The following is a 72,089-nucleotide window of genomic DNA, read 5'->3' on the forward strand; positions in this document are numbered from 1 at the left end:
TCATCGTACCCGCATTGCTCCTCTACTTGTATGCGTGAAAAAAATTAGAAAAATTCACTGATATCTTAAATTTTGACGAAATCGGTGGAGAACGTGGATTTTGTAGATGCATCTCTGTCTATGTTCTTTGTAAAAAACATTAAGGGTGTCTTGCTCCCTCACGAAATTTGCACTATTCTCTTCAGAATTTTATTGACTTTTAATCTGTGTGCGTGAAAAAAATTATAAAAATTCACTGATATGGTAAAATTTGAAGAGATCGTTGAAAAACGTAGTTTGGCTGATGCATTTCCCGTCATTTTGTTTATAAAAATCATTAAGGGGGTCTTGTTCCCCCATTAAAATATCATTATTTTCTTTAGAATTTTATGGGCTACAATGCTGTGTTGTTAAGACAAATTATAAAAATTCACTGATATGTGAAAATTGCTTTATAAGAGTACTTATTTAATTATCTCGTTTAAGCAATTTTCAGTTAACTTTTTCTTTTGTTTTGTCAAACAAACGTTAAGTATAATAACTTTAGTAGTTTGCATTATATATAATGGTCAGAACATTCATTTCAGTCAATTTACTTGGATTCTGATTTTTGCCAAACTTGTGGTTGCAAAGTTGTGGCTAACTTCAGTGTCATTTATTATTATACTCGAGAAGTTTAATACAACACTCATTTATCCGTTGACAGTCTAAGCGATGTTGTGTTAGTTTTTTATCCGTGTTGAAGTAATGCAAGCAACAGTTGCAAAAGAATTTTCTATGTTCTTTCTTACTGCTGTTCATTAAGTATTCGATTCTTGATAGTATAGGTTCCGGTTTTATGATCTAAGGAAACTTTGGGATATTTAAAGTATTCAGGTTAAGTCAATCTATTCGTTACGTTATAAGTAAATTTTTTATTGTGTACCAACCTTCCTTGTGTTGAGGGAGAAAAACCCACGAACGTGGTGGGAAACCTTTTTTTATTACCTTCCACTCTATGCGGGGAAACCACTAACTAGGTTGTACACCCTTACAAATCACTTAAACTAATATTAATATATATAGTTTATCTCGCACGATTCGATATAAGACAAAAATAGTCATCCGTCCCTTTTGACTGTTTGCACCGAACTTCTCTTGCGCTCGTTTTTCCTCTCCCTTCCCTTTCGTCCGGGCAGATCCGAGACCAATCAGCGCATTCGGGTCACGAGAGACACGAAAACTTCCGATATTAGTCGAAGAGAAGCATGGTCCCATCGCCATCGCTCTATGTACTATCGCGCCATATTCCATGCAATGAACAACTACACTGTTCTGATACTAGGCGAGATAAGTTCTTAATCCAGCAATAGTGTTGATTACCATCCTTTGATATATACAACAAATTTAAGTGCTTCGGTCACTCAAAGCGAGTAAGATGGGTTGAAAATACTTCCTCTTTTTCCAATACAAAAACGTTAACAGATATACCATTCTTTTTCTCAAAATTTGGAATATCTTTAATAGCTATCGGAAATTATAAACCTTCAAAATTTATATAGTGTCGGTAATGTGGATACGAACACATACTATACGAATGTTCATCTGTAGGGATTAAACCAGACATTATCGCCCATGCGAAGCAATCGTTTCCCATGTTGATAACATTGATTACCGCTCGTTTCAATTTGATTTGACGTGGTAGCTCTATATAAGAAGATGCAATAACTGGTTTGTATTTAATCACTTGTAAAACTAAGTTTAGGATTTTTGTTAGTGCCCAACCAGAGTCACGTTCTTGAAATTCTTCCAACTGAGCTAAAATATTTTTTTTAACATTAAACTCATACCACTCTTCAAGATTTGCTGTCTCACACATAGCTTTGTACTTTGTGTTGAAGTATTTCACCTCTTCCGTGTCCTTTATTGCAAATTCACCACTAAATATTGTCGTCACTTTAATAAACCTATGAGTAGCAATACTGCTCTTTATGAATTCGACGATGCTATCTTTTGCTTCTTCCAAGAATGGCAGCGGCTCAATATGACTAACATTGACTACCATCCCTGTCTGTAGGCGGTTCTTAAAACAAGAATTTAGACTTTGCCAAAATAATTGTTGTTCAATAGCACCTCCAACCGATATACTTCTCTTGCGCTGCATTCTTCTTTTCATGATCCTCTTCAAGCGGATGATTCTATTCAGTTTGGCTTTCGCGCTAATCTTTCTCCCCATGAGAATATTCATATCCATGTAGGATTGAATATTTATCATCGCTTTTCGACATTTGGCGAGAAATCCTCGATATATTTGTAATGCACTTTCAGTCATAAGCGTAAGATATTCTTCACCCATCTCTCTTTCAAATAAAGCTAGGGTCTTTAAGCAATCTACCATCTTTCTTTCTGAGACACTCTTCTTATTAAAAATGAAACCCAAATCAAATGTTACAGCTGAATTTTGCTTTTATACTAAGCTAAACTTTAATAGTGGGGGTTAAAATTACTAACACTACATATGAAGACATAGGTGATAGACAACAAAACTGTATTAAAGGAATAAAGAAGTATGAATAAATAACTATTATATAAGTTATATAATTTTCTTAGTATAATATTTTATTATTCAAGTACATCATTAGAATCCCATAAAAAACAAGCTTCGCCTGTAAAAAAAGGACGGCAAGTACATAAGCCGTATCTAGCATGATTAATATATAGTAATATAAAATATTTTAATTAAAAAAAAAATTGAAATCCAAATGTTGGGCAAGTATAAATTTTTACCATGGCGAAAATTGAAATTTGAAAAAAAGTAAATAGTAATACAAAAATTACTTGCCGAGCCCGCCGCGTGGTATGCAATCGTATTAAATAGCCACATTTTTAACTTATGAGAAACAAAGCTTATATTGCAAAATAGCGACTTACAAATGAATATTACGGGCCCGGCAAGTAATTTTTGTATTACTATTTACTTTTTTTCAAATTTCAATTTTCGCCATGGAAAAAATTTATACTTGCCAAACATTTGGATTTCACTATTTTTTTTAATTAATATATTTTATATTAATATATACAGAGTCTTTTCCTAACAGCGGAGCATAGGAGATTCGTGTTAGTTGACTATAGCACTCTGAATGATCGAATCTGAGAGCGCTGATTGGTCAATATTACGTAGTACCAACAGATAATAAGCCGTTACCAGTAGTTGGATACAAAAAATGAGATTCATCCGCCATATTGGTGTGGAGAAATGTTTACATGCTAATCCTAGCAGAAAGAGGTGTAAAATGGAGAAATGTCAAATGGTAAGGTTACTAAACTAAAAATTGAAAATAATGAATGGAAAGTACGAATATTCTTCATTTTCATTCAAAGTATTCAATTTTTACTTTAGTAACGACAACATTTGACATTTTTCCATTTTACACCTCTTTCTGCTACGATCAGCATGTATACATTTCTCCACACCAAAATGGCGGATGAATCTCATTTTTCGTATCCAACTATTGGTAACGGCCTATTATATGTTGGTACTACGCAATATTGACCAATCAGCGCTCTCAGATTCGATCATTTCGAGTGCTATAGTCAACTAACACGAATCTCCTATGCTCCGCTGTTAGGAAAAGACCCTGTATTAATCATGTTAGATACGACTTATGTACTTGCCGTCCTTTTTTAACAGGCGAAGCTTGTTTTTTGTGGGATCTTATAACGTTTTGTAACAATATAGGAATTAAAACTAAAAAATTGTTTTAACTAATTCAATCTAACAAAACATTTTCCAATGTTCTCATCGTTCCATAATGTAAAGCTTCAATTCGAGATATTAATTTATTAATTTATTAAATAAAATACACAAAATATTACAATGATGAGTTCTTATCATAATAATACTTTTAGAGGCATTTAACATAGGATACAATGACTGTTTAAATTATATTTTCAATATCTTATACCCAAAATAACCTTAAAGCCTTTCGCTTTCAAAAATTTGTTTCTAAATTTACCTTTAAATCCACCTTTTTCTTAGTTATTACTCTCACTATCACCTTTCATTTTGGCTGTTTCTCTGATAAACGAATGACATTTATATATTCTTTTCATTAATATGAAGTGTAAAAAATATACCAGTTAATGCAATGGAAGCCTATATTATTTAGGTATACTGCTTTCAGTTTCCTGCAGTTACACATCTTATGCTCTATTATATATGAAATATTGAAATCATGAATTCCTTTCACATTTAAACATCTACATGATTTTATTATAATTTTTATCAACTATGTGATTTCTAATTCCAAAGTTGTATGCCCAAAATCACCTGCAAGTACTTCACTCTCAAGGATTTTCTTATAAATTAACTCATATTTATGCATCATTTTCTTACCTGTTACCCTCAACATCAACTTTGAATTATGGCACTTTCTCCAGCACACTATAGTGCCATTTATATTTTCCTTTTATTAATAAAAATTAGGAAATACACTAATTCATACAATGGAACCCTCTTTTTATTAAATATACAGCTTTCAGTTTCCTAAATGTATTCAGTGTATGCCCCATCACATGTAAATGATTGAAATCATGAATTATTATTATCTTTACACATCTATATGATTTTATTATAATATTCATTAACTATTTGATTTATATTTCTAAAATTATATGACTGAAATCACCTACAAACCCTTCACTTTCCAGAATTTGCTTAGAAATTGATTATTTTTTTTAACTTTTTCTTAACTGTTACTCCCAATAACAACCATGAATCAGGGTTCTTTTTCAAGTAACTATATAGTGCCATTTGTATTTTCTTTTCATTAATATAAACGAGAAAATACACAAATTAATGCAATGGAAGCCTCTCTTTTGTGGATATATTGCTTTCAGTTTCGCAAAATTATTCAGTGCGTATTCTATTGCTTGGAAAATATTAAAATGATGACTTCTTTTCATGGTTTCATTTCTATATATATATATATATATAAATGATGTTATCATTATAATTATTATTTAATTGACTTATATATTTCAAAGAGTTTATGCCCAAAAATACCAGCAAGCTTTTCACTATTAATAATTAGCTTCCAAATTTTTTAATTTCTCCACCTTTTGCTTAGGTTTAACACACTCAACATTAACTTTCCATTATGGCTCTTTCTGTGGTAAACTGGTATCATTTCTGACTTCTTCTATTAAATATTACAGCTCAAGCCTGCACAATAACACAATAATCACGTTATTGTAATTCAATCTGAAATAAAATCTCTTTAAGTACTAAAATATATATTACATATTATATTATAAAATTCAATGTTATTCTTATAAAAAATTAAATTTGAATAATTTTTTTGGAGATAATAATAATTTTTTTGTATTCTGAATAGGGAAGCGTAGATAAATATTTGGTTGTAATACTTTTTTATATTATAATTAAATATTACATAACGATTACAAAATATTCATCTACTTTTCTTTAATCGTAGTAATAAGAAAGTTTTATTGTCTCCTGAAAAATTGTTTGTATATATAATAAACAGAAACTGTTATTGTCTCATGTAAAACTATTCTTATATATGATATAACCTAACGGACAGTTGAAATCCATATGAGTTTAAAGAAAAGAAACAGTTAAACATGAATTTTGTTAATGATTTCCATAACTGGATGTTTAGCATATGTTTATCAAATATCTTAAAAATTTCATTTAATTAATATGCTCCCGGTAATCACCGATACATATAAATATTGAAAGCATACTTCTCCTTGGCGCAGTGTTGAAAATATGTAAATATTAATCTTATTTCATCCAGTTAGCTCTACGATCCTCAGCAATGAAAATAGAAATGTTCTATCTCAATTTATCTGAAAAAGAAATTTCACAAAGTACCACAAAGTATATTAACATCCAGTATTGTAATATATAATATTATACTTATCTAATAATTGTCGACACCTTATGTCATTATTATTCGAATTCATTTATCATTTTGAAAACTTAACACATTCACTAACATAGCAATAATTAACCTCTCTGTATTAAATATAAATAACCTCACATTACAATCGACAGTTAACAGTAGTCGCCGGATTAATTATATCGATTACATCGATTTTATTTGATAGTTCGCAACACTGATATTGTCATTGAGTATAACCTGTTGGCAACACCGAGAAAGAATGACGTCATTTTCTTTAGCGGTTAACTTCAGCCCGAGACATACATTCTGGCTGGAGAAGAAGAAGATGACGGAAAGGAATTAAATTTTTCGTTATATATATAGCTAACAGATTATGAGATTTCTGGATTGCGTGAACCAATTTTGATGTTTATGGTCTTAAATAAAAGCTTGCTCAAAACCAGTTTAGGAAAAGCTTTAGTTAAATCATGACAATGGATCATTCACGGAAATAAATCGGTTTGAAAATTGGGACGGCCAAACTTGCTGTATAAGTTACACGGTAGCGTCGGCGGTACTTTGATATGTACTTGCCTTCGAGACACTACCGTGTCTCTTGATAGTCATAACAATCATAGTTTTATTTCATTAAAATATTATTCTTGATTCCAATCATTCATCTTCTTCCTCTTCTACTTCTTGATCACCTTCCTTCTGTAAAAAAACAAATTTTCTTTTTTGATATTTTAAAAATTTTGTTAAAAAATATAAATTCAGGTAAAAATATTTACCTTTTAACAATCTTTTTTTTCACTGGTTCTGACTTTTTTTTGCTGTTAGTAGTCATCGACACAGCTTCCTTGTGTTCATTCTCAATTATCTCAAAGTTAAATTTCCCCAATTCAATCACTCGAATGTATAAATTAGACAGTTTTGATTGCTCCTCCCAATAATTGTATCTTTCCGGATGGTTGATTATTTTTGCTGATTTTCGTTCACTCAGGAACAAATTGTTTTTATTGTCTAAATCCATCACTATTTTTAATCCATAAACTGTATTAGATTTTCTTAATTGTGACACTTGTATAACGTGGATTTTTGAGATCCCCATTATAATAGAGGTTTTTTTAGGTTATCTACCCCTGTAGGAAAAGTAAAGGCTGTGCTTCTCCTCCCTACTCATGTCCTCCACCCGCTCAGGAGCGTACTCTTGAGCTATTTTGTATCATATCGACCTATTGTATTAGTCCTTGTTTTCAATTTGTATCGAGTCAGCACGTATGTGCCAGAATACTTGTTGTTTAGGTTTAAGTTCTATGGAATGGATGAATGCGAGAGTATCCCGAGAGGAGGGGAGGAGGGAGTTGAGATGTAGGAGAAAAATTGGAGCGAGTCGTCCCTGGAGCGGCCCGCTATGGACTTTGGAGGTGGGAAGAGACGGAGAGAAGAAGTCAGAAGAAAGAAGGAGATGTCCTTCTACCAGTATCCTCCCTCTCAGCCAAGGCCCTCCCAGTATCGCTAAATAGAAACCCACGCATAAATACCCGTAAGTACTACGCGAAATGGGACTATTTACTGGGGAGTAGAGGCGACCAGATGCGTAGCACAATCGCTCACGCGGCCTGATTTCGGCCAATCAAGCGACCTGGTTCTGAGAAAAGAGTGCGAGGAGATGAGTTGGAGAGGAGAGGAACTGGGGAAGAGGTGAAGAAAGTTTGACTGAAAAAGAGTCGTATGAAGAACTTCGACGAGGGAGGAGTAAGATTCGAGGTGCGACCGAATAGAGGATAGGAAAAAGAAGTCGGTCGCCCCGGACCAGGGAATCAGGGACTGAAAAGCGTGGAAATTGGAAGACGAAGGAAAAACGTTCCGAAAGAAGAAGGAGCGCACTACTAGACCGAGTGACGGACTGGGCCTGTGAAGGGGGCGACTCGCCACTGAAGTAGAATCTCCAGTAACAGGTTAGATTTTCTTCCATGGTCTTTCCCGTGTGGTAGTTAGTGGGTGTGACTGGCCCGGGAGGGGGGAGGGGTCCTGTGGGAGGACTTCGGGGACGCTGTCTCTTTCACCAGGGATGAAATTCGCAGAGGGAGTAGCTTTCCCCTCTCACCAGGACCCTGAACCTCCTGTAGGACGCTTCTCCCCAGGCATCTCCCCACTGGAAGGCAAAGTTTTAGGGTGTATTCTCCGGCTCGCAATGACCATTTCCCCTCCTAACAATCTAATTGCTCAGGGAATTATTGTAGTAAAGAAAAAGAGGGCCGTCGGTTGGCATATTAGAGTGATCTACAAGGCTGAGGCGCCGACTCCTGTAAGAGCGTAGAGATGTCTCGTTAAACATCCCGCTCACGTGTGCGAGGGGTATCCGATCGGTCGTAGGACGGGACTCGAGCTTGCGCGGTCATAGTGTGATTCGTGAGGTTTCGGGTGTCCCTTGAATGGGCCTTGACCGAGTACCTATCCGCGGGGCTCCTTCGGAGGGCGCAGTCGGAGGATGTGTGCCCATGGCGTGCCTCCCCTATGAGTCGAGGTCTCAAGCCTTGGATGGAACCTCCTTCGGGACGTGGTTAACTAATGGGGAATGGTCATTTATCCCCGTCATCGGGCCGATTCTACCACAAGGGAAACACCTACCTGGTACGATCCACCAGGAGATCCCTCTTCCCCGCTCCTCGGGTGGTGATAGTATGAGTGGGAGAGAGTAAATGCGTCTGTGTGGAATGGTATGAGTGTGTGCGCGGGATTTTGTTTATAGAGAACCCTTAGTAAAGGGGATTATGTGGGGCTATATCGAACGAAATGTAAAACTAAACGAACGAATAAAAGCCTCAGTAAGTTACCCCTAAACGGAGTATGTGTGGTTAATTTGTGAGAAATTTAGTAATGAGAAGCCGTCCTGACCTCGTCCTGCACCCGTCCTAATCCTGCCCCTCTCCTACCTTCGGGGACTGACTAGCCGCAGTGAGGATGAACCTGGGAGAAGATTATGAGAACCTGGGCTCTAACATCGAGCCTGGCGCCCAACAAAGTCGACATAGTGTGTTTTCCTGACCCGGGATCTTTTCCGGTTTGATTAGGAAGCTCGCAGATTATATGTGATAGTGTCCTGCATGCCGTAAGGTGGCAGAACATTGTACATTATACTTGATACAATCGATTCGGAGTTAATTTAATTAACGATATAGGGTTTAAATATTTTACAACTTGCTCCAAGTCTTCATTGATTTCAGTTAAAAGATTCATATTGGTCGAGGATTCTTTATTCACAGACTGATGATCACGTGCTAATAAAAAAAGTTATAATAAACTCTGATAAAACCAATCCTCTTTTTATATGATTCTCCCCACTACTATCCTATAGTCATTTTCTAGACAAGTTGAAACTTGAGTTGATATGCGTCACGCTAAGACGCTGCAGAAGTTGGTGAATTTCTGGAAATGTTCGCTGGGTAGGAATTGAATTGTGGTGGGGTGGTTAAGTTGATACAGTTCAAAGTTGAAATCTTCGTCAATTTTTAGAATCATTACTAAGTTCGCAGAAAATAGCAAACTGTGATGAACTGAATTTATCACTACTAGTGAGCATACACTTAAGGCTTCAGCGAGTTTCTTGAGCAGTGACGCTGAGTTAGCAAAAACCACCAAAATGCGTAAGACTAAACTCAACGCTTCTGGCAAGCTAGTTGATCTATGCCAGTGAGTTGAGTTCTCCTGAGAGCAACCGGATAGAAACGCTTACTAATCTAAAAAAATAAGCAGCTAACTGAAGTTAAGATTCACTATGTTCGAAACAGAAACGACAGTTTACAAGAAACAGTGAAGAAGTGAAGTGAATATCTGTAAAAAGTTATTAAAGCTTGTGATGGCGCAAAAAGAACTGTTACCTCCATCGTTAAACTCATCTGATAGTGACCCTGTATGTTTACATTATTTTGTGTATATGTAGAAATAAATTTTATTATTTAAATTTATACATTTCTTCCATCGATTTTCAGCGAGAAACTGAGGCTATTCCTACCAACATCACTATTTCAGAATTGAGACCCCGAAGTAGAGATGTTTGCGGACCTTACTATGCGGAATTTGAGCGACTCATACTTCCAGCATAACATTAATACTGTTACTAACATGTAAGATTGAATACTTTCAAACCATGGATACAGATGAAAGAAAGACTAGCTGAAGCTGGATTTTATTATACCGGAAAGGATGATGAAACAGTATGCTTTGTAACGAAGTTTCCCGTTACGTATACGAGATACCGAATAAAAAGTATAAAAGCTACCGAACAGTGGATATTATTAATTCCTACGTTACCGACTCGTGAGATAGGCTCACGAGTGGATTGTAGCTAACGTCAAGGATAGACCCCGTTGACAGGCAGAGGCCCGGATGAAAGGCCGGCGCTCCAGTAAACGATGTCCAGGCTGCCATGAGAAGTAAGACAGGGCAATGCCAAACAACCCAGGCAACCTGAGATAAGGAGAAGCGGCCTCGGGGAGTCCTAAAAAGAAGAACCGCGTCTATAATTCTCCACGAAAAGGGGAGATAGAACGTCGAGTCTGGCTTGAACGCTGGCTACGCACTTCAAGCAGGCTGCGCGAAAGTCATGCGCAGACTGCCATAGCAGGCAGTCGGAACGCGACCATGGGACTGGGCTGATGTGTCCGTGCGTGCTGGTGAGCGCGTGACGCGGCACTCAACAGCCATGGGTCCGTTCGCGTACGTGAGGCGTGTGCTATAGGTCAGCCTGCACGTACGTCACGACTAGATACCGGCCAATGCATAGTGGGTTGTGCAGGGGCGTAGTTAGCCCGTTGGAATGTGTCCCGGTGCCCTCCGTAATCCCATAGGCTTGCGGTATGGCTGGACGGGCCGTGAACATTGCCTCCGTGGTGGTCCGCTCCTGACAAATTCTATGTTTTGCAATGATACCGCATGTTGCCGCACTCCTCACCACCACCTGTGTGTGGGTGGTGAAGGATAGATATATGCCATTCAGCAGATAGGTCTGCGAGGCTCGGACTTCCGTAAGGAACCCTCCCCTCTCTCCCCGACCTAGCATACTGAGCGACCCTGGCTACCGCTACCGTCCAAATGCATGGCCGCAGGGCTGTATAAGATGCATAGAGAATGGGGTGGAAAGACTCCAATGATAACGTAGGGTTGTTGGCCACCCAACTGACCAACTGGCGCTATGATACCGATAAATAAGGACGGGCGAATGTAATGAGAAAACCCGTAGTGTGAGTGGCCCCTCACACTGATGGGAATAACGTTACAGCTTCCACTATAATGGCGGTTTGAAAGATTGGAAACCAGACAACGATTCATGGGAAGAGCATGCAACATAGTTTCCTAAATGTGCGTATGTTTTCATGGTAAAGGGACAGGTATTTGTAAACAAAATTACTCAACGAAATTATACTGTATATTGTTAAACAAGTTTTAAATATACGACAGTTTTATTAATAGTAAATGTGTTCTCTCTCTCTTGCGTTATAGCTGGGACGCCTGAGCGAGGGAACTCAGTCAGCGCTCTCTGTTGACTCCTTTCCCCCGCTTTGACACGTCGTCGAAAACGGTGCTCCGTCAGACGGGGACGAGCACCCGTGCCAAGGTGAAAGGGGCACAGCGAGCGTTCAGCCGATTGCTTCTCTCTCTCTCTTACCGTGGTAAGCGCGATCCAAGACGGACGGACTAGCGGTGTGATGTGCCCCTCTTAGACGTGGGCGAGCGAGTGGGATAAAACGCCACGCGCTACCTCCGTCTATGACGCGTTCGTCTGTCGTCGACGAGACGCCCACCCCCCCCCCCACCCCCGCCGAGTCCGTCCCTGAACACGCTATTGGGTCTGGAGAAGGGGAGAAACCACACCCACATGGTAAAAACGCATACCCTATAGGTAGGAGCGCATGCTCCGTAGGTAAAAATAGCATGTCCGGTCGGTAAAGAAGAACACGACCGGAAGGAGGGGGCCCCGCCCATTCCCCCACCATTTTCCCCTACCCACCCCCCTCTCCCCTCACCCCTCCCCCACAACCCCTCGCCAACAATTGGCCTAGAACCGGCCTAGAACCACTACTTCTGCGCATCTGGAATTTGGTCCATACCTCTACAGCATGATTGTATCAGTGCTGGTAACTCGTGGGAAATCCCTCTCCCCACCACGTCGACCAAGTGGCACGCACACATGCATCCGTCATCCGTGAGAGATCTTTGCACCCCTAGCGGAGAAAACTGAACTATTAGATGCTCACTTGCACTCCTAGCGGAGAAAAGCGAACTACTAGCTACCCACACTGCCATTTGGCATATCTGCGATTCGGCTACATTCGCTGGACGCCGATTCACTTCGGGTGCAAGCGAGAGCGGTATAGTTTCATCGGTCCTCTCTTTCTAATTCTTATTTCATACTTCTCGGCTACTCGGATTCTCTATGCTCTTTCGACTGACCGTAAGGCTATCAGCTTCTTTCAACAAGTTTCGGTAGGATTCGGGAGCGAAAAGGAGCGCGACGTTGATTCTCGGACCTCTCAGTCTATATAAAATGCTGCGTTTACCCAACAATTCGAAGCAAATGGAAATCCTTTTCCTAAATAACTTCTTAATTGTTATAAAATGTTTATATGTAGCCATTAAATTATTAGATTTGGTAATAAATACAAAAATGCGTTCTTATAATAACAAATAATGAGTTGAGGTAAAATAAACTCAATGTTATTGTATTAATCTGGTAACAAATGCATTTTTATATTTATTATTGAGTCTAATAAGTTAATGGTTATTAAAAAAAAATTCGTTGTAAAGAAAAAAAAATGAAAAAATATTAACCTCTGCCAAGCAGTGATGGGAACTTGTGGGAATTCGGTATCCCCACCACGCCGCCACTAGCTAGCACGCACACAGTGCCAGCGGTACATCGGTGAGCCAACCCCACTACTGTCGCCGCTCGCTGGTCACGCACACAGCTACATCGTTACGTGCGGTCTCGGCTTTCGCCGTTGAAGTTCGGTTAGCTCCGTTGAGGTATGAGTACGAGAGGGATGAATATAATTTTTTCTCGGACCTCTCTTTCGCTCTCTATTTCTCCCAAGTTTAGCCAACGAGCCGCGCCAAACTCCTTTTCCACAGTATCGGCCGGTTCGATGCAATGGGAAAATAAATTTACTTTTTGACAATTATAATTCATGAAAATTTTTAAATGTTATTACAATTTGATAAATATTTTGAAAATGGTAAAAAATTATTGTGGAAAAAAAAATAAAAGTAACAAATAAATAATATTGTCCGTGACAGTAATTGAAAGAAAAAATCCTTGTTATATTGCACAAAATTATCACTGAAGTGTGACATTTAAAATTCATTAAACAAACAAAAATTATACGAAAATACATTAAAGATTGATTAGTATGAAAAAATGGTTAAAAATTAGGTAAAAACTCGTACATTCTCTTGCAATATCACTGCATCGATAGCAATTCGGATTTGTAAATATGACCAAATTCATTAATATATACTATGAAATGCAAAAATCTGACCTAATTTCTATGATGAGAGCCTAATAACAGAAAATGTGAGGCTGCTCGGAAATTTCTTCGGTTATTTTCCAATATGGAACACCTAAGCGAACTGAAATATCCTAAACTATATGCAAAAATAATAATAGGAAATAAAATTAGGACTTAATATATCAAAATGTGAAATAATGTCAAGACATAGCACAAACCCACTATTTTCAAATTTTTTTTATGCAAAATTTGAGTCTAGAAGGTACTTCTGCCTTGAAACTTTTGCAAATTCATATAATATTGTTAATAACTAAATAATTATTGCTCCAGAATTTACTTAAAATAAAAGTTTATTGAAATTGAGTTTTACGCTATGATATTGATAAATCTGACTTTATCTCTGCATTGAGAGGCAAATAACTCAATTTCTTATGCTTCTCGGATGTTTCTTCGGCTATAATCTGGTATAATATGTCCGAATGAACACAAATAGATGCTATTAATTATCAACAAATTATGTGGGAATCAAAATTGGGGATTCTAAGCTATGCTACAAAATAATGACCAGAAATGGCTAAAATTGTCCAATTTCAAATTGATTTTCTACAAAATTGGAGTATCGTAGGCGCTTTCGGTTTGAATTTTTTGCAATTTCAGTTATGTCCGAAGAATCATCCGAGAAATACGAGAAATTTAATTATTTGCATCTGAATATTTGCATAAAGCCAGATTTTTCAATATCATAGGGCAAAACTCAATTTCAATAAACTCACCATTTTAGAGCTTTCAGAATGTCGGGCAACATCAGCTTTAGAAGAAGAGCGACTACCGCTAACCAACACACTTTTATATGTCATCCGTGTAAAGTGATGTAGCGTTTACCCAAAAACTCTAAGCAAATCAAAATCTTTTTCCTCATTTAGATTTTAATTTTTACAAAATGCTAGTATATAGCCATTAATTAATTACATTTGGTAATAAATACATATAAAATGCATTCTTATTATATCAAATAATAAGTTGAGGTACAATAAACTCACTGTTTTTATATTATTCTGCTAACAAATACATTTTTTGTGTTTATTATAGAGTCCAATAAGTTAATGGTTATTAAAAAAAAAATCCTTGTAATGAAAAAAAATGAAAAAATTTTAAGCTTCGTCAAGACTCGAACCCGAACCTGCCGCGTGACAAATGGCTGCCTTACCATCTGCGCTACAGTGCTTACTTGGTGTACCAAAAGCAAAAGAGCCTTTTAAAGACTGGCTACAATTCTTTCATTAACTTGTCATAAACGATTAAGAAATAGCTGCAATAATAAATACACTTATTTACACAGCATTATTACACTAAATTTATTATGTTTTTAATTTGAAGCATACATTTTGCATGAAGATATGATAGTTTAACGGTAACCATGCAGTACACTAAATACAAAGCTATTCATATGCTACATTGTCGTAAATTAATTAAGTAATATTACAATATATGTTACGTGTACTCGAAAAATTTACGACAATGTAGCATATGAATAACTTTGTATTTAATGTACTGCATGGTTACCGTTAAACTATCATATCTTCATGCAAAATGTATGCTTCAAATTAAAAACATAATAAATTTAGTGTAATAATGCTGTGTAAATAAGTGTATTTATTATTGCAGCTATTTCTTAATCGTTTATGACAAGTTAATGAAAGAATTGTAGCCAGTCTTTAAAAGGCTCTTTTGCTTTTGGTACACCAAGTGAGCACTGCAGCGCAGATGGTAAGGCAGCCGTTTGTCACGCGGAAGGCTCGGGTTCGAGTCTTGACGAAGCTTAAAATTTTTTCATTTTTTTTCATTACAAGGATTTTTTTTTAATAACCATTAACTTATTGGACTCTATAATAAACACAAAAAATGTATTTGTTAGCAGATTAATATAAAAACATTGAGTTTATAGTACTTCAACTTATTATTTGATATAATAAGAATGCATTTTATATGTATTTATTACCAAATGTAATTAATTAATGGCTATATACAAGCATTTTGTAAAAATTAAAATCTAAATGAGGAAAAAGATTTTGATTTGCTTAGAGTTTTTGGGTAAACGCTACATCACTTTACACGAATGACATATAAAAGTGTGTTGGTTAGCGGTAGTCGCTCTTCTTCTAAAGCTGATGTTGCCCGAAATTCTGAAAGCTCTAAAATGGTGAGTTTATTGAAATTGAGTTTTGCCCTATGATATTGAAAAATCTGGCTTTATGCAAATATTCAGATGCAAATAATTAAATTTCTCGTATTTCTCGGATGATTTTTCGGACATAACTGAAATTGCAAAAAATTCAAACCGAAAGCGCCTACGATACTCCAATTTTGTAGAAAATCAATTTGAAATTGGACAATTTTAGCCATTTCTGGTCATTATTTTGTAGCATAGCTTAGAATCCCCAATTTTGATTCCCACATAATTTGTTGATAATTAATAGCATCTATTTGTGTTCATTCGGACATATTATACCAGATTATAGCCGAAGAAACATCCGAGAAGCATAAGAAATTGAGTTATTTGCCTCTCAATGCAGAGATAAAGTCAGATTTATCAATATCATAGCGTAAAACTCAATTGCAATAAACTTTTATTTTAAGTAAATTCTGGAGCAATAATTATTTAGTTATTAACAATTATATATGAATTTGCAAAAGTTTTAAGGCAGAAGTACCTTCTAGACTCAAATTTTGCATAAAAAAAATTTGAAAATAGTGGGTTTGAGCTATTTCTTGACATTATTTCACATTTTGATATATTAAGTCCTAATTTTATTTCCTATTATTATTTTTTGCATATAGTTTAGGATATTTCAGTTCGCTTAGGTGTTCCATATTGGAAAATAACCGAAGAAATTTCCGAGCAGCCTCACATTTTCTGTTATTAGGCTCTCATCATAGAAATTAGGTCAGATTTTTGCATTTCATAGTATATATTAATGAATTTGGTCATATTTACAAATCCGAATTGCTATCGATGCAGTGATATTGCAAGAGAATGTACGAGTTTTTACCTAATTTTTAACCATTTTTTCATACTAATCAATCTTTAATGTATTTTCGTATAATTTTTGTTTGTTTAATGAATTTTAAATGTCACACTTCAGTGATAATTTTGTGCAATATAACAAGGATTTTTTCTTTCAATTACTGTCACGGACAATATTATTTATTTGTTACTTTTATTTTTTTTTCCACAATAATTTTTTACCATTTTCAAAATATTTATCAAATTGTAATAACATTTAAAAATTTTCATGAATTATAATTGTCAAAAAGTAAATTTATTTTCCCATTGCATCGAACCGGCCGATACTGTGGAAAAGGAGTTTGGCGCGGCCCGTTGGCTAAACTTGGGAGAAATAGAGAGCGAAAGAGAGGTCCGAGAAAAAATTATATTCATCCCTCTCGTACTCATACCTCAACGGAGCTAACCGAACTTCAACGGCGAAAGCCGAGACACGCACGTAACGATGTAGCTGTGTGCGTGACCAGCGAGCGGCGACAGTAGTGGGGTTGTCTCACCGATGTACCGCTGGCACTGTGTGCGTGCTAGCTAGTGGCGGCGTGGTGGGGATACCGAATTCCCACAAGTTCCCATCACTGCTGCCAAGAATCGAACCCGAGTCCGCCGCGTGACAAACGGCAACCTTACCGCCTGCGCTACTGCGCTCACTTGATGTACCAAGAGCAAAACAGCCTTTTAAAGACTGACCACAATTCTTTCACTAACTCGTCATGAACGATCAAGAGTTAGCTGCAATAATAAATACATTTATCTCTACAGCATTATTGCACTAAATTTATTATGTTTTTAATTTGAAGCATACATTTTACATGAAGATACGATACTTTAAGGGTGTTCATGCAATACTCTAAATACAAAACTATTCATATGCTCGTTTATCATAGTTATTCGACTACATATAACAAATATTATAATATTACTTAATTAATTTATGATAGTTGAGCATATGAATAGTTTTGTATATAGAGTACTGATTGGTTACCCTTAAATTATCATATCTTTATGCAAAATGTATGCTTCAAATTAAAAACCATAAATTTAGTACAATAATGCTATGTAGATAAATGTATTTATTATTACAGCTAATTCTTGATCATTTATGACGAATTAATAAAAGAATTGTAGTCAGTCTTTAAAAAGGCTGTTTTGCTCTTGGTAAATCATGTGAGCCCTGTAGCGCAGGCGGTAAGGTTGCCGTTTGTCATGCGGTGTGCTCGGGTTAGAGTCTTGGTGAAGTTTAAAATTTTTTCATTTTTTTTGTCATTACAAAGAATTTTTTTTTTTAATAACCATTAACTTATTGGACTCAATATAATAAATAAAAAAATGAATTTGTTAACAGATTAAAATAAAAACATTGAGTTTATTTTACCTCAACTCATTTGTTATAATAAAACGCATTTGTTGTATTTATTACCAAATCTAATTAATTAATGGCTACATTTGACCATTTTATCAAAATTAAAAATCAATTTAGGAAAAGCATTTTTATTTTATTTATTCACTTATACCATAAGTACATCAGCTGTCAGATAGATCAAAGCTGTCACTACTCATTATTTCTTTATTACACTTTATTTTTCCCTATACTAACATTTGTGTTCCTTCACGACGTTCACGGTGACAGGCTGTGAATATAATATATATAATTTTTGATGTATTAAGTTCTGCATTTAAGATGGCTACTGACGTATTTCCGCTGGCAGTATACTTTGTGCAGTCTGCATTCCTTGTATCAAAATTCACTTACTATAGAGCGTAGTACTATTCAAGATGGCGGACTTGGCAACCTTGGCTAGGAGTGCAAGTGGGCACCTAATAGTTCAGTTTTCTCTGCTAGGGGTGCAAAGATCTCTCACAGATGACGGATGCATGTGTGCGTGCCAGCTTGGTCGACGTGGTGGGGAGAGGGATTTCCCAGGAGTTACCAGCACTCGTTTGTATGCTTCTTTGCTGATATCGCTGTCGGTCAGTCTGTTGCGAAACGACTGGCGCGGTGGTAAAGCAGTCTCTTCCAATCGACCCGAACTATTTATATAGTCGTAAGGAAAAATACCTTTCCTCGTAAGCAACTTAAACTGCTCGACGTTCAAGTCGGAAAATTGTAACCTCAAATTTGTCAGCTGAGATTCCGCCAAGTACGAGCTCAATTTGTCCAAACTGGAGGCCATAAATTTGAACGAATCGATAAATCTCAGCCGTATATTATAATTTCGCAAATATTTGGTAAATGAAATGTATTTTTCTTTATTTACAGGCTGCAGATATACCGATCCCTCATACAAATTAACAAGCGTCTCGAAAATAAAATGCGAATCATAGCCGGATAAATTGTGGAAAATCACTGGAATTACATGCGAATCTTTAAAATTTAAATTACAATTATTGTGAGCCGGTCCTCTGTATCTGCCGGTTAGATGATCGTGATCGTGAATTCGAAGTTGATTTGGAAGAAACGGCTTTTTGCATATATGACAATTGGTCTCATTAAGTGACACGATTGTTCGGTAAGACTAAGATTATGGATGGGCACGATAGCCCCCAGTTTCACGCTCGCGATACGCGTAATGACCTCGAGCTCACGTACGAAATATTCGATGCAGTCAGCACTCCGATGAGCATCGTATCTCGAGAGTGACGCATCGCGAGCAATTTTTAAATAATAGCCTACACTAATAAGTTCATGTTTCTGATCAAGAGACACGGTAGTGTCTCGACGGCAAGTACATAAAAGTAGGTATAAACGTGTCTATACCGCCGTCGAGGCACTACTGTATCTTATACAGCAAGTTTGGCCGTCTCAATTTTTATGTCGATTTTTCTCTTTAAATGATACACTGTCATAATTTCAGTAAAGCTTTTCTTGAAATGGTTTGGAACAAGCTTTTATTTGAGCCCATGAACATCAAAATTGGTTCACGCAATCCAGAGATCTCATACCCTGTTATCTATATATATATATATATATATATACAAATGGGGGAAAAGAAGAGTTAGTTAACGGAGTTGAGAGATGAACTAAATTTATTAGAACAATGTATGAAGTTAAGAAGAAAGATTGTCAAATAGGACAAAGAAGAGGAGAAACAAGATACCGAAGGGTCTAGTATTTCGGTGGGGTTTTTTCAAGATTCGCAAGAGGAAGATGGCGACCATCCATTTTTAGAGGGTGATGACAGTCAGAATGAGGAGGACTCAATACCAATAAGGTTCTACCCTTTTTCCTCTTTATGGATAGAGCTGTAATGAGTGTGCTGTCGATTCCTTTTTACTTTTGGGATAGTGCTAAGACGAGTGCTTAGTCAGTCCTAGAGTTCCCTTTTTTGATTTTCTTGTCTTTTACGACAGGTTTAATGGATAACAAGGAAAATGAACATCCTTTAAATCTGATTCTGTCGCCGATGGAGGAATTCGATATCTTGGATAAAGATATCTTAAGATTTTAGGGGAAGATCCTACATATTTTAAGGCTCAAAAAGTGAACCTGCATCCTTCAATTGAGAAGCTTTGGAAATACTTTTTACAGAATGGGATTCCTATAGAAGAAAAAAAGGATTTATTTGAAAAGTATGAGAGGATGATTGGTTTTGAAGCGCCCAAACTCAATATTGAGATTAAATCTGCTTTAGATGAATTTGCCGTTAAAAAAGATAATTATTACTGTAATCAACAGAATTCTGTGGGGTCGGCCTTGGCTGCTCTAGGTTCAGCCTTTTCTATGCTTCTTGACATAGATGAAAAAGACATTAATCGTGTAAGTCTATTGGAAAGGCTAGGGCACACGGGTAAACTATTAACCAACCTTCATTTTGAATTGGGAAAAGCGAGAAAAGCTTATATTTTACCTGGCCTTGATAAGAGGATGAGATCTGTCTTGAACGAAGGCTCTCCTGATGAGTGGCTTTTTGGCAAGAATCTATCCGACCGAATGAAGGATATTAAGTCCGCAAGAAAATTAAGTGAGGAGATCAAGTCTAGTCAGAAGAAACACTCTTCATTGGCAGGAGGACCTTCTTTAAACTCAAAGCACCAGCCTGCGAGGAAATACTCCCACTCATAAGAAGGATGGAAAGGGGGTTCATCGACAAGATATGAATCAACCAACAAGAAGAGACAGAACAGTTACCAAAAATCGCAGAAAAAGAAAGCCAAGGATCATTAGTCGTAAGTCATAGGGCTGGTAGACTAAGATTTTTTCATAAAAAATGGGTTGAAAACTCTGCAGATAGTTTTGTTCTCAAGACCATTATGGGTTATAAAATCATTCTTGATAGGAAGTTAGATTTTCATCATTCAGGTTCATATTTAACAGGTTCTAGTATCATGGACAGTGATATTAAGAAAGCAATAGGGAGTTTGTTGTGTGGAGGTGTTATTAAAGAATGCCTTACAGTAGAGGGCCAATTTTTATTCTCTTATTTCACGATTCCAAAGTAAAAGTGCAAACCAAGATTTATCGTTAATTTAAAGAGATTGAACAATTATACAGAACCTGATCATTTCAAGATGGAAGACATCAGAACTGCTCAGAAATTATTGAGGAAAGGTTATTATATGGCTTCTTTAGACTTTGAAGAAGCGTATTTTGCTATACCAATTCATAAGGAGTCTAGAAAGGTGTTAAGATTCTATTTTGATCAGAAGATTTACGAATTCACGTGTCTGCTTTTTGGACTCTATTCCAGTCCTTTTGTATTCACGAAGGTTATGAAACCGATAATGTCTCATTTAAGATCTTTGGGTTTCATGTTGGTGATTTATCTAGATGATATTCTTCTTTTGGGTAAAGATTTTAGTGATTGTCAGAAAAACGTGAAAGCGACTATAGAATTAGTAACCGGGTTGGTGTTCTTAATTAATTTTAATAAGAGCGTTTTAATACAAGCAAAAAGATGTAGATTTTTAGGTTATATTCTAGATTCGAATGAGTTAGAGATATCATTACTAACAGAAAAATGCTCGTACATAAAAGAGATGGTAGAGAGTTTTCTGAATAAAGACAGAGTCTTCATAAGAGAGTTTGCGAAACTAAAAAGTATTTGGTGGCGGCAAGCCTAGCTTTGAAATATGCATGGCTGCATATAAAACCTTTGCAAAGACATAAATACTTATTTCTTGGAAAATGCATGTGATTATGACCAGAGTTTGTTAATGACAGTTAAAATAAAGGATCATCTTTCTTGGTGGAGTACTAACATTTTGTGGGCCACTTGCCCTATCAGAACTGATTCTTTTAACTGTGTAGTATTTACTGACGCTTTAAGAAAAGGATAGGGAGCTGTCATGGATAATAAATATATACAAGGATTGTGGTCTGAAGAAGAATTAAAATTTCACATAAATTATTTGGAACTATCGATAGTTTATTATGTTTTGTTAGACCTTACTCCTATTCTGAAAAATAAAAATGTTCTCCTTAGAGTGGATAATATAACAGCAGTGAGTTATATAAAAAAAATGAGAGGAGTAAAATACAAGAATCTTGTAACAGGGATTTTTCAAGGATCCCCAGTTACAAGTGGGTGAGTCTCTAGTCTACACGGCCATTTACCAGACCTAGGCGTCCCCTTCCACACCCAACAACTTAACCGATTTTAGACTATGTTATGTCCTACCATTAAGGTTTAATATTGTATAGAGTCAGCACCTTTGTGCCATAATAAGTTGTCAATTAGGATAGTCGAATGTATGAAGTATGAATGATAGAGATCTGAGGAGTGGGGAAAGCGGAGAAATGGTTAGGAGAAGGGAATACCGACGGAGCAGTCATCCGATTAGTCCGAGAGAGAGAAATGTCGAAGTTGAGAGGAGAGAAAGCGAGAAAGATCCGATGTCTCAACCGTTCTCACGATTCAACGCAAAAATCCCTAGCATAAAGGTTAAGCTCATGCCCAACAACTCTTGCAAGAAAAATTATGCTCAAGTTTTACCCATTGCGGTAAACCTAAGGTCGGCGTTTGGACAATAAGTCAAGCGATCACCAAACGGCCAATAGGGCCTAATTATTGGTTAAGAGCGTGGAAAGGGAGTGGGAAAAAAGGAGAAGAGTGAGGCAGATCGAAAAGTAGAAAAGAAGAGAGACTCTTGTACGAACCTCCGGATGAGATGGATCTGAGACAGCTCGAGAGAACGGGAAGGCCGAGGATAGGAGCCAGAACTCTAGTTCGATAGAGAAGGAAGAACGAGACCGACACAGAGTAGGGGATGGACTTCAAGGAGACTGCTCCAAACGTCGGATGAGATAATTCGTGATCGGCAGGTTAGAGTCCTTTCAAACTTCCTCTTCGGGGCTAATTAGTGGGTGTGATCGGCCTAGGAGGGGGAAGTCATTGTGGAGATCTCTATAGTGATTCTCCCCAGGCATCTCCCCACTGAATTGCATTTTTGGAGTTTAAGGGTGAATCTTATGGGCCCGGGTGGTCTGATCCCACTACGTCGAGAGTTTACTAAACGAACCGTCTGTTGGTTATGTAGAATGTTTCGCGGGCCCAAAATGCCGCTTCCTGTAAGAGCGAAGAGATATTTCGTTAAATATCCCGCTTACGTGTCGGGGCCAGATATCCGATCGGCAGGGAGCATGGGATGAGCGTTTGCGCGGCCGACCTATCGGTTCGTGGGATGCCAAGTGTTCTAGACGAGGCTCCAGCTGAGTATCTTTCCCCGCAGGGGCGTCTCTGGTGTGCGCAACTGGTAGACGTGTGTCCATGGCGTACCTCCCCATTGAAGCGAGATTTTGAGTCCCGTTGATTTACCTTCCTAGGGACTTGGTTGTAATTATGGATCAGTTATCATTCCCCGTTATCGGGCCGCGTTGGCCTGGAAGAGGAAAGAAGGAAGAAGTCGGGTGCCAACTCCCCGAAACTCCAAGATTCCCCACTCCTCGGGTAGCTCAGTATGCTTGTGTTAAAAAGAATGCTATATGTGTGAGTCAAATGTAGTGTGAATGTGCGCGTTACCCGGTTCAATTGTGTGATAAAGGCCCGAGGGGAATAAGCACAAACTGCTCAGATTGAATAAAGCCCCGGTGCGTGTAATTTTATGAAAGTCGAACCTCTTTATATTAGTCATACATTAATGACCCATCCAACCTTTCCAGGACTTATCCCAACCTTGCCCCTCTCCCTTGCTTTCGGGGCTGACTAGCCGATCGTGTTTACGCGTGTATTCGAATTCCGCTAGACTACGGTTTCCAGAACAAATCTGGCGCCCAACCATACTTTGGTATGTCACAGAGCAAACTCCCCTTATTGTAGGGGAGAAATGGCACAAAAATATAGCACTTTTTCCACTTCGTGCCATAGAGAATTTTAATTTTTTTATATATAGTTTAGAACGTCCTTAAGGATGTTCTACCCCAAAATGATTTTCATAAGATTGTTTAAATTTTAATTGAAATGGGTTAAATATAACAATATTGACACGATAGTCAAATCTGAGTTTGATGACATGTTTCTAGCTAGAGAATTTCAATATCAATGTTATCACTTTGCTATGGAACATATAGGAGATTCTGCTAAAAAGACAACATTTTTACTAATATTAGATAAACGGTTCTTTAGATTTTGTTAAAAAATATATGCTTTACGGATTATACTTGTTAACAGCACATAAAAAAAAAAATGAAAAATATGACACGTACCGTTGCCAAGAAAATGTAATTCAAAGTTTTATTGTAACACGATAAACGTGAAAGACAATAAATAAGGCAGCGTCGCATATGCGCGCGCAACTGCGGCGCATATATTTACTAGTAATGAGGGAAAATATATATTTTCAAATTATTATTGTACTTAAATTAGTATATCTACATTTTAAATTATATGTTTTAGTTATGGATGAAATAAATAATAGGATTAGTAGTATAACATAAAGAATAACATGTGTAAAGTTGAATATTTTATTCATGCCGTAACAAATGTAAAATGTATACATTTTAGAATTTTTATATTAATTAAATAACGTTGAATCTTAAATTATCAATAATTTTTTTTATAGCGTTTTTATCTTTGGTCACCCGAGGTTTATTATTATCTAAATTTTCTGTTAAAAGAGTTGAAAAACCTGCTTCTCCACGACATTTAAAAATTTCTTTTAGAAAATCGTATGTTATATCTTGCCTAGCAATTTTTTGTAGTAAGTGCCTTGAAACACTGTTCCTAAGAGGATTTAAATTTTTCAGTTGTTCTTTTAATTTCTCAGACTCTTTAAACTTTAACAAGTAATGCTCATAAGCTTTACTTAGGTTTACAATTTCATTTTCTTTTTTTACGAATGTGACTAGATTTTGTAAAATTTTAACATCGAACAACGCTTCATGCATCATTTTTGGTTCACTTACTTCTATAATATCATGAGCTAATCTAGATAATGTAAACACTCCATCTCCTTTTCAATCAGGAAACATTTTCCTAAACATGCTTAGTGTATCCGTAAATCCATTAGTTACATCAGAAAATTCTAAGTTACAATTAATAATTGCTTGAAGTAACCTTGGAATATCGAACGATGCATTATGTGATACTAATATGTTTGGTTTCTCTGACAATTTTAAAAATGCATGCAGTTCAATTAATGCATTTGTTAATTTTACAGTTTCAATTCGCTTATCAATAAAATATATTTCGCCCGCATTTATATTAAGTCCTGTTACTTTCGTAGATTCTGAAGATATTACACATATCGGTTAAATATAAATAGAAAACTCCCGATCTTCACATTTGACTGCAATTTGCAGTATATCACTCGCTAAATGTAGACCAGAGGTCTTTAAACCAAAATACATCAAGTTAAACATATAATTACAATTATTTAGTGATTTTCCTTCTAATACATATTTATCTATTCCAAGATTTGATTGGTAGCTAATTCCCTCATCTTTTTCATTCCTTTTTCTCAATTTTTCCCTTTTTTGTGATAGCTCTATTCTACGCAATTTATACGCTCTTGAGTTTATTTTTTCTGCTCTTTGATATCTAATTTTATCATATTTAGCAGTATAAGAAGCTGTATATTTTCTAGGAGATAGACATATTTTATGTTTAATTTTTAATATGCTACTCTCGCCATCATTTTTGGTGCATACTGCGCTTGCTACACGAAAATCACAAGAAGCACTCCTACTCAAGCAAATGTTTTTAGTTGCTTTGTGAGCAATTATATTATTGACACTCTCGTTCGATTGGCTCGAAGCACCCGTAGAAAATTTACTCGCATTTTTAGCATACTTTATACATATCTCTTTTAATTTATTATAAAGATTAACATCGCTAAATTTTATAGTATGTATATTTGTATTATCGCGTTTACACCATGTTCCGCAATTTTCGTGCTGATTAAAGAAATGATCAGGGATGGTACAAATCGCATTAGCTAGTTGGGATATTTTATTTTTGTTTTGTGAAATAGCGTAAGCAAAGCATTTTTTAAAGTGTAAAATAGCACCCTTTTTATTTAATTCCTTGAACGCTTTTGCAATATCATAAAGCTCTTTCGCAAAGTTTTTAACTTAAGTGGTTATGATCAGCTAATTTATATATTACATCTGTACGATTTTTCCGAACAGCAGCAGCAGTACTACTGTCTTCGTCACCGATAAAAACTCTTACTTTTAAACCCGCATTTTTCAAAATATCACTATTATTTATTAAATTCGCTCCAACATGCGCTTCCATAGATTTCGCGCTACCTTCAAAATTTTGTCTACAATCGTGGTCTTCTTTACAGTGTCCTAAGTCGCATAGAAGACATTTACGATTTTTAGTACGATAATCCAGTATTTTACCGGATAAAAAGCCGATAATTGTTCCGTATCCGTTGAGGCTATCGTAAGTTCTGACGTTTCCTCTTCTACTCCATCCCATGTCGTAGGAAACTATAATATTGATGATGTTACCTATGGCTGTATTAAATGGCTCGGAGATTTCGTTCATATGAGGTGATACAGGTAATTCATTTATAGTTGATCGAAGGCAACCTAAGTTAGGGTATAATTCTGAAATTATGGATTCTGGTCTGAAAATAAATAGTAAAAATAACCAAAGTTAAGTCGGATTAACATTTACATGTAAAATATATATTTTCCTAAACACAATTGTAAATAATGTATACATTTGTCATTTTATCGTATATTAATTGATTACCTTCTTAATTAATTAACAAAAAATTAAACAATTATTAACCCTTTTGGTTAAAATTTGTTCTACCATTTAGTTCATTATTTAGATATTAACTTAATAATTCTTACAACAAATTGTTTATGGTCTCTATTTTCTCTATTACTAATTTTCTTTCTTCGAGGGCAGCTCGTTTGCAACTTTCACGAGCAGTTTCTTCAATGGATAATCCAATTTCTCTTTCGTACCTCTTATATACTTTTGCACTGATGTTGAGGATGTCTACGCAGGCCAGTATTTTCTGTAATGCAGTACATCCTATTCCAGAGTGAACCGCACCTAAAATCATTAATTCAGTTTTAAATATAACTATATATTTTAATATATATTTTAATACCAATAACTTTAAATTACCAGTCATTATATAAAACTCACCTAGGACAATTGCTGAATTGGAGTCTATATATTTGAGGTTATCCTTTGTGTGCTCAGCGCTGGTTTTTTAACTCTGTTTATTTTATTACATTTATCACATGGCACAATAAATAAACTCATGAGACCTTCGAGTATTTCCTGTGTTGCTTTTTCTAAATCTAAAATTTCTTTACATTCTTACATTTTAAATTTCTTGCTAGCACTTTTATGTCAACAATTCTACGTCCATAGAAAATAGGAGAATTAGAAGAAATATTTTGATTGTTTTTTCGGTTTTTAGCTTCTGAAATTGCTAGCACAGCTTTCCTTTTTCGTTCGACACATTTTTGCTTTGCAAAACGGCCAAATGAATTTCTAAATTGTTCAGACATTTTTACAAAAATTTCTTAAGACTATTACGTTGTGTACTATTCTTTTGCAATTATTATATGGTTAGTTTCAATAAGATTTGTATTCTTACAAACTGTGAGGTTAAGCACGGCTTTTAACACTATAATATAACACCATTTTCCCATGTGGCCATGTCGCTTAAAGTTTATGTAGCATCCACAACTTCAACATAGGCGTCAATCCATTCACCGGTGTGAATAGTACCTTTAGGGTAGAACATCCTTAAAGAGCTCCGAAAGTCTCGAACACGAAGGAGATCTGGATGGTTATTATTATTTCAAAAAAATGTTGAAAAATGCGTTTCTTTTGGTTTAACTTAAATAACTCGCTTATTATTAATCGTATCAAAAAATGTGTCAAATAAAACTTGTTCGTAATTATATTTTCAATAAGATAGGCGGGGTTTAAAAAATCAATTTGTTTTGTTTATTTGTAAAATCATTAATGAACTACAGGAAGTGGAGAAAAGTTTAAGTAGCGAAAAATCATATAGCAAATGCTTGATTGCTACTGAAAGTTCACTAGAAGGTGTCTTTTAGTTAGTAGAATTTGCTATAAAAACCATTTTTCGATATCTAAAAATGGTGGCCTATTGCAAAATTATTTATGTCCAAATTTTAAGTAGCTGCCAATTTTTTCCTGGCGGTCATAAATTAATGAAACCAATTGCTAAAATTTGGTATTAACATTATTAACAAATGGTGTAAAGAGCATATTTTTCAATAATAAACAAAGCATTTTTTAATTGAAAGAACCCGTTGCTATCGTCCGTATTTTAATCCCTTCTCTTCAAATTTTCTGTACTGCTGCTGGCTAGCGGCTAACTTCATTTTCGTTGTTAAAAGCTTGATTCTGGCATCACTGTCATCACTGTACAACGTAGTATAATCAAAATGGCGGAGTTGGCAACGCTGGCTAGTACGGGTAGGCCACTTGGTAGGGGGAGGCCTTCTCCGTTTGAGAAGTAAGGTCTTTTCAAACCTTTGTTGACATGTTGGACAGAATATATTTCCCGGAGTGTACAAACTAATTCCAGACAATTATAATTTAAAATATCCTTTTCCTTTTTTCTGTGAGTCTTCGTCGAGTTAACATATTCTCGGAAAGTGTTTATTCCTACCACACGTCTGGGAACTATTACGTTGTTATCGCTGACATTAATCTGTATCATAATGTACATTACAAAATACTGAAATATACGGACTACGAAAGGAAAATAATATCCTAGTATTGAATATAGTCAGTTCAGCTAAACGTTTGCGATCATGAGCACCGCCTACGGGCAAGGATTATTTTAGGACCCCACCATGAGCAATCTCCCGTTTCATCTTTGGTTATTTCAGCAATGCACTGGTTATTTGAATTGTTGATCTTTTAAGTTTGACAGCTAACACATTTGATACATTTATCCAGAGACTTATCAACTGACTGTAATTTAAATTTGAAATATATTATATTATTTGTAATTTACCTTAATTATTATTAATATCTCAAAAGACCAAGCTAAACAAATATACCCGATGGTATTATTGAATTTACAAAGTAATGTACGTTATCATATGGTAAAGTATGTATAACTCATTAAACTGCTTAAAATGCATATAGATAAAAATTAATAATTTATTTAGTTATTTTTATTTCAGTTTAAGCTTATATTCGAACACAACAAGAACTTTGTTGAGACTCTCAATCCAGATGTACTTTTAAGGTTATTGAAAAACCCTATTCCTCAAGAATGCAGATTAAGAAAGATTGTAGATGAAGCAGAGAAGGGGGGATGATGTTATATCCACTCATTATAAACATAAACATTTTCAAGTAAGTACATTGTAAATAAACTTTGTTTAATTAAAACAGAGCTACGTATGAGGCATTATTTCATGGTTTACAGTTTGGTGCCATATGCTCTAACCGTTCCTGGAAAAATGCAAGCACCAGAAGGTACTACTGAAGTTACAGAGGAATTAGTTACAGTTCCAGAAGATATTAGTACTTTTTATAACAAAATAGATTGAGAAGCTGAGGACAAAGAAGGAGATGCGTAAATCATGACTGCTAGTTTTGAAATAAATCAAGAGAAAATTAATGTAATCGAAAAGAGAGATGTATAGAATTTGAGCATCCTATACTGGCAGAGCATGATTTTCGAAATGATACTGTTAATCCTGACATTAATATTGATTTAAAACCATCAACAGTTTTAAGACCTTATCAGGAGTAAAGTTTAAGAAAGATGTTTCACAGTTGTCTAGTAAAATCTGGTGTAATAGTGTTACTATGTGGTGATGGAAAAAGTTCAGTAGGGGTCTTAGCTTGTTGTACAGTATGAAAAAAAAGCTTCCGTTTTATATAACTCTGGAGTATTGGTTGAGCAGTGGAAACAGCAATTTTAAATATGGTCAACTGCTGATGACTCAATGAAATGTTGGTTTACTAGCGAAGCAAAATATAAGTGAATGGGCTGTAGTATTTTAGTTACAACATATTCCATGCTCACACATACACAAAAATGTTTTTGGGAAGCTGAACAAACAATGAAATGGTTGCAGGAACAACAATGGGGTGTTATGGTCTTGGATGAAGTGCATACAATTCCTGTAAAAGTATTTCATTGAGTACTAAAAATTGTCCAATCCCATTCTTAATTAGATTTAATGACTAATTTATTATGAGAAGGTAATAAAAATGTAGATCTTAACTTTCTAATCAGTCCTAAGCTTTATGCAGCCAATTGGTTGGAATTACAAAAAAGAGGTTCTATTGGAAGGGCACAGAGTGCAGAAGTTTGGTTCCCTATAACACTCGAATTTTATAGTGAGTATCTGAATAAAAGAAAGATGAGCAAAAAGCTATTGCATTATGCATAGAATCCAAATAAATTTCGTTGCTTACAAATTTGATACGATATCATGAAAGAAGGAGAGATAAATCGATTGTTTTTTCTGAGAATGTCTTTGCCTTAAAGCATTATGCAATAAGACTAAATAAACCTTATATTTATGATCCTACTAGTCAAAGTGAAAGAATACAAATTTTACAGAATTATAAATTTAATACTGAAGTTAATAGTATATTTTTAAGTAAAGTAGTAGATACCAGTGAAGCCAGATCGTGGACAGAATATTCTCCCCACCATGCCGTCCTCTGCGCACGCAGCTCTAACACATAGAAAGCTGCTGCTATGTCTGTGAGATACTTCACCAATCGTAGCACGCACACTCTTACTCCGGTACATACGTGTATCGGTCTTCTTCGACAAGAGCTTCGGTAGATCTCGGGAGTGAGAAGAAACGCTGTCGATTCTCGGACCTCTCTCTTACTCTATAATACGATTACCAAACGCGACTCACAAAGCAAAACAAAATCCTTTTCCTAATCCTTCGGTAGAAGTTAAATTACCGAAGGTCCCAACCCGAAATTAAAACTTTACCAAAATAGTTTTCAATTATTATAAAATGCTTATATGTAGCCATTAGCTTATTAGATTTCATAATAAATACAAAAAATGCGTTCTTATAATTTCAAATGAGTTGAGGTATAATAAATTCAATGTTTATGTATTAATCTGATAACAAATGCATTTTTATATTTATTATTGACTTCAATAAGTTAATGATTATTAAAAAAAAAATCCTTGTAATAAAAAAAAATGAAAAAATTTTAAACTTCGCCAAGACTCGAACCCGAACTCGCCGCGTGAGAAACGGAAACCTTACCGTCTGCGCTACAGCGCTCATTTGGTGGACCAATGGCAAATCGGCCTTTTAAAGACTGACTACAATTCTTTCGTTAACTAGTCATAAACGATCAAGAATTAGCTGTAATAATAAATACATTTATCTACGCAGAATTATTGCACTAAATTTATTATGTTTTCAATTTAAAGCATACATTTTGCATGAAGATATGATAGTTTAACGGAAACCATGCAGTACACTAAATACAAAGCTATTCATTTGCTACATTGTCGTAAATTATTCGACTACACGTAACATATATTGTAATATTACTTAATTAATTGACGACAATGTAGCATATGAATAGCTTTGTATTTAGTGTACTGCATGGTTACCGTTAAACTATCATATCTTCATGCAAAATGTATGCTTCAAATTAAAAACATAATCAATTTAGTGTAATAATGCTGTGTAAATAAGTGTATTTATTATTGCAGCTATTTCTTAATCGTTTATGACGAGTTAATGAAAGAATTGTAGCCAGTCTTTAAAAGGCTGTTTTGCTTTTGGTACACCAAGTTAGCACTGTAGCGCAGATGGTAAGGCAGCCGATTGTCACGCGGCAGGCTTGGGTTCGAGTCTTGGCGAACCTTAAAATTTTTTCATTTTTTTTCATTACAAGCAATTTTTTTTTTAATAACCATCAACTTATTGGACTCAAAAATAAATACAAAAAATGTATTTGTTAGCAGACTAATATAAAAACATTGAATTTATTGTACCTCAACTTATTATTTGATATAATAAGAACGCATTTTATGTATTTATTACTAAATCTTATTAATTAATGGCTACAAATAAGCATTTTATAAAAATTAAAAACTAAATGAGGAAAAGGATTTTGATTTGCTTAGAGTTTTTGGTAAACGCTACATCACTTTACACGGATGACATATAAAAATGTGTTGGTTGGTTAGCGGTAGTCGCTCTTCTTCTAAAGCTGAAGTTGCCCGAAATTCTGAAAGCTCTAAAATGGTGAGTTTATTGAAATTGAGTTTTACCCTATGATATTGAAAAATCTGACTTTATGCAAATATTCAGAGTCAAATAACTGAATTTCTCGTATTTCTCGGATGATTCTTCGGACATAACTGAAATTGCAAAAAATTCAAACCGAAAGCGCCTACGATACTCCAATTTTGTAGAAAATCAATTTGAAATTGGACAATTTTAGCCATTTCTGGTCATTATTTTGTAGCATAGCTTAGAATCCCCAATTTTGATTCCCACATAAGTTATTGATAATTAATAGCATCTATTTGTGTTCATTCGGACATATTATACCAGATTATAGCCGAAGAAACATCCGAGAAGCATGAGAAATTGAGTTATTTGCTTCTCAATGCAGAGATAAAGTCAGATTTATCAATATCATAGCGTAAAACTCAATTTCAATAAACTTTTATTTTAAGTACATTCTGGAGCAATAATTATTTAGTTATCAACAATTATATATGAATTTGCAAAAGTTTCAAGGCGGACATACCTTCTACACTCAAATTTTGCATAAAAAAAGTTTTAAAATAATTGGTTTGAGCTATTTCTTCACATTATTTCACATTGTGATATATTAAGTCCTATTTTTATTTCCTATTATTATTTTTGCATATACTTTAGGATATTTCAGATCGCTTAGGTGTTCCATACTGGAAAATAACCGAAGAAATTTCCGAGAAGCCCCACATTTTCTGTTATTAGGCTCTCAACATAGAAATTAGGTCAGATTTTTGCATTTCATAGTACATATTAATGAATTTGGTCATATTTGCAAATCCGAATTGCTATCGGTGCAGTGATATTGTAAGAGAATGGTCGAGTGTTTACCTAATTTTTAACCATTTTTTCAAATTAATCAATCTTTAATGTATTTTCGTATATTTTTTTTTATTTTATGAATTTTAAATGTCACACTTCAGTGATCATTTTGTGCAATATAACAAGGATTTTTTCTTTCAATTACTGTCACGGACCATATTATTTATTTGTTACTTTAATTTTTTTTTCATTATAATTTTTTACCATTTTCAGAATAATTGTCAAATTGTAATAACATTTAAAAATTTTCATGAATTATAATTGTCAAAAAGTAAATTTATTTTCCCATTGCATCGAGCCGGCCGATACCGTGGAAAAGGAGTTTGGCGCGGGTCGTTGGCTAAACTTGGGAGAAATAGAGAGCGAAAGAGAGGTCCGAGAAAAGTATATTCATCCCTCTCGTACTCATACCTCACCGGAGCTAACCGAACTTCAACTGCGAAAGCCGAGACACGCACGTATCGATGTAGCTGTGTGCGTGACCAGCGAGCGGCGACAGTAGTGGGGTTGGCTCACCGATGTACCGCTGGCACTGTGTGCGTGCTAGCTAGTGGCGGCGTGGTGGGGGTACCGAATTCCCACAAGTTAACATCTCTGCGTACAAGGGGAAAAGCTGCGTGCGCTGGTGGACTCGGGAGCCTCACGCACGTTTGCAGGCAAAGTAGCCATTGAATTGTTTAACTCAATTGGTATACAAGCCAATAAAATAGAAACCTTAAGAGTTACCGTTGGCAACATTTACACATGTAAAGTAATTGAGTCCGCCACAAGATCCCGATATTTCTTGAGGGGAAGATAACTATAGTTGACACACTATGGATGCCTTCCTTGTCGAGTGATTTTATTTTGGGACTTGATTTCCTACAAGATGCTCATGTTGTCGTGGACTTCTCCACAAGCGAGTGGGCTTACAAGGAAATACCTCAAAATAAACATTGGTTCTCGAACGCCGAATCACTAAACTGTGTAGTGGTGAATAACGGCTTAATGGTTCCCGATAATGATAACGCTAAGAAATTAAAAGAATTTCTAGAAATTAAACTACCCCCCATTTCTGGAAAACCTGGAATTTTAAAGTTACCGGCAGTCATAATTGACGTGCAAGATCACGAGCCAATCAGACAGCGAGCTCATAGGTGCACGGATAAGATCCGCCAAGCTATGTGGCAAGAGGTTGACGATATGCTAACCAATGGCATTATCGAACCGTTGCAAGTGATTGGGCGAGCCCGGTAGTCATGGCGAAGAAAGCCAATGGCAAGCTCCGCTTTTGTGTGGATCTCCGGCGCGTTAACGCTGTAACTAAAATGGATACGTACCCATTACCGAACATGGCTGCGATCCTAGATGAGTTACGACAGGCCAATTATTTAACAACGCTCGACTTGAGTCAAGCGTATTGGCAGGTACCGCTAACAGAAAAGTCACGTGGTATCACGGCTTTTATTGTTCAAGGCAGAGGCTTATTTCAATTTAAGCGAATGCCTTATGGATTAACTAATGCTCCCGCAATATTCCAGCGTGCTCTGGATAAGTTATTGGGTCCCGAATTTTATCTGCATGTATTCGTTTATTTGGATGACATTATCATTGTCACCAAAACATTTGAAAAACACTTATTATGGTTGGATAAAGTTATCGAAAAGTTAAGGCAAACTGAGCTAACGATAAATAGGGAGAAAAGTTTCTTCTGTAGAACGGAAGTAAAATATCTCGGATTTATCGTAGACAGTCAAGGTCTTCGCGTGGATCCGGCGAAAACAGAAGCCGTAATCACGTTCCGATACCGAAGAATTTAAAGCAAATTCGTAGATTCTTGGGAATGGCATCTTGGTATAGAAGATTCATTCCAGAATTTGCGACAGATGCTGAACCGCTAACGAAATTGACAAAGAAAAATCAGTCATGGGAATGGACAGCCAATCAGCAGTCAGCATTCGACGCGCTGAAAGGATGTTTAACAAGCGCGCCAACGCTTGCATGCCCAGATTTTTCGATCCCGTTTGCATTACAGACCGATGCTAGCAATGTTGGCTTAGGTGCTGTTCTGACACAAGTTATCGAAGGTCAAGAAAGAGTAATCGCCTACGCGAGTAGAGCGCTTACGGATCCCAAATGAAAGTATACCGAAACCGAGCAGGAATGCTTGGCAGTGGTGTGGTCAATAAGGAAGTTTCGATGTTACCTTGAGAGTTATCACTTCACTGTAATTACCGACCACAGCAGTCTCCGATGGTTGCATAATTTAAAAGATCCATCTGGAAGACTTGCTCGTTGGACTTTCGCCTTGATGGAAGACGATTTTACGATCGTACATCGTAAAGGAGCTTTAAATCATGTTCCTGATGCTTTGTCAAGAGCACCGGAAAGTTTAAATGCTTTGCTACCGTCTTACGCCGATACCAAGGATGCGTGGTATTTAAAGCGCGTAAAGGATATCGTAAGAACGCCAGAAAAATTTCTTGATTGGAAATTAGATGGAGAATTGATGTATCATCAACGACGTTCAGATTTGGCAGATGCTGAGCTCGAAGATCTTGATGCTTGGAAACTGGTGATACCCAGGGAGTACAGGCAGAAAGTGCTCGAAGAATGCCATAAGTTACCGCAAGCCGACCATCAAGATATCGATCGTACATATCGACGTCTTTCGATAAATTACTTGTGGCCAGGTATGTTCAAAGATGTAACGGCGTACGTCAGTCACTACGACGAATGTCACCGTTGCAAGGTAGAACAACAAGCTCCCGTCGGCTTCATGGGACGTCGAATTGTTGAACAGCCGTGGACTGTAATATCGGCATATATTATGGGCTCACTGACGCTAAGTAAACAAGGGTTCTCGTATGTGTTGGTAATCCAAGACCTATATACAAAATGGATCGAAGTAGCTCCACTTCGACGCGCTAATGGCAAAAAGATTGCAGAGGCTATCGAAAACTTGGTGATTCATAGATGGGGTACACCAAAAGTTTTAGTTACCGACAATGGTACCGAATTTGTAAATAAAGACATAACTGCTTTATTACAATTAACGGGTATGAGGCAAACCACGACACCTCCATATCATCCCCAGGCAAACCCCACCGAAAGGGTGAATAGAAGCCTGAAGATGATGATAAGGGCCTTTCTCGATTCTGATCATCGAGAGTGGGACACCTGCATTCGCTAATCTGGGTAGAGAACCAGAATCGGCAAGGTCGAAGCGACGTGAATTAGAAGGCGATACCGAAATCATGCAGCAACCGACAGAAAAGTGGTTGGCACGCATGAAACGCTTGGAAACACTCAGAACAGTTTTCAAGTATGCTCTCGAAGAAGCGCACGAACGACAGGCAAGACCGTATAATCTACGTCGTCGTGAAAAGCACTATGAGGTTGGCGAGTTAGTCTTAGTTCGCAACCGACAGCTCTCGAATGCCGCAAAACACATATCGGCTACACTGAACAAACCATTCGGTGGACCGTTTATGTTTGCGAAGAAGTTATCGGAGACAGTTGTAGAATTGTCTGATTTGGCAGGAAACGTCACTGGCAAAATGTCTACGGCAGACATCAAGCCATACAAGCCTAAGCTACCGCAACAGTAAACCGAGACTGAAGTGCATCACTGCACGCTTGGGCGTGGCAGCGAAAAACGAACTGGTGTTCGGCCGCTTTCGGTTTCGGGTCGAAACCTCCGTTACGGAGGGGGGTATGTAACGAAGTTCCCCGTTACGTATGCAAGATACCGAATAAAAAGTATAAAAGCTACCGAACAGTGGATATTATTAATCCCTACGTTACCGACTCGTGAGATAGGCTCACGAGTGGATTATAGCTAACGTCAAGGATAGACCCCGTTGACAGGCAGAGGCCCGGATGAAAAGACCGGCGCTCCAGTAAACGATGTCCAGGTTGTCCTGAGAAATAAGGCAGGGCCATGCCAAACAACGCAGGCAACCTGAGATAAGGAGAAGCGGCCTCGGGGAGTCCTAAAAGAATGACCGTGTATATAAGTCCCCACGGGGAGGGGAGATAGAACATCGATTCTGGCTTGAATGCTGGTTACGCGCGTCAAGCAAGCTGCGCGAATGTCGTGCGCAGACTGCCATAGCAGGCAGTCGGAACGCGACCACAGGACTGTGCTGATGTGTCCGTGCGTGATGGTAAGCGCCTGACGCGGCACTCAGACAGCCATGGGTCCGTTCGCGTACGTGGGGCGTGTGCTATAGGCCAGCCTGCACGTACGTCACGACTGGATACCGGCCAATGCATAGTGGGTTGTGCAGGGGCGTAGTTAGCCCGTTGGAATGTGTCCCGGTGCCTTCCGTAATCCCATAGGCTTGCGCTATGGCTGGACGGGCCGCGAACATTGCCTCCGTGGTGGTCCGCTCCTGGCAAACTCTATGCTTTGGCAAATGATACCGCATATTCCCGCACTCCTCACCACCACCTGGGTGTGGGTGGTGAGGGGTAAATGTATGCCCCTCAGCAGGTAGGTCTGTGAGGCTCGGACTTCCGTAAGGAACCCTCCCCTCTCTCTACGACCTAGCATAATGAGCGACCCTGGCAACCGCTACCGTCCAAATGCACGGCCGCAGGGCCGTATTAGATGCATAAAGAATGGAGTCGACAGACTCAAATGATAACGTAGGGTTGTTGGCCACCCAACTGACCAACTGGCGCCCTGATACCGATAGAAAAGGACGGGCGAAGGTAATGAGAAAACCCGTAGTGTTAGTGGCCACTCACACTGACGGGAATAACATTACAAACGATTTTCCTAAGGAACCAATTGCATTAACGAAACCTCGCTTTGACCTATCTGTGTGTTCTGTTATTTCAGTAAGTTCTTGTAAGTTTCGTTTTTTCGTGTTTAATTTGTAGTCTATGTCGTTTATCGTGTTCATGCAAGTATGCTTATTATTGTCGTTATTACAAAACCGTTGTTCTGTCATTATTTTTTCTAGTGTCCGGTGTCTCGTATAATATTCAGTGACGTCCGTTGTGATTACTAGTTTCCATTTTTCTTTATAGTAGTTCATAGTTCCAATACGTTCGTAAAAGAGTCCTGGTTGTCCAACTATGGGGTCTATTTTGACTTGTTGTTTCGTCCGTCCAATATGGATAATTGTTAATACCAATAGGAACCTAGAATGAATATTATTTATTAGAAAATAAAAGATTTCTTTCTTTTCTCTTTTTTTTTTACAGTACTATGTGACCCGTTGCTTGAACGTCATACGGTCGCCAGGTCAGCTTTTTTTATGTGTTCCTAAGTGGGGATTTTCCTATATAATGTGCATTTTTCGGACGTAAAGTCATTTTTGTCTCTTCTTTCAAACTGTGTAGTTGCTTAACGTTCACCGAAAATGGTTAGTGCCCGCAAACAAGAGTTAGCTAAATACCGGCCGCATGATCGGGGACTATGCGACGAGAATGGTGTTTCCCTTTTTGGTGGTTGTAAGTATTTTCAAATAAAATTATTTTTGTTATGTAGTTAATTGTAACTTTTTTCTAATTTTATATTGTTATGTTTTTTTTTTATTTAGTTTTATGGAAAAACCTACGGGCTATCACGGCGAGAAGGCAGTATCGCCGGCAGGAACGGCATTTTGCGAGGCTGCACGCGAAATTTGACGAGGAGGAAAACGACTTCCATGAGGTGTTTGACTATTTTGGGATCCGGTGGTTACAATGTACCGGAGTGGTACCTCGTCGCGGCTGAGGGTACAACAACCTCCAGGTGGAGAATCCGATGGGATGGGACCAACACGTCCCTTCCGAGGATTATGTTTTATGGTACCATGGGTTGATAGAATAAGGAAAATTTTATGTATTTTGCTTTTTATAATAAATTTATAATTTTACTTAATTTTTGTAACATTTTTGTATTTCCCTTTCCCAAAACGAACTTTTTCTTTAAAATAAATTATCGATTTTACCTCAATTCTTTTTGTCATTATTTATATTTTCCTACCTTTTAATATATAGTTAATTATGAGATAGCTCAGGTTTAGTTTTTCTTTTCTGCGATTGATTATTAGTTTGCGGTAGATTTGTTAGTTATTATCAAAAAAAAATTTTTTACACTACTAATTATTTAAACTACGCGACTACTTATTATATTTATTTTACTTATTTACATAATATAGGGTTTTAATCGGTTTACGTGTACAATCACGAATTTTTTCACGGTCAGTATTTCGTAGTTTAAATCGTTTCGTTTTCTTGTTACTGTATAGGGACCATCGTAGATAGGTTCAAGTTTCTTTGGCCTACCATGACGAATCATTTCTCTCTTGAGTAAAACTTTATCTCCTATATTAAAGTCAATTTCTCGCGTGTTTTTATCGTACTGTATTTTAGATCTTTCTTTTTCTTTTATTAAATGATCTTTCATCATAATACATGCCGAACGCATTCTTTCGCGTAATTCTTCACGGTAATCTCCGTATGTATATGATGGTTTCGGCGGTAAGTCTAGCGATGTTGGGAGTTCTATTTCTCTCCCAAATAACAGTGAAAATGGAGTTTCGTTTGTGGCAGTATGAGGGGTTGTATTATATGCAAACATAGCATATGGTAACCACACATCCCAATTATTTAAATCGTCATTAACGTAGCTTTTTAAGTATGACGTTAATGTTCGATGCGAACGTTCTAAAGCTCCATTAGATTGTGGATGGTATGCGGTTGTTTGAATTTTCTCAATTTTCAACAATTTGCATACGTTTTTAAAGAGTTGACTGACAAAGTTAGTACCTTGATCAGTTAGTACCTTTTGCGGGATTCCAAATATAAAAAGTATTTTTTCCACAAAATATTTAGCCACTGTAGAAGCTGACTAGTCTGGTATTGGTAAGGCAATACTATACCTCGTAAATAAGTCTTGAAATGTCAGCGCGTATTTATTTCCACGTGGTGTTGGTGGGTAGGGTCCAATAATATCAAGTGCTACCTTTTCGAAGGGTTCTAACGGTGTATCCGTAATAAGCATTGGAGCCCTTTTTACTCCCCCTGTTTTATTCCTTTGACATTTGTCGCATTTTGCAATGTATTCTTGTATGTCCTTTTTCATGTTGGGCCAGGTATGTCGGAGTTTAATTCTCTTTAACGTTCTGTGTATACCTTCATGACCTCCAAAGGGTATGTCGTGGTACTCATAAAGTATACGAGCTATTTTTTCGGCGGAGTATATTTCTTCATTCTCCATTATTTCTGACTCGCTTTCTTCCTCTGTTTCGCTTTTTTCTGACCTTGACGAATCAGCTGTGTCGGCGTCAACGTTCGGCGTCTCCCGTTCTGGGTCGACGTTCGGTGTCGCTAGCGATGTAACAGGTTCAGCTGTCGTCTGCTTTTCGCTGATTTTTTGTTTCTCTGGTATCAACTTAGGATCTGCTATTGGAGATTTTATCTTATTATTTGTTAACGAATCTGAGTGTACCCTTTTCCCTGTGGCCCTTGTGACAACATGTATTCTACTGAGAGCATCTGCATTGGTATTTTACTTTCCTGGCTTATACTTTATTTCGTAATCATATTCTTCAAGCTTCGTCTCCACCTCATGAGTCTTGATCCTGGATCTTGAATATTGAATAGCCATGTAAAGGGTTGATGATCGGTTACTATAGTAAATTTTGTCCCATATAAGTATGGTCTAAAATTTTGAACTGCCCAAACTATGGCTGCTAGTTCTTTCTCAGTCGTACTATAGTTTATTTCTGCTTTGTTTAAGGGGATGCATTGAGCGACTCAAACACTCATTCAAGTTTATCTTCCAAATTATTAGGAATATGAACTTTTTTGTAGAGATTAAATATACTCTTTTGACTGTACTGAAGCGCGCTACAAACTCGGTTTCTCAAAATTATGAAAAATAATTTTCATAAAAATTATGAATACTTGTAATTTTGTTGGTCATAATAATATTGAAAATTAGGCCTTGTAGCGCGCTAAAGAAAAGTTCTATGACTAATTTGAGACCAAGAAGAAACAAATATACCTAAAAATGTGGAAGATTTTTTGGAAAAACTAAATTAGCTATTGAAAGACAAGTTTTACAATATTTTACGGACGGAGAAGTTTCACAGTGCGTTAGTCAAGGACAAGCCTATTAGCTCTCTTCGCTTTAGAAGGGGTACCCATTCTCTCCCCACCATTCCCCGCTAAACAAACCAACTCTCCTACACACAGCAAGGTGGCTGGCTAACGCTGCCTGTCGGTGTGAATCCGTAGCGGAATGGAAGAACAAATAATTATTTGTAGATTTCAGGGTTAGGTTTTCGCAAATCCGGCATCGTACCGCCCTTCCATATCATTTCCGACAGATACTATAAATTTCTCAAATCATTTTATCATCTACAAGTCTCAAAAAACTTGAATTAGTTGACGAAAGCGTGACTCGTAGCAGCCGACGTTTATGCGCTGCACACAACTTAGCGATCAGTGTCGGCTGCTACGAGTCACGCTTTCATCAACTAATTCAAGTTTTTTGAGACTTGTAGATGATAAAATGATTTGAGAAATTTATAGTAGCTGTCGGAAATGATATGGAAGGGCGGTACAACGCCGGATTTGCGAAAACCTAAACCTGAAATCTACAAATATTTATTTGTTCTTCCATTCCGTTACGGATTCACACCGACAGGCAGCGTTAGCCAGCCATCTTGCTGTGTGTAGGAGAGTTGGTTTGTTTAGCGGGGAATGGTGGGGAGAGAGTGGGTACCCCTCCTAAAGCGAGAGAGCTAATAGGCCTATCCTTGTCTGACGCACTGTAAAACTTCTCCGTCGGTAAAACAGTGTAAAACTTGTCTTTCAATAGCTAATTTAGTTTTTCAAAAAAATCTTCCACATTTTTAGGTATATTGCTTTCTTCTTAGTCTCAAATTAGTCATAGAACTTTTCTTTAGCGCTCTACAAGGCCTAATTTTCAATATTATTATGACCAACAAAATTACAATTATTTATAATCTTTATGAAAATTCTTTTTTATAATTTTGAAAAACCGAGTTTGTAGCGCGCTTCAGTACAGTCAAAAGAGTAAACTTAATCTCCACAAAAAAGTTCATATTCCTAATAGTTTGGAAGATGAACTTGAATGATTGTTTGAGTCGTTCAATGCATCTCCTTAATGTTCTACTGGCATATGCTACTGGCAGATACTCTCCCAGAATTCCTTGTGACAATACGGCTCCTATTGCCAGTTCAGATGCATCCGTTGTTAAAATAAAAGGTTTTTTGAAATCTAGATATTTTAATATCGGTGCACTTACGAGTTTCCTTTTCAGCGTATTAAAAGCAGTTTCTTCCGCCGTAGTCCAATGGAATTTTTTTCCTTTTTTCAAGAGTTCTGTTAATGGTTTGGCTAGGTCAACAAATTGGTCTATGAAACGTCTGTAGTAGCCTGCTAAAACTAGGAATGATTGAATGTCTTTTACATTCTTGGGTCGTGGATATTTTTCCGCTGCTGTTGTTTTGCTCGGGTCAGGATAGATACCTTTATCCGATATTATGTGTCCCAGATAGCATGTTTCTTTTCGTAGAAAACGACACTTTTCTGGTTGTAATTTTAGTGTATTTTCCCTTAATCTATTAAACACTTCTTGTAGCCTTTTATTATGCTCTGTTAAAGTTGGTGCATGAATTACTATGTCGTCCAGATACATGTAGCATTTGATTCCATGTAATCCTGATAACACTGAGTTCATCATACGTTGGAATGTTGCGGGTGCATTTTTTAACCCGAATGGCATACGATTATATTCGTAGTGTCCCATTGGCGTAGAGAATGCTGTCTTCTCTTTGTCCTTCTCTGCCATTTCTATCTGATGGAAGCCTGACGCCAAATCTAAAGTCGTGAAGTATTTAGAATAGCCCAATTGATCTAGAATTTCCGTTATTTTTGGTAGAGGAAATGCATCTCCTACCGTTACTTCGTTTAATTTACGGAAGTCTACGACTATGCGCATCTTCACATTTCCTTGAGCATCAGGTTTCTTAAGAAATACCAGAAGTGGTGCATTCCATTGACTTTTACTCGTACGTACTATACCTTCTTCTTCCATCTGATTTATTTGTTTATCGATTTCGTTTTTATGTTTTTCTGGCAGACGATAAGGTTTCTTGAAAATTGAGGTGGTCCCTTATTTTAAGGTGAGTGTGTGTTTTACTGCTTTTGTTGTCAAAAGACGATCCCCTTCTATTTGGAATATATCACTGAAGCTTTTACAAATCATGTGTAATTTCCGTTTTTCCTCTTGATTGAGATGGACTACATCTATGAGATTTATCAGTTTGTCAATTCTGTCTTCGTTGTAATTGTTTATGTGATAAATTGCTGGAGGTTGAGAGTGCTCAATGTTTTCTTCGGGTGGGTCGGGAATTTTTTCTAGTTCCACTATTGGGGTATCTATTTTCTGCTCGTCTTCTGTAACATTGATTATGCTGACGCAGCATGTAGACTCAGACGGCCTAGTGACACAGTTTCCCATGTACACGCCTGGTCTTATTTCTCGGGCTGCCGCTAGCCCGTCACTCTTGCTATGTGTTATCGCCGCTACTAATGTTTCGGTTCTCGGTTTCAGGGTCACTGTCTGGGGAGCTGAGTAGTGCATTTGCCAGCTGTGTCCTAGCATCGTAATTGAATGATCTCGGTTTACCGTGTAAACATTTTTCTCCCAGAAATCTACACCTAAGATTCCGTCTGCGATTAAAGGGAATGATCTAGGTATCACCTGGAATGGATGCAAAATTATATGTTTCCCTACCTTTACGTGTAGTTCCGCAGTTCCTGCAGTAGTGAATGGGTAATTTCCTAATCCAGTAACGGTATTTTCCTTTTGGTTGATCATCGTTCTTCCTTGGAGAACTCCTGCCCTTTTGATAGAAATATCAGCTCCCGTGTCAAAAAGTAACATAGCTGTTCGTTTTTTAAATTCATCAGTTTGAACTTCTATTAAATTCCTATGTGAAGAGTTCTGTAATACGTTTAGTCTCGTTGTGTCGAGTCGTACTCGTTCCTCTTCTTGTGACTCTGCGGCTTTTATTGGTTGAGTGGACTCCCTTTGTTTTTTCCTTTTTAAGGTTCGGCACTCTTGGACCGTATGTCCAGGTTTTTTGCAATATTTGCATACATCGGATACTTTGTTTATTGATACCCTCTTGTCTTGAGGTTTTTTAGCGTTAGACAATCGTGCGTAGCAATTTTTGGCGAGGTGTCCCTTTCTGTCGCACTTTTCGCAATGTAGATTATCGTTTTTCTTATTGCTATCTGTATGGGGACCCTGTTGAATCCCTCTCTTATTTTGATTCGATTCATGATAAGATGGGAAGGTGCTATCCTCTTCTATAGCCATGGAGATAGCTTCCTGTAAGGTGAGGCATTTAGAGGCCTTCACTATAGTTGCAATACGCGAATTTAGACCGTGATTAAATTGTATCAACGCTTGTTTTCTCAGCAATTCTTCTATTGCGGCATTACTGTCTGCTGAGTTTCCTGGGTCCAAGCTTAACAGTAATAGCTCAGTAAGCAATCCTTCTATTCGGTTAGCGTATGCTTTTACTGGCTCGTCTTTTCTTTGACGGCTAGTGTATAAGTCGTTTTGTACGACTGCTACAGATCGTTTAGGCCTGAATATGGCTTCTGACTCTACGACTAAATCGCCGATTGTGTCAATGGCCCTATGTTTAAGTTCATGGAACGCTCTGCCTTTTAGACTCGAAAATCTAATGAACTGTAATAAGTCGCTCCGATCTTTAGGGGCTATACCATCGTGAATAAGGTATGCTGTACATATAAATGGATCTAATCCATCTGGATTCCCTGAGAAAGTGGGTAACATTTTCATAGCTGTATCGAACGAGAATCGGGGTTTTGTTTCATCTTCGAATTGAGTTAGTTTTTCCAGTTCATGACTTGAACCGTGGTTTAACGATTTAGAGAAAGTCCTCCGTGAAGGTTTCTTTATTGTGGAACTTCCGCAAGGTCGCGGTTCGTTTTCTGTCGCATATAAAAGCGCGTCCTGCTGGATACGCAGTTGTCTGAGTTCCTCTCTCAGCCTAGCATTTTCTTCTTCGACAGGATTGGTCTCTCGTCGTAAGGTTTCACTCAACCTATTTATTTCAATCGTTATTGGCGACTGTGGCACCCTTGGGGCAGGTGTTACAGGTATTCTGGTACCCAGGGTTCTATCTGGATTTGTTCATGAACCGCATTTGGGTTATGAAAGACAACACAATCGCGATTTGCCATAATGGAGCTTCCGCGCCTACGAGTAGTTACGTTGCGTCTAAATACACTGCGGTCTACGCACCCAACTAATGGATTTCGGCTCGTGTTAGTATTTAATGTGCTAGGACGTACAACAGTATCGGTCACTTCTGGGCTTTCCGTATCGAATAATGCGCGTTCGGTATTTTCCTGCACTTCATGCAAGAAGGAAGTTACTTCGTCACTGATAGAAACTTGATTAAACAAACGCCTGGAAGTTGCCGTAAGATTAGGAACCGATTGAGTCCGGTCAAGGTTTCCGTCGTCTTGACTCATGAGAAAATTTTCCTCTAAAGTTTTAATCGCTCGCTGGGCTCGTGGTTACAATGATTCGCAAAGTAAATAGTTTGCTACTGATTTTTTTACAAGTTGGAACCGTACTCACCAGAGATCCATTCTTCTTCAGCTGGTTCTTGATGTCGTAGGTCCTTTTGTAGATTCCTTGAGTAAGCTGTCGGTGATGTTGAATCCTCTAGGATAGGCAGTGATCTCCCGAATGGACGAGGTCGAAATGGTGAGACTCCGATAATGATCGATGAATCCCGTGAGGACTGTAGTACTGAGAAGTTGATTCGAAGTGAAAATTCCTCCAGTTGTTGCCGTCGTAGTAGTTGATGAGCGTAAGGAAATCTCCTTGCTTTTTCCTGCTGCTTCACCAGTCGATAGATCTTTAAGCCTATCCCACCGCTGCTACCACTTTTGTTATGGGTTCACACCGTGACGAACTAATTCAACTACTTTTGGGTACAACTAAATTTATTCAGTCCTTGTAGAGTTATTTTACAATGTTGAATTATAAAAATAAATTATAGTTATACAGATTTTTAGAGGTTTTTAATAAAATGGTTTCTAAATTAAAGTTAGATAGAATTTAGAGTAACTTAGCAGCTAATGCTCTGGTAAAGTCAGATGACTTGTTCTAGTTACTGCTGGGCCTGGAGTGACTGGTCAGGAACCAAGCAGTTAAGTCGTTGCCTCAAAATGCATCGATTCTCATGACCATATATGGTATGGTTTTAGGGAATCGATCGTGCGTCAATGGTTACTAAGTCGACCGTGCGTCAATAAGTCATTGTTCTAATAGCTGACTAAGACTTTTGGCCACGCGCGCTCTGAGGCCCTGACAACAAAGAAGTGCTGTTGCCTAAGAAAGAGGTTCAGGTTGCATACGAATGACGCCACACGGCGTTTGGTGAGAATGCAACCGGAGCCTTTTTAATTTAACTAACTTTAATTAATTAAATGTTTTAATTCTAATTATTGGCTAAGTTTTAAGTTAATAGAGAAAAGTGGTATAAGTAGTTGTATGTATATAACAATATTATATGCATTATATATTTGTATAAAAACACTTTAAATTCGATTATTAATGATAATATGAATTATATTTTAGAAATATGAAGACGAAAAGAACGAGTGGTATCTACGACAAAATCAATAAACCGGATGCTTCTAGAAATAAAAAAGCAGAAAAGAACTCATTTGATGAACCGAACTATTCAAAAGAGCCCGCTAATTGCTGGAGAAACACGCGAGTAAGATATATATATTGATTTTATTTTATATAGTCTTTTATAATTATCTTACACGAATATTACATTTCATATTAAAAAATTTTTATTTGTTTCAGTACGATAGAGAAGTCAAAAACAAAGGAAACAGCTGATGAAGGAGGAAAAAAAAGTCTCCCAATAAAACGAACTAATATACCGGAAGGTAATAGTAATGTTGAAGCATATTTTATAACGCCATATATATATTAATATATTTCGAATATTTTTATAGGAGTTTGGACGTTTAATTTCGAATTAGGGTCTTCAGATGGATCACAATAATAATTAACATACTTGATTTCTCTTTGTTATTATTACTAAAAAATAATAAAAATGGTGCGTGAGATTTTATAAAATATCATTTTCTAGTATAAATAAAACAATTACAATAGAAATCAAATTCTACATGTATTTTTATCAAATATTAATTATTTTCAAATATGTCATATTCTTAAGTAGCATATGTATAATATGTATAATTTTTTACCAGCCACCTGTAACAAAAATTGTGTGCACTATGCGATTATTTTATAGTCATAATAAAGATAAATTTAATGTATAATCTATATATGTAATATCTTTTTAAAATTTATTTCAAATTTTAGTTGAATCATTGGTCAGAAATATTCCAATAATATTGTTGTGGTTCGTTCGCAGATTCACGACAAACTTAAGAAATTCTTGTATAATAAAGATTTATTAAGAATTATTACAATGTCTCTTTCTATACAATTCGTTATCCAAGAGCTATGAGCTAGTTAATAGTGTACTTAACCCATTAACGTCCAAAATGTCAAAATTTCTTGCACGTTTTCAAAGTGATTTTTTCCTATGTAATTGGCGTTGAAAAAATTCTTGAACCACATATTCTGATGTAAAATTGCATGCTCTTTCAGAATCCGTTGCCAGAATCATGATAAAACTCACAGGAAAAGAGATATGCTCGATTGAAAAATAAAAAACACCTAAATTTTCGAAAAAAACAATTTTTAGGATTTTTTTTCGAAGTGTTACGGTGAAGATATCACCTTGCGACCGTGATCAAAGGTGATCATGGGAGTTGAAGTTTAACAGGGAATTTTTTTGTTGACCTTGAACCATCGCTTCTTTACAAAATGGCGGAAAAAACGAATTTTTTTTTTTCAATCTTCATCAACTTTTTTCTCGAAATCTATGGTCTTTAGAAAAAAATTCATAAAAACAAAAATGCCTTAGAATCGCTCGAGGAACATTCTCAAATTTTTTCAGAATTTTTTGAGACAATTTTTTATTTTCCGGGAAACTTGTGAAATGGAATTTTCAAAAATGTTTCCAAAAATTCTGAAAAAATTTTACGATGTTTCTCGAGTGCTTCTAAGACATTTTTGTTCTTATGAATTTTTTTCTAAAGTCCATAAATTTCGAGAAAAAAATTGATAAAGTTGAAAAAATAAAAATTCGTTTCGGCCGCTATGTTCTAAAAACCTATTGGTAAAAAACGATTTCTGTGCAAATTTTAGGAAGATTTTTTTACTCTTAGCGTTACCCAGAGACTACGGCGTGGACGTGGTAAAATTCTGTTTCCTTTGGGGTGCTTTTTTCCCGTGAGTCCCCTTGCCTCTCACTTATTCATACTTTTAGGTTTGCTTTTTTAGCCAACATTTATTGCAAATATTTAAATTACATGTTTTGCAGAAAATTCTTGTTATTATTGGACAGTTTCCATTCGAACAAATCCTCAATTTGTCACTATTAGATCGTCCATGTGCTTTACTTTTGCGACTACTTTTTTGTAAGTAGTATTTGGCAATCGAAATAGTGAACTCTTTTATTCCAACTTTTTTCTTTCCATCGTTAGCAGCATTGAAAATTACAAGAGAATTAGTAATAGACGCCTGTATAAGTCTCATAAAAATTACCCATGTCCATTTTTTTGATCGTATACTTGGGAGTATGTCATTGCAATGTCCGTCATGCAGTTCAACACCTCCCATGAATTTGTTATATAGGTGAAAAGCTTGCGGAAAAGGTATTTCAATTTTAGATTTAACCTCTGAGCTGTATCTTTTTGAAATAGATAGAGGATTGACACCTGCTGCAGTTGAAGCTATTGAGACGGGCTTCGAATCCATGATAGTAATGAAATTTATGCCACTGTTTACGTCGTGCTTCACCACATATGTCCCTCTTGGAGCTTTCTTATCAAGCACATTTTTTTCTTTGACTCGATTATCTCTGATAGTACCAGTGCATTTCAAACGCAATTTCTTCAAATGTAATACCAAATCCATGTTCGTGAAGAAGTTGTCAAAGTACAGATGAAATTGAGAAATTTTGTTATAACTTATTATTTGAAAAAATGGTTGTAATAAATATAATGCTACTCGTGAACCTAAAGCACATTTAGATAACTTATCTCCAATTTGAGAATTCTTGCCGCAATAAAGATCCAAATTCAGTAGATAGCCGTCCGAAGTACACAAGCCCCAAAATTTCAAACCAAATCTTATCAGTTTTCCTCGAATAAATTGTTTCAAAACAGTTTTTGCATAGGATTTGGCCATCATCTCATCAACGGATAGAGCAGTTCTCCATATTCCGAATTTCATGATGTTATTTTGAAAAAGTTTCAGTAGAGAACGAACGTGCCATCCTCGATCATTTGAATCTTTGTCTTGGTTTTTTGAAAACTTCAATTTAGATTTTGTGATTTCAAATTGTTGGCGAGATATTGCAGAAGAAACTACTTCATTAGATAAATACGGATCAGATGACCAGTAATCTCTCTGTGATTTTCTGGGATTGAATATAGAAAAAATAACTATTCCAATAAAAGTATCAAGATCTTTCAATTTCAGATCATAACCATTGTCTTTACACGCATCAATAATATATTTTTTCATTTCAATAGAAAAAAAGGTTTCAAACAATTGAAAAGGTTCGCTCCTACATATTTTCTTTTTTTGCGATTCGGACAATAATACTTTATCTTCACAAGAATCAGGGTGTAACTTTTCACCCTCAATCCAAGTGAATTCATGACCTTTTTCAAGTTTATCTTGTTTTTCAGAATAATTTGCACGAGCTTTATTGTAAGTGATATTGGGTATTTCATGTTCGCAATCTGAATCAAAATCGGAACCAGAATCATCGGAACCTGAATAGTCAGGATCCGGAATCAATACGTTGCGTTCTGAATCACTATCTGAAGAATCTGATTCATATTCAGAAGATCTTACACGTTTCCGCGACATAATGTATGAAATTAATGATTTCGTTTATTTATCACTCATCCGTATGTACAAAAATACGAAAGAAGAGAACAAAAAAAGACGAATATTCATGAATACATGAGACCAAAATTACGCTTATCTGCCGAAATGAATTGGAAATAAAGGATGAAATTTTTGTCGGAATCTATAAGTCTTTGAAAAAAGAATGAAAATAAGTTAGAATCATTCGAACAATATTGTAAAATTTTTTCCGAGTTTTCGTAGACAGAATGTTTTTTTACCAATAGGTTTTCAAAACATAGGCCGAAACGAATTTTTATTTTTTCAACTTTATCAATTTTTTTCTCGAAATCTATGGACTTTAGAAAAAAATTCATAAGAACAAAAATGTCTTAGAAGCACTCGAGAAACATCGTAAAATTTTTTCAGAATTTTTGGAGACATTTTTGAAAATTCCATTTCACAACTTTCCCGGAAAATCAAAAATTGTCTCAAAAAATTCTGAAAAAATTTGAGAATGTTCCTCGAGCGATTTTAAGGCATTTTTGTTTTTATGAATTTTTTTCTAAAGACCATAGATTTCGAGAAAAAAGTTGATGAAGAATGAAAAAAAAAAATTCGTTTTTTCCGCCATTTTGTAAAGAAGCGATGGTTCAAGGTCAACAAAAAAATTCCCTGTTAAACTTCAACTCCCATGATCACCTTTGATCACGGTCGCAAGGTGATATCTTCACCGTAACACTTCGAAAAAAAATCCTAAAAATTGTTTTTTTCGAAAATTTAGGTGTTTTTTATGTTTCAATCGAGCATATCTCTTTTCCTGTGAGTTTTATCATGATTCTGGCAACGGATTCTGAAAGAGCATGCAATTTTACATCAGAATATGTGGTTCAAGAATTTTTTCAACGCCAATTACATAGGAAAAAATCACTTTGAAAACGTGCAAGAAATTTTGACATTTTGGACGTTAATTGGTTAAGAGGCAAAGGATTGCATAAAAAGTCTAAGAGGTAGGAGGACGAAGGTCCTAAAAGATTCGACTGCTTCCTCTTAGCTGTAGACTCGAACTGATTTTTGGGGCTGCACGTTTGGGGCTCTTACCCTCAGAGTGCAGCGTCAAACATTACCTTATATGGTAACATTTGTGGGTCCCGATGGTCAAATGCGTCATTGTTCTAGAACGTTCGACTGCCGTCGAAGTGCATTGGCCATGTGCAGTGCTGGTAACTCGTGGGAAATCCCTCTCCCCACCACGTCGACCAAGCTGGCACGCACACATGCATCCGTCATGCGTGAGAGATCTTTGCACCCCTAGCGGAGAAAACCGAACTGTTAGGTGCCCACTTGCACTCCTAGCGGAGAAAAGCGAACTACTGGCTACCCACACTGCCATTTGGCATATCTGTGTTTCGGCTACCTTCGCTGGACGTCGATTCACTTCGAGTGCAAGCGAGAGCGGTATAGTTTCATCGCTCCTCTCTTTCTAATTCTTACTCCGCTTGGCTACTTGGGTTAGTCGGATTCTCTCTCAACTTTCGTTTAAAATCCTTTTCACTCATCTGTTCCGCTAGAGTAGGATAGCGCGAGTTTTGCTCTCTCTTTCTCTCTCTCTTTCCTATCTCTCCCAATGCGTTGCGTATCTGTCAGCGGATTAAAATTTTGTCAATATAAACATAAGGTTTTAATATAACATTGTACTACATTTATTATTATGACAGTATGCAAGATATATGTTCTTCTGGAAAGGAGAAGGAGTGTTTGTCGAGAAATCAATATTGTAATTTACTTGCAGTAAAAAGCAAGTGAATATCTTTCACAAATTTTTATGAAAATTAATGTATACTTTGCAATAACCTAATTATCGTTTTAGCAATATGTATTATAGTATTTCTCATCAATTATGTATAATTTAAGATTTCATGAGACTTCGAGCAAAATAAACAGCTTGCTGTCATTTACAACACATTTATATTATTTCAATTTGTAATTATTTTCTCTTTTTAATACTAAACAGCTATACATTGTTGGAATGATCGATTATTACAACAAAATTTCAAGCACTCTGAAACATGTAAAGCACTTTGTAATTCCAAATTACCATTGACATGCTTCATTTAAATAAATATGTTTTTCAGCATTATCCATGTTTCATGTATCAATAATCCTTGTGTCCTCCTGTCAATATATCCTTCATTTGCGTTCATCTATTTGAAAATAATTTAATCTTATATTACTTACACTGGCATTAGATGATTTATTTGTTTTACCTATTGATTTTAAGGGTAAACGACTTTAAGACAAAGATAAAGATAGATTATTATTAATTTCTACGGAAATTGCATGGCACACATCTACTCAAATCTACTGCAATCTTATTACATTTGAATAAACTACATTAAGCTATTCTGAATGACTACAAAATGATTACTTATCACAATATTCTAAAATAGGTGTAAGGATTTAGAAATGAAATGTACAATTAAAGTTCGTTATAAAACGTTTATTTTAAGCAAAATTTCTTTAAAAATAACAAATATACCCTCTTGCGGGCTGAGGGGGTTGAGGCTCCGCACGACGGTTGTCCGGCCGGCTATAATAATTGCGGCGCGATTGACCTCCAAACGATCTTCGATCTGCAAAAAAAGTATATGTCAATGTGAAAATATTTATCGACAAATAAATGAAACTGTAATCTAAGTTTTTACGATTTGAACATGGAAGTTATGTAATGTTACTATAGTTGTACCAAACACCCATAAATAATACAATTTCTATATTTTTAATCCCGTGCCAAATCAATGATAATCTATATAATTGGAATATGGTTACATGCTACGTTTGAAGCTGTAAAGGGGCTAGCTTAGAAAATTTTTATTTACCTGGATAATCGCGCCGACGTCTTTGAGGCTGGTAGGCCTGTTGCTGCTGCTGCTGAGGCTGCTGCTGCTGCTGCTCCTCCTCCTGTTGCTGCTGAGGCTGTGGTTGCTGTTGCTGCTTCAGCTGCATCTGCTGCAACTGAGCAGTTAAATTTTGCAGCTGCTGCTGCTGCTCCAGCAGCTGCTTCTCTTGCAGCTTCCGCTGCTTCTGCTCCTCAACGAGCAGGCCCTCTATCCTGCTCGTTCGCTCCAAAAGAATGAGCAGCATGTCTCTCTCGGTATCTATAAGTTTGAAGGAGTAATTAATAAATGTTTAAATAACATTTCAGCAATAATAAATTCATACTTACAAAGCAACCTATCCTCCTCAGTCATGGTTCTGCAAATGAAAATAAAAGAATTAATTAATTTCATAAATATTTTTTGCATTTGTAAAAGTTTAAAAAATGCTATTTATTAGAAATTATTTTCAGTTGTCTATAATATTGTAAAATATAAAATAAAGCTGTTTTAACATGTTAAGTAACAGTAATAAGAATTATGTCTGGAAAGAACCAAATCATTAATACTGATATTTAACGGGTTAAAAGACGAAAAATTACGTTGTCAAAAATTATTATCACTCCTGCTCCATATATATTTACTACTAAAATTGTTTACTTATGTCAATTTTGAATAATAATCTTAATTAACAACGAAAATTTAATTATTACATTACACAAATATTTTTAATAACTTTGAAAGTACTTGCATAACAGTATTTTCCACTGCTTCAAAACAAAATACGGTTCTAGGAGCTTACACCACACACTTTTAAATACGACTAACTAACGCTTATAATATCCCGAATACATGGCCTAAGAAGTATACAGTGTATATGGTGATATTAACCCGTGGGAAATTTTACTTCCCACTTTATTTCCGTAGATCATATAATAAAAGGGGCAGGCTGACTTAGTGGGGACTTGAAAATACCTCAAAATATCATCATCGAATGTTTCCTATTTGGCTGTTCGCTGATGGGCCCATAAATCAATCATATCATACAGCATAATTGGTGTGATTTATACCACAGTTCCTAAGACTTTTATGAAATTGACTTTTAGTCCACACCGCACCGCTTACATTAAATGCATAAATGAAATATCATTATGTAACAATTGTATAAGATTATAATAAATGTATTTAGGTAATAAATAAATTAAACTTGTTATAATTCAGCTTCAATAATGGTATTTTATTAGGCATTTTTAAAACTAAATGTACAAATACTATTAGTTTTAAATATGAGCTCATGCTTGATTAATCAAATGTTAACATGATGACTGATGGAAAAACTGTAATTGAAGGTGTACTGTAAAAATTTGCCCATATATGCATAGTTTATTGGTAAATACGTTTATGAAATGAATTTAGTTATTTCTAAGGTAATTTTATATTCTGAGATTACAGTGCTTCCTCCTTTTCTATAAAATCGTCGTCAATATTTCTTAATATCTTTTCACTCCTTATATATGTACTTGAAAACTAATGCTTATGCAAATCGGCATACGGCTGAATAGCTAGAGCACGAGACTACTGATTCTGTGGTCGCGTGTTCAAATCCAGATAATGTAACTCATTTTTTCTTCAGAAATACTAATTTAACTGTAACATGAAAATGCAAAACAACAAATTTTTAAAATTTTGTCATTGCTAGCTGTGTTTGTATACAATGATAAATATATAAAAGGAAACGAAACCTTTGTATCCACGGCAGTTGCCTAAAGCCTGTTACAGTCAAAACTGTTGCAAAATTTATATTTTTGTGTTGGAGATTGTGAAAAGTGATAGAAAGTGTTGTGGAAATGTCTTCCGATTCATCCAGTCCAACAGAAAAAAGAACAAGGAAGTCCCCCCCCTCCACTGCAGGAAATAAGAAGCCTACGAATAAGAAAATATTTCAACATCACTGGTACGACAAACATCCATCTTGGAGGAAGTGGTTGAAAGAAATTACGGAAGACAAGTATAAATGTTATTGCTTATTTTGCGAAAAATCTTTGTGCAGCGGGTATTCGGAAATACAAAAGCACGAGTCGTCGGTTTTACACCAAAGAAATACGGATAAATTCGTAACAGTTGGCGATCGTGGTCTTCCGCAAGCTTCTACTAGTAGCTATTCTGAAGCTAGAAAGAAACCTGATTTCGAGTTTCGTGATCGCGTGAAAATCGCGGAAATTAGAATAGCTACATTCTTTGTCGAACACAATATTCCATATTCTGCCAGTGCCGCAATGATAGATCTTTTTCAAAGTATAGGCGAGGAGCCGCTAGTCCTACAAGCTGTAAAATTAGGACGCGCTAAATTATCGAAAATAGTCAATAACGTCGTTTGTCGTGAAGAGACTAATAGACTGAAGGGAACGCTGCAAAACACGAAATTTTCGGTATTCGTTGATGAAACGTCGGATATCACCAACGATAAATGGTTCTCTATAATGGTTCGTTATATAGAACCATCGACGTTAGAAATACAAGCGCGGCTCTTGCAATTAATAAACCTTGATGCAAGAGATTGCTCTGCCGACAAGATATTTTCCGCGTTCAATAATGAATTAATGAAAAAACAAATTCCCTTAGCGCAAGTACTAGCTATAGGCTGTGATAATGCGTCCGTTATGGTAGGAAGAAATTCGTCTTTTCGGACAAAAATGTTAGAAAAAAATTCAAAAGTAATTACAGTCCCGTGCATATGCCATTTATCGGCACTTGCGGCTTCTGCCGCGTGTAGAGCGATTCCTTCGGTACACGAAGAGTTTATAAAAAATATCGCGACTTTCATACATGGAAGCCCTAAAAGAACTGCTATATTTCGTGAGTTTCAAAATTGTTTCGCTCCGAAAATATAAAGTATTTTGAGATACGCAGAAACTAGATGGCTTTCTCGCCATAAATGTATAGACCGAGTATTAGAAAATTGGGATATTCTACGTGCATTTTTATTAGAGCAGTCCTCTGAAAACAATAGACAGGCTACTCAATTGTATGAATATATGCAAAACGTTGAAACTAAAGCGTATTTGCATTTTTTGCATTTTGTATTAGAAAAATTCAATACTTTTAATGCGGAATTTCAGTCTCGGGAAACAAAAATTCATTTATTGCAGCCAAAATCTATAGAAATTTTATTTTCCATATTAAGCACATTTATTAAGCCTGCCTTATTAAAATATGTAATGATGGAAGAAGGCTGCATTAATATCAATTTATCCAATCAAAACAATATTATGGATATAGATGATATAAATGTTGGTACTGATTGCGAAGAATATCTCCAAGATAAATTACTCGAAGAGTCATTAACCAAAATACAAGTTGATGACATAAAGAAAAACTGCTTGCAATTTTTAATAAAATCTGCTGAGGAAATCCGTAACCGCTTTCCATTCAATAATGAATTTTTCAAAAATTTAACAATTTTCGATTATAAAACTGCTCTTTTCGATTCCGACCGAGATTCATCGGCTGCAGTATTAATAAAAATCGGTAATATTTTTGATATTTCAAATGAAACGGATTTAAAAAATGAATGGTTTTCTCTTTTTTATAAAGAATCGCTGGATGAAAGAATTGCATGGTCAAAACTTTCTTTTGATAAAATGTGGATAGCAATATGTTCTCAATTAACGTCTGAAGGAATTAAAAAGTATCCTCAACTGCGATTGCTTCTTAACAATGTCCGATCATTACCGCATTCCAATGCAGAAGCCGAGCGCTGTTTTTCACTAATACCTGATGTGAAAACGAAAAAAAGAAATAGTATTAGCTCTGCAACGTTAAATTCTATATGCGTGATTAAAAGCTACTTGAAGTGTACAAACTTTAATAGCGTTACTATGCCAATAACCAAAAGACATTTATTGCTAACTGCAACAAATTATTTGTATGCTAAAACTTGTGTAGCAAATGAAAGGACTCTTACTCTTCATGGGTATAAAAGCGATGATGAAGATGATAATGATGATCAGGGTTTAATATGAACGACTGAGCTATTGTCTGCCTACTGCGACACCTTAATAAAAATTAAATCAATGTCTGCCTACTGCGACACCTTATCAAAAAGTATACCAATGTCTGCCTACTGCGACACCTTAACAAAAATTAAATCAATGTCTGCCTACTGCGACACCTTATCAAAAAGTATACCAATGTCTGCCTACTGCGACACCTTAACAAAAATTAAACCAATGTCTGCCTACTGCGACACCTTAACAGAAATTATACCAATGTCAGCCTCTTGCGACACATTTAAAAATAATTACAAACAATGTCTGCCTCTTGCGACACTTTGTAATTGAGGGTTTTTTAGTGGGTAGGCGCTATCTGATAATTCCATGTTCAGCTCCATTCCTTAATGGCAATATTATGAAACAGAAACTAGCAATAGTTATCTGTATACAAATTGCTGTCAATGTATTGAGTCGAACAAAGAGATAGTGAGTCCCACACTACTTAGAAATAAGGGGAAGAATATATATATATATATTCTTTTTCTTTTAGCTAAGTGTGCTAAGATGCATTTTTCCCTTAAAAAAAAAAAAAAAAAAAAAATACTAAATCATTTGTACATAAGAAATTTTACGCACTGTTAACATTTCTATTTTCGTGCGTATCATACGTGTCTTGTGTACTACATTGATTTTGTACAGCACATATGTAAATGCCGATATTAGACGATGAATTCATTATTTTAAATTTATTTATAGTCCAACATTAGACTTATAAAGGTCTAAAGTGTGTCTCATTTTCATATCTAACGACATACATAACGATATCACAAATTTTTTATGCTATTTAATCCAATAAGAAAAATAGCATTTACAATTTAGCGATATCCTTGTAACTCAAATTAATCGACCAGATATCAAGAGACACGGTAGTGTCTCGACGGCAAGTACAGAAAAAAGTAGATAATGACATGTATATACGGCCGTCGAGGCACTACTCTCTTATACAGCAAGTTTGGCTGTCCTAATTTTCAAACCGATTTTTCTTTGTGAATAATCCACTATCATGATTTAAGCAAAGCTTTTCTTAAAATGGTTTTGAACGAGCTTTCATTTGAGCCCATAAACATTAAAATCGGTTCACGCAATCCAGAGATCTCATACTCTGTTAGCTATATATATGCCGAAGTTGAAATTCTTCTCCTTCCTTTCTGTATGTCTCGGGCTGATCTGTATGTCTCGGGCTGAAGTTGACCGCTTCTGTATGTCTCGGGCTGAAGTTGGCTGCTATATTCACCTGCTATATTCAATACCGGCATAACCCTAAATTTCAATCGATTTCGATAGAACTGTCAAAATCAAAATTACTCTGTTGGGATAAAAATAGTATGATATAATTCAAAGTGTAGATAATTAAACAAACTAAAGGAATAAATACATGAAGGAGTCTGATGGAGAATCAGATAAGTAACACAACATTGTAAAATATATTAAAATTTAATATTTTGTGGTACTTTGTGGGATTTTATTTCAGGTTATAAATAAAATATTTTCCTTGTATGCACCTCTGATTTGAAGTCATACCAGTGCCAAATGCTCTAACAATTCTTGGAAATACCCTGTTATTAAAGAATGTAGATTAACGAAAATTGTAAATGAAACAGAAGGATGAGGTTGTTACGTTCACTCATAACCAACACACATGGTAGTGTTTCAACAACAATTAACATAAACGTTTTTAAGAAAAGTAAGTACATTGTGAAAAAAATTAGTTTAATTAAAGCAAAGTTATATACAAGGTATCCTTTCATAGTTTGCAATTTGATGCCAGACCAGTGCCAAATGCTATAACAATTCTTGGAAAAATGCAAGCACCAAAAAGTACTACAATAGTTAAAGAGGAATCAGTTACAGTTCCAGTGGATATTACTACTTTTTATAATAAAATAGATAATGAAGATAGTGCTGCCATGTGTTGCTGGAAAACTGAGCTTTGGTTTAATGCAACTACGGAGTACTGGTTGAGCAATGGAAACAGTAGTTTGAAATGTGATTAACTGTTGATGACTCAATGATATGTCAATTTACTAGCGAAAGAAAAAGATAAGCCAATTGTTCATTATCACATGGTAAAGTATGTGTAACTCATTCAACCGCTTAAAATGTATGTAATTAAAAATTAATTGTTTATTTATTTATTTTTTAATTCAGCTCAAGCATGTATTAAAATATAACAATTACTTTGTTGAGTCTCTCTTTCCAGATGTACTTCAAAGGTTATTGAAATACCCTGTTATTCAAAAATGCAGGTTATTGCAGATAAAACAGATAAGGATAATCTTGTTACATTCACTCATAATTAAGACACACGGTAGTGTCTCAATAGCTATAAACATAAACATTTTCATGTAAAGTAAGTACATTGTAAAAAGAATTTGTTTAATTAAAACAAAGTTATATATAGGCATTATTTCATAGTTTGCAGTTTGATGCCAACCAGTGCCAAATGCTATAACAATTCTTGGAAATACCCTGTCATTGGAGAATGCAGATTAACAAAGGTTGTAAATGAAACAGAGAAGGATGAGGTTTAAACATATGCTAAACATCCAGGTATGGAAATCAATAACAAAATTCATGTTTAAATTTTTCTTTTCTTTAAACTCATATGGATTTCAATTGTCCGATAGGTTATATCATATATAGAAACAATTTTCCATGAGACAATAAATCTTTCTTATTACTACGATTAAAGAAAAGCAGATAAATATTTTCTAATCGTTATTTAATATTCAATTATAATATAAAAAAGTATTAAAACCATATATTTACCTACGCTTCCCCAATCAGAATAGAAAGAAATTATTATTATTACCAAAAAAATTATTCAAATTTAATTTTTTATAAGAATAACATTGATTTTTATAATATAATATGTAATATATCTTTTGGTACTTAGTGAGATTTTATTTCAGATTGATTTACAATAACATGTTTATTGTGTCATTGTGCAGGGTTAAGCTGTAATATTTAATACAAGAAGTCAGAAATGATTCCAGTTTACCATAGAAAGAGCCATAATGCAAAGTTAATGTTGAGAGTTAAACCTAAGGAAAAGGTGGAGAAATTAAAAAATTAATTTGGAAGCCAATTTTTAATAGCGAAAGGCTTGCAGGTGATTTTGGGCATAAACCCTTTGAAATATATAAGTCAATTAAATCATAATTTTAATGATAACGTCATCTAGAAATGACACAATGAAAAGAAGTCATCATATTAATATTTTCCATGCAATAGAATTTACAGTGAATAACTTTGCGAAACTGAAAGCAGTATATCCACAAAAGAGTGGCTTCCATTGTATAAATTGGTGTATTTCCTAGTTTATATTAATGAAAGGAAAATATAAATGGTACTAGTGTGCTGGAGAAAGTGCCATAATTCAAAGTTGATATTGACGGTAACAGCTAAGAAAATGATGGATAAATATGAGCTAATTTATAAGAAAATCCTTAAGAGTGAAGTGCTTGCAGGTGATTTTAGGCATACAACTTTGGAATTAGAAATCACATAGTTGATGAAAATTATAATAAATTTATGTAGATGTGTAAATATGAAAAGAATTCATGATTGCAATATTTTACATGTGATCAGGCATATGGTGAATAAAATTAGGAAACTGAAAGCTGTATATTTAATAAAGAGAGGCATCCATTGTATAAATTCGTGTATTTCCTAGTTTATACTAATGAAGGGAAAATATAAATGGCACTAGTGTGCTGGAGAAAGTGCCATAATTCAAAGTTGATGTTGAGGTTAACAGCTAAAAAAGTGATGGATAAATATGAGTTAATTTATAAGAAAATCCTTGAGAGTGAAGTGCCTGCAGGTGATTTTGGGCATACAACTTTGGAATTAGAAATAACATAGTTGATGAAAATTATAATAAAATCATGTAAATGTGTAAATATGAAAGGAATTCATAATTTCAATATTTCACATGTAATAGAACATACAGTGTGTAACTTCAAGAAACTGAAAGCAGTATACCTAAAAAACATAGACTTCCATTGCATTAACTGGTATATATTTTACAGTTTATATTAATGAAAAGAATATATAAATGTCACTAGTTTACCAGGGAAAGAGCCATAATGCAAAGATGATAGTGAGAGTAACACCTAAGAAAAAAGTGGATTTAAAGGTAAATTTAGAAACAAATTTTTGAAAGTGAAAGGCTTTAATGTGATATTGGGTATATGATGTTGAAAATATAACTCAAACAGTCATTGAATCCTATGTTAAATGCCTCTAAAAGTGTAATTATGATAAGAACTCATCATTGTAATAATTTGTATTATATTTAATAGATTAATAAATTAATATCTCGAATTGAAGCTTTACATTATGGAACGATGAGAACATTGGAAAATGTTTTATTAGATTGAATTAGTTAAAAGAATTTTTAGTTTTAATTCCTATATTCTTACAAAACGTTATAAGATCCCACAAAAAACAAGCTTTGCTTGTAAAAAAAGGACGGCAAGTACATAAGTCGTATCTAGTATGATTAATATATAGTAATATAAAATATTTTAATTAAAAAAAAGTAGTGAAATCCAAATGTTAGGCAAGTATAAATTTTTTCCATGGCGAAAATTGAAATTTAGAAAAAAGTAAATAGTAATACAAAAATTACTTGCCGGGCCCGTAATATTCATGTGTAAGTTGTATAACGTGGATTTTGAGATCCCCTTTATAATAGAGTTTTTAGGTTATCTATCCCTGTAGGGAAAGTAAAGGCTGTGCTTCTCCTCCCTACTCATATTCCCCACCCGTTCAGGAGCGTACTCCTGAGCTATTTTGTATTATAACGACCTATGGTATTAGTCCTTGTTTTAAATTTGTATCGAGTCAGCACGTATGTGCCAGAATACTTGTTGTTTAGGTTTAAGGAATGGATGAATGTGAGAGTATCCTGACGAGCGAGGAGGAGGTAATTGAGATGTAGGGGAAAATTGGAGCGAGTCGTCCCTGGAGCGGCCCACTATGGACTTGGAGGTGGAAAGCGACGGAGCGAAGAAGTTAGAAGAAAGAAGGAGATGTTTTTCTACCAGTACCCTCCCTCCCAGCCCAGGCCCCCTCCCCCAGTATTGCTAAATAGAGACCCACGCATAAGTACCTGTAAGTACTACGCGAAATGGGACTATTTACTGGGGAATAGGCGACCAGATGCGTAGTACAATTACTCACGCGGCCCGATTTCGGCCAATCAAGCGACCTGGTTTTGAGAAAAGAGGACGAGGAGATGGGTCGGAGAGGAGAGGAACTGTAAAGGAAGTGAAGAAGGTTTGACTGGAAAAAGAGTCGTACGAAGAACTTCGACGAGGGAGGAATCGGGTCCGAGGTGTGACCGAACAGAAGTTAGAGGAAAGAAGTCAGTCGTTCCAGACCAAGGAATCAGGAGCAGAGGAGTAAGAGGATGCTCTGAACGAAGAAAGGGAGGACTACCAGGCAGAGTACCGGACTGGACCTGTGAAGGGGGCGGCTCGCCACTGAAGTAGAATCTCCAGGAACAGGTTAGATTTCTTTCCAAGGTCCTCCCTGAGTGGTGGTTAGTGGGTGAGATGGGCCCAGGAGGGGGGAGGCACCCTGTGGGAGGTTTTCGGGGACACTGTCTCTTCCGCCAGGGATGTGAGTCGCGGAGGGAGTAATTTTCCCCTTTTCACGAGGGCCCCGGGACTCCCTGTAGGGCGCTTCTTCCCAGGCATCTCCCCACCGGAAGGCAAAGTTAGTAGGGTGTAATCTTCGGCTCATATTGACCACTTTCCCCTTCTTTTAGTTTATTTGTACAGGGAGTTATTATTATCGTAGAGAAAAGAATGCCGTCGGTTGTCTAATAGAATAATCCACAAGGCTGAGGCGCCGACTCCTGTAAGAGCGTAGAGATGTTTCGTTAAATATCCCGCTCACGTGTGCGGATGGTATCCGATCGGTCGTAGGACGGGACTTGAACTTGCGCGGTCATCTAGTGATTAGCGAAGTGTCGGGTGTCTCTTGAATGGGCCTTGACCGAGTGCCTATCCGTGGGGCTCCTTCGGAGGGCGCAGCCGGAGGATGTGTGCCCATGGCGTGCCTCCCCTATGAGTAGAGGTCTCAAGCCTTGGATGGAACCCCCTTCGGGACGTGGTTAACATAAGGGAAATGGTCATTTATCCCCGTCATCGGGCCGATACTACCACCAGGGAGTCACCTACCTGGTACGATCAGCCAGGAGATCCCTCCTCCCCGCTCCTCGGGCGGGAAGAGTATGATTGAGAGAGAAACAGTGCGTGAATGTTGAATGGTATGAGTGTGTACGTGAAATTTTGTAGAAAACTCGTGATCAGGAAGATTATACGGGGCTATTCTGAGCGAAATGTAAACTAAACGAATGAATAAAGCCCCAATAATTACCCCTGAAGTGAGTATGTGTGGTTAATTTGCGAGTAATTTTGTAACGAGTAGCCATCCTGTCCTTGTTCTACACCCGTCCTAATCCTGCCCCTCTCTTACCTTCGGGGACTGACTAGCCGCAGTGAGGATGAATTCTGGGAGAAGATTTTGAGAACCTGGGCTCTAACATCGAGCCTGGCGCCCAACAAAGTTTCGAGATAGTATGTTTCCCTGTCCCGGGATCTTTACAGGTTTGATTAGGAAGCTCTCAGATTATACGTGATAGTGTCCTGCATGCCGTAAGGTGGCAGAATATTGTACGTTATAAAATTTGGCGCCCAACGTGGGGCCCGACGGGTTAAAATTGAGGAAGGTTGGCTAATAATTAAGTACCTGTTAGTCATATTTTGGTTGTTGTTGCTAAGAGTGAAAGAAAGAAACGTAGATTATGTGTTGTTAAAGAGGATGATTGAGCTGTCCTTGTCTCTGGGTTTTGTCTTATTCATGTTTGTTTTGTTCCTCGGAATGAAAGAAAAAAAAAAAAAAAAAAAAAAAATATATATAATAGTATGTAATATAGTCTAAGATTAACTGGCTAAGTAACAGCAACGTTGTTTACGTTGAAAAACTTATTTCCCCAATTCTGGGAGATGGTCAAAGAAACTATTCAACGGGCAAAAGGATTGTCAATTTTTTGATTTGGTTGACTTTCTTAGAACACTTAATCCGGTGACAATAACAAGGTGCGGAGCGATACCAAAAGTAGTCCCAAGCTTTGTTTACGGTTTTAAGAGTCGCGATTGGCCGTTTATCCCCACCCGACGTACTCTACTAGCCGGCAGAAGGCAGTGCGAGCATAGATCTCGAGTTGAACGGTCGAATTTAGTGATTGACAATTATATAGTAACCACGCGTGACGATCGTGAAAGAAGTGAAATAGACGAAAAGTGCGAGTCCTCGAGGGCCACGAGCTGAACAAACCGGCAGAGGCCTTAATAAGACTAAGAGACCAGAGGGAGGGAAAGCTGCGATATCCGAGTGATTATTGGTAGAACGGTAAAGGTAAGTGGACTACCATCCACTAGTCAATTAATTGCGAGTGGCGTGCGGTTTTTCTCCACGCGAGTCTCACCCGAAGGGTTGATCTTCCCGTGTAAAGTGGAGAGTAGGGGGGTGTTCGGTCGCGACTCGTTGGAGTGACCGGAGTAATACTTACGTGAAATAGGGATTATAAGTACAGCGTTCAGGATAGTAAACGCGACAAATATCCCCAGTTTTCCCCGAGGGTGAGTGCCTTATCGCTAGTATTTTCCCAATTGATAAATTGGCGGGGCACATATACTCGGGAGCATTAAGAAACTCGTGAACTGGGAGCTGAGGTTGTCTATCCCCGGTGGGTGGTGATCACCTCCGGGAGTTATCGGGCGAAGTTCTTCCCCGTACAGACGAGGCTTATCAGAGACGGGAGTTCGGGAGAGCGATCCGTAGCCGGAAAACTCTGCATTCACACATCTCAGGACCCCTTTTAATCCCCGAAAATTATCCCCGACAGGGCGATAGTCCGCGGGTGTCGCTAATTTAGGTGGAATCTATCCCAACGACGTGCACCCGGGTTTTTGCTGCGGCACTTCGGGAGGCTAGCGTTCGATTCAAGAAAGCCGTATTTAGAACGGTTCCGCGGGATAAAAGTTAGTCTGGTTAGGATGAGTGTAGTTGAACAGGAGGAGGATGACCCCCTCGCATGGGTCCATAAGCTCAATATGGACGAGGCCACGGCGCAGTTGGCAACACTGGGTCTCCCAACTAGCGGAATACTACCGACGTTGAGGCAGCGTCTGTACGCCTTTCTGGGCACGAAGGAACCCAGCTCTGGTCCGAGCCGACTGGAGAATCTCGATCGCGGAGAGGATTCAGGGGAGACCCCTGACGACACTGTAAGCGGCGAAGTAGCGGAGGGGACGCGAATAGAGCGGGCAGACACGAGGCAACCGTGGAGCGCGGCCTCAAGGAATGACGGAGCTATACGGAAGGTTCCGCGGTTCGTTGAACGCAGTCCCCCATCCGATAGGCGAATGGAGGGACCTAGCCACGGGAGATATATGAGGTTGGGAACAGAGAGGGTGAGGAGTGTACGTCTAGAGGAACAAGTTGCCACCCTGATCGAGCGGTTGGCCGAGATATTCCCGCCTGGACCGGCTGTAGGGGAAGCGCGAGTTGACCATCGGGATGATACTTCCCCGGAAAATCGGGGAAACGTGGGTGAACAACTCCCCACAACGTTAACCCCTGAACGGGTGGACCGAAACGCCGAGGAGAGGACGCTGGCAAGAACACGGTCCGTACCAATTACCTTCGTGCCGGCCTCTGATGCCGGCGGGTCAGTCCGAGTAACGACTGGGGGGGCTACGACAACGGAGACCACCGTGTTTGCTGGTCCCCGATGTTCGCCGAGCTTAGGATCGGGAGGTGATAGAGAAAGAGTATTGGGAGAACGATCCCCACCCCCGGTTGCCCGCGACCGGGAAGAGATTCCTCCACCGACAGCCAACACTTTCGGTTCACTGGACCCATATTTGGCATACTCCTCGCACGCAGTACCACCGCCGGTACATTATGGTGTTTCGGGTTACCCCCGGGAAAACCTAGCCAACCAAGTCTCCTCTATCTGCTCCATGTTCAGCCGGTTGAAGATTAGTTTCTCGGGGAGGGCCGGAGAGGACCCGGAAGCCTTCCTCCTCCGTTTAGTCGATGTTCGAGTTCCACTGAATGTGACCGATTCCATGATGCTGGATTATGTACGTTACGCCTTGAATGGGATAGCCCTACAGTGGTATCGTGGATTAAGATCGCGTTGGGTGAGTTGGCCCATATTTGAAGAAGCTTTCCGGTTACGTTTCGGAGGTCCGAACATCCAATTTAATCTCCGGCAGGAGATTTCGAAGCGAACTCAGGGGGAGGGAGAGCTAGTCGCAGACTATTTGGTGTGCATTCGTAGTATGTTGAGTCGACTGTCTCCCCCGTGGCCAGAAAAAGAGTGGATATGGATGGCATATAAAAATATGGTACCGCGCCTGCAGCTGTCCATTGATATTGACTCCATTCAGTCATTCGACGCATTAGAGACTAGAGCGTGTCGAGTGGAGGAGGCCGTAAAGGCGGCCCAAACCTATTGCGCCCCACCCCCACCAGATAGGACAAGGTATCCCGAGTTGGCTTGCCCCGTCGGCGCGAGGAGTGTGCGTGCTCCCCGGCGAGTCGCAGCCATGATCAGTGAAGTAGTCGAATCAACTCCGGCGGAAAGTTCAGAGAAGGTTCTCCTGGAAGGGGGCCTCGAGGAAGTCCAATTGGCAGTGGAGAATATGACACCGGACAATCCAGGGGGAAAGCGCCCACAATACGTATGCTGGAATTGTAGACAGATGGGCCATCCGTGGCGAGATTGTCCGTCTACCATTCGGAAGATTTTCTGCTATAAGTGCGGAAGAGACGGGGTCACCAGCGTGAAGTGCGAATGCGTTCAGGGAAACGTAAGGATGGGCCGTTGATGCCAGCAACGGCCGACCAACTAGATGGATTTATTTGGAGATGCCCTATGATATCGGAACCGATTCTAGTAATTAAACAGGGGAGTCCTTTGTTATATCTGGCTGCGTATGTCAACGAGATACCGTTACCTGTGTTAGTCGATAGTGGGGCAACGAGAACATTTTTGGGAGCAGCTGGTTGGGAGTTGCTCCTCGGGTTGGAATTGCCCGTCTCGAAGGGAGAGCCGAGTACCGTAGTTACTGCAGATGGATATGCGACTGCGGTGGAAGGAGAGGTCCGAATGCCTCTAACAATCGGATACATAACTCGCGAAATTAGGGCGCGGTTATTCCCCTCCTTGACCGTCCCCTGTATACTAGGGCTAGATACATTGCACTCTTTCGGGATAGTGATTGATTTCTCCAAGACAGTATGGTGGTTTGAAACACAACCCGATCATGTTTTCCCCTTCGAGGGAGGAGGACAGAAAAGTTCGAGCCTAGCATCTATAACGACCCGGGAGAATGGTGCAGTGGCCGAATCTGGGATGACTCTCCGGGAACGATTCCCCGATCGGGACGAGAGACCCGAAGCGGGAGAGGTATTTCCCCATAAGATGGGTGATTTCTGTATCCCCACAGAACCCTCGGGCGTGGTGGTTGTCCCCGACCATCGGGAGGAACATTCAACATGCTTTGGCCTTAGTGAACTATCTTCTCTAGAAGAGAGGGAGTTATGCCAGTTCTTGGCCACGGAGCGACCAAGACTGTTGGCAGCTCCTGGGGTAACTACCTTAACCTCCCATAAGATAGATGTAGGCGATGCACCCGCGATCAAACAACGTTATTATCCAGTCTCGCACATTGTCCAAAAAGCTATCTATGAGGAGGTGGATAGATTATTGAAGGAGGGCATAATAGAACCCTCTCACAGTGAATGGTCCTCCCCGATTGTGATGGTGAGAAAGTCAGACGGATCATATAGATTCTGCCTTGACTACCGACGGGTGAATGCAATATCGAAAAAGGATGCATATCCGCTTCCCTATATGCAGAGCATTCTGGAAAAATTAAAGGCAGCCAAATACATCTCGGCAATCGATTTGAGTCAGGCGTACTTCCAGATCCCCATGGAGGAAGCCAGCCGCGAGGTAACCGCCTTTACGGTGCCCGGCCGAGGACTGTTTCATTTTAGGCGGATGCCATTCGGGTTGACAGGTGCCCCAGCAACCTTCCAGAGATTGCTAGATAAGTTGATCGGACCAAAAATGGAACCCCATGCATTTGCTTACTTGGACGACATAATAATAGTCACGGAAACTTTTCCTGAGCACTTGGTATGGCTGGGGCGAGTGTTCGACCAAGTGGTGGGAGCGGGACTACGCATCAATCCCGACAAAAGTGAATTTTGTAAATCTGAGGTAAAATATCTAGGGTTTCTAGTCGACAAACACGGATTCAGAATGGATCCAGATAAGGTGTCACCAATACTAGAATACCCTTTCCCGAAGAACCTTAAACAAGTTAGACGCTTCATGGGTATGGTGTCGTGGTATCAGAAATTTATCCCGAACTTCGCGACCAAAAGCGAACCAATCAACAGATTGCTTAGAAAGAACCAAGTGTGGCATTGGGGCGAAGAACAGGACGAGGCGTTTCGAGTGTTATGCGGTCACCTGGTGACAGCACCAACACTGGCTTGTCCGGACTTTGAGGCTCCTTTCGTCCTGCAGACTGATGCGAGTACAGTGGGACTAGGTGCTGTCCTTACGCAAGATATCGAGAACAACGATCGGGTAATAGCATATGCGAGTCGTACTCTGACAAGTGCAGAGAGAAATTACACCACTACCGAACTCGAATGCCTCGCGGTTGTATGGGCGATCCGAAAATTTCGAGCTTATTTGGAAGGAACTAGATTTACCGTCATCACCGATCACAGCAGTTTATTGTGGCTCCATAATGTCAAGAACCCCACAGGTCGCCTGGCACGCTGGGGATTGGAATTGCTCGAATATGACTATAAAATTCTCCACCGTAAGGGCGCGCTACACCATGTCCCTGACGCCTTATCACGAATGTACGAAGGGAATGGTGAGGAAGAACCGAAACCGTCTCCCCAAGATTTTGGGACGATTTACTCGGTGGACGCCGAGGAGGAGTCAGTCGAAGATGCGAAATATGATTTCGAGGATCGTAATGATGACTGGTACACTAACAAATGTAGTGCTGTAAAGAAAGAACCTAAGAAATTCAAGGACTGGCGTTATACAGGGGGGAGGCTATATGTGAATCGACCATCCCAACACTGCGAGCCAGAATTGCCTGACCTGGATGCATGGAAATTAGTAATACCCAAGAAATGGCGGACTCGGACCTTGGAGCAGTGTCATCGGACGACTCAAGCGGGACATCTTGGAATTGAGAAGACCTACCATCGTGTCAGCTTACGCTATTATTGGCCCCTGCTGTATAGAGATGTTCACCATTATGTGTCAAGGTGTGAGATTTGTCAAAGAACAAAAGTGGAAACAACCTCTCCAGCCGGAGTAATGGGAAGGCGAGTTGTGGAGCGCCCCTGGGAACTCGTGGCCGCTGATATTATGGGACCCTTCCCTCCTAGTAAACAGGGTCACGCTTACGTCTTAATCATGCAGGACTATTTCACTAAATGGATAGAAATATGTGCGTTACGCCGAGCCACGGGACCGAAGATACGAGACGCCTTCCATGATCTGGTGGTCTCCCGGTGGGGTACCCCAAAAGTGTTACTCACTGACAACGGTACGGAGTTTGTGAATCGAGTCATAGACGAGTTGTGCTTGGACTTCAAGATCTATCATGCCACCACACCGCCATATCACCCACAGGCTAATCCAGTCGAGAGGGTAAATCGAGTCATTAAAACCATGATCGTCGCTTTCCTCAAAGAAAATCACAAAGAATGGGATAACCACCTGGCAGATTTCCGCTTTGCTTACAATACTGCTCGACACTCGACTTTGGGACTTAGCCCTGCTTTCCTTAATTTTGGGAGGGAACTGTCCCCAAAGGAAAGTATCTGGCGTGATGGGGCCTTTTTCCCCAATACGGGCGTTAGGCAACAGGATGGAGGAGATCCTTCCACGGCTGGGAGTGGGTCCCTGATCGAAGAGATTGAGTTTTCTCGGGTTGAGGGAGAGACTGTGTGGAGCAAACGAATGCGAGGGTTACAGGCGATTCGTGAATGGGTACTGCAGAAGTTGGATCAGGCTTTTACTCGCCAATCCAAATACTATAATCATAAGCGTCGTGATGATCGGTTTCAGTTGGGGGATTTAGTTTTATCGCGAACCCATGTTTTGTCGTCCACGTCGAAAAATTTCTCCGCGAAACTAACGCCGAAATTTTCGGGACCCCTACGGGTGATTAGAGTCATTTCCCCGTTAGTATACGAATTGGAGGATATCGCCACTGGTAAGAAATCCAAGGCTCACCGTTCTTATCTCAAATCCTATATTCCAGCTGACCACTCCCCGGAGACGGAACCACGGGCGTCCTAAAGATCCTTACAGCTCCCCACTTTACCCGGCATTGGTGGGCGGACCTCCCCAATCTGGGCGATAATTAGCCGTTAGTTAGGACCATTCACAAAGGTACCTAAGCATCGTTGGTACCGACATGTTCAGGGGAGGGGAATTCGGACTGCCAGATGACGACCCAGAGATCCCACTGAGACGACCACACACGAAACCCCGCTGTACGAGCGAAGCTGAGGCCACGGAGGAGCCTCGAAAGAAGGATCCAAACCCCGACGTAGAGTTCGTGGATTTGACCGAGGAGGACGACATCGAGGAGGTGGATCGGTGCTCTAACGTCAGTAGTGACCGAGAGGTGCACATCGAGGGTGAAGAGCCGGACCCTGATGGGACGGATCCCTGGCATCCACTCCGCCCGTTTGCAGCTAAAATCAAGAAGTGGTGCAATCGATACCCTAGTCTAAGAGAGAGAATTCAGGAAAGTCTCGAAAAATTGTTTAAGGAGGACCATCCACCTGTAAACACCTACGACAGGGGAATATCGATCCGAGATTGCGTAACTGACTGTACTACCCAGACGGAGGAAGTAAAATTGATTTGCGATCCTGCGTTTCGTCGCCCGGTAGAAACGCAAACCGACGCGTCAAGGACGGGACTCGTCCGACCAGAAACCAGGGATACGTCAGTCCAAACCGATTCGAGCGACCCGATGCCGAGAAGAGTGGAAGTAAGGCATCAGTCCACTCAAACGACCCAGGAAACGTCGAGGGAGACGGAGGCGAGAGTCAGTGAGTTTGATCAAGCCGCCTCGACCGTTGCAGGGGCCCCATCCCTAAACGCAGGCGAAGATTCGGACATATCCCTCAATGAGACTATGGATAGTGAACAGTACTTCTCCACGGTTGAGGAGCCAGTAGCTGGACCAAGTGGGCGAGTTTGGGAAAACAGAGGATCCCACGACCCACTGATATCAGGAAGAGTGCAGCGACACCACGTGGACGCGGGGACGGCTGGTCCCTCGCATTTCAGGAGCCCGTCCATAAAGACCGTTACCCGGAAAAACTTACCCGCTGGATCCGTCTGCTATAAGACAACACGACAAATCTATCGGCAACCGGAGACTGGAGCCGTCCTCCAGGAGAGACGCATACATTATTTCCGGACGGAGGGGGAGGACCCTAATTCACTGATCCAGAAAGTGATCCGAGGGCGACCCAGGTGTTATCAATGTAACGAGCGAGGTCACACGTATTATAATTGTCCCCGAAGGCAATAGTGTCCTGACTGTTCGGTGAAAATTTTATTAAAAAAAAAAAAAAAAAAAAAAAAAAAAAAAAAAAAAAAAAAAAAAAAAGAGATATTTATTTTTAATTAACAAAACAAGTTGGTGAACCTAGGATTAACTGTATCTTTACGTATTCCCCGTCTCGGGTGTGCGAAGTATTCCCCGATTCGGGAAGAACGCTTCTCATTTTCCCCCTCTGGGGCTGATATACAAATTTAGATCGAGATGTATTCAAACAGGCTGTAAATTCCCCGTTTCGGGCAGACTAAGATAGAAAGGACCTCCCCTATCGAGGGAAGATGGCCCAAAAGTAGCCTTCGCAGTGCAGAGGTGAGTCCCCTGCGGAGGGTGGTTTATTTTTCATCCATTTGGGTAATCACAACTGGATGAGAAATGAGCAAGTACCGATTAAGACCAAAGTGTTACCTACACATGGGCAAGGGTACTCATGGTGCCCTTGAGTAGGGAGGGGGGAGTTATAACGTGGATTTTGAGATCCCCTTTATAATAGAG

The 72,089-nt window shown here is 37.9% G+C and overlaps 1 protein-coding gene, 1 long non-coding RNA gene and 1 pseudogene across 3 annotated transcripts; 2 read left to right on the forward strand and 1 right to left on the reverse strand.

Annotated features, from left to right (window-relative positions):
* Positions 1-24,393: 24,393 nt before the first annotated feature.
* Positions 24,394-26,975, reverse strand: LOC136774859 (uncharacterized). The gene is made up of 6 exons (XM_066729339.1): positions 26,969-26,975; positions 26,686-26,893; positions 25,990-26,453; positions 25,185-25,928; positions 24,857-25,103; positions 24,394-24,802 (listed from the first exon to the last, which is right to left on the reverse strand). The coding sequence occupies exons 1-6, from the start codon at positions 26,973-26,975 to the stop codon at positions 24,394-24,396; spliced, it is 2,079 nt and encodes a 692-aa protein (XP_066585436.1).
* Positions 26,976-28,868: 1,893 nt separating this feature from the next.
* On the forward strand, positions 28,869-30,548 carry LOC136774860 (general transcription and DNA repair factor IIH helicase/translocase subunit XPB-like; annotated as a pseudogene).
* A 27,976-nt stretch (positions 30,549-58,524) lies between these two features.
* On the forward strand, positions 58,525-60,032 carry LOC136775119 (uncharacterized). Of its 2 annotated transcripts, XR_010822888.1 has the most exons (5): positions 58,525-58,561; positions 58,628-58,978; positions 59,078-59,227; positions 59,293-59,427; positions 59,790-60,032. It is a non-coding gene; the product is annotated as an uncharacterized lncRNA (long non-coding RNA). The 2 variants fall into 2 exon arrangements; XR_010822887.1 differs by having other exon boundaries at positions 58,628-59,227.
* Positions 60,033-72,089: the final 12,057 nt, after the last annotated feature.

The sequence above is a fragment of the Prorops nasuta genome, unplaced genomic scaffold, assembly GCF_024137725.1.
Source record: "Prorops nasuta isolate Cenicafe-Biocafe unplaced genomic scaffold, Cenicafe_Pnas_1.2 PNAS00007, whole genome shotgun sequence".
NCBI lineage: Eukaryota > Metazoa > Arthropoda > Insecta > Hymenoptera > Bethylidae > Prorops > Prorops nasuta.

What these genes read in the sequence shown, in the direction of transcription:
- LOC136774859 (XM_066729339.1), bottom strand. An exon ending in GAGACCATAAACAATTTGTT is followed by an intron (nt 26,454 to 26,685) that starts GTAAGAATTATT and finishes ATTTATTTTCAG; the next exon opens with ACCAGAATCCATAATTTCAG. An exon ending in TGCTGCTGTTCGGAAAAATC is followed by an intron (nt 25,929 to 25,989) that starts GTACAGATGTAA and finishes ACTTTGCGAAAG; the next exon opens with AGCTTTATGATATTGCAAAA.